Source organism: Helianthus annuus, chromosome 1, assembly GCF_002127325.2.
Source record: "Helianthus annuus cultivar XRQ/B chromosome 1, HanXRQr2.0-SUNRISE, whole genome shotgun sequence".
Classification (NCBI taxonomy): domain Eukaryota; kingdom Viridiplantae; phylum Streptophyta; class Magnoliopsida; order Asterales; family Asteraceae; genus Helianthus; species Helianthus annuus.
This window is the reverse complement of record NC_035433.2, coordinates 101,939,942-102,012,030: the sequence shown is the minus strand read 5'-3', so window position 1 is coordinate 102,012,030 and position 72,089 is coordinate 101,939,942. Positions and strand designations below refer to the sequence as shown.

At 36.3% G+C, this 72,089-nt stretch overlaps 4 long non-coding RNA genes and 1 other non-coding gene across 5 annotated transcripts; 2 read left to right on the top strand and 3 right to left on the bottom strand.

Moving 5' to 3' along the window:
• Positions 1 to 4,340: 4,340 nt before the first annotated feature.
• Positions 4,341 to 6,913, top strand: LOC110938190. Its single transcript, XR_002591252.2, has 3 exons — positions 4,341 to 4,478; positions 6,184 to 6,249; positions 6,486 to 6,913. It is a non-coding gene; the product is annotated as an uncharacterized LOC110938190 (long non-coding RNA).
• A 5,772-nt stretch (positions 6,914 to 12,685) lies between these two features.
• On the bottom strand, positions 12,686 to 12,792 carry LOC118482833. The gene has a single exon (XR_004868966.1). It is a non-coding gene; the product is annotated as a small nucleolar RNA R71 (small nucleolar RNA).
• Positions 12,793 to 19,635: 6,843 nt separating this feature from the next.
• On the bottom strand, positions 19,636 to 20,123 carry LOC110938187. The gene is made up of 3 exons (XR_004892552.1): positions 20,041 to 20,123; positions 19,820 to 19,939; positions 19,636 to 19,744 (listed from the first exon to the last, which is right to left on the bottom strand). It is a non-coding gene; the product is annotated as an uncharacterized LOC110938187 (long non-coding RNA).
• An 18,503-nt stretch (positions 20,124 to 38,626) lies between these two features.
• Positions 38,627 to 44,615, top strand: LOC110872805. The gene is made up of 6 exons (XR_004892551.1): positions 38,627 to 41,603; positions 41,693 to 42,989; positions 43,117 to 43,193; positions 43,357 to 43,444; positions 44,125 to 44,200; positions 44,279 to 44,615. It is a non-coding gene; the product is annotated as an uncharacterized LOC110872805 (long non-coding RNA).
• Positions 44,616 to 58,883: 14,268 nt separating this feature from the next.
• LOC110938183 lies at positions 58,884 to 61,064 on the bottom strand. Its single transcript, XR_002591245.2, has 3 exons — positions 60,743 to 61,064; positions 59,787 to 59,845; positions 58,884 to 59,065 (listed from the first exon to the last, which is right to left on the bottom strand). It is a non-coding gene; the product is annotated as an uncharacterized LOC110938183 (long non-coding RNA).
• Between the last annotated feature and the right edge of the window lie 11,025 nt (positions 61,065 to 72,089).

Genomic DNA, 72,089 nt, shown 5'->3' with positions numbered 1-72,089 from the left:
CCATTGTGGTAAAAAAAAATTTCACTAATACTACTTTATGAAAAAAACGCCTATTTTTATTATTTTATTTGAAACATGAATTATGATAAATTGACCGTTCATGAAGTAGAAGTAGACAAGACAAAGAAAGTTGATGTGGACATGACTAACAAAGTTATTTATCCTTGTGAAAGAGTGGAAGTATTCATCAAATTAGTCTTCATTTCATTGAGTTTGTTAGGAGACCAATATCACATGCGTGCACTTACGTCCACAGGCGTTCACATGCCTAAAGTGCTGCCATGGAGGAGGCCGCACTTGCGGTGATTCCGGTAAGCACACGTCCACAAAGGCGTTCAAATGCGGGTAATTGTGGGACGAGGATACTCAAAATATTGTTTTTTCCTTTGCTTTTTTTTTATTTTAAATTGATTTGAGATACCCGGGGTGGTCGCTTATACCACCCCCATCACTCGTTCTCATCAACCATACACCACCGCCACTCCTTCTCATCACTAGTTGATTTGATAACGTGTCAACCATATCACGCGTGATTGTTTGAGTTGTTTGAGGGAAATTGTTGGGTTGTGAGGGAAATTGTTGGGTGTAGTGAGTGATGAGCATTTTTACTAAAATCCATCATTAGTGATGGAATAAAGCTCGATCACGTGTCAGAACTTGATTAGATGTTGTAAGTGAGTGATGACTACCCCTACCCTCTAATGAGTTGCACATTATACATTAATGACTTAGTACAATATATATTATTGAGTTGTATGATATATTATTTTTTATATTTCTGTTTAGAAGTTTCGTATCGTAAAAGTTGGTTAAAAAAACTAAGATATAATGTTTTTTTATCTAAAAACATTTATTTACTATTGCTACTTTCAGAAAGAAATGTTACACATAGCTTTATAGTCTAGTCGTATTTTAGTGGTTGGGTAAAACTTTGTGACCAATAGGTTTTGGGTTCGATACTCATAACGGGGGTTTTTCTCATATTTACTGGGTTTCTTTATGAATTGGTGTATAAACATTATGCCTAGCAGAGATGGATATGATCAGATGGTTCCGCTGGTGGCACGATGATACTTCAGTGGTTTGTCAGTGATCCAAATTTGCCGTTAAAAACAAAAAAAAAAAAAAAGAAATGTTATTTAAAACGTGATGAATGGAAATTTATTGAGATTAATTGCCCGGATAGTCCTTGTAGTTTTCTATTTTTTCATCTTTAGTCCCCATCTTTTCCAAAATAACATGTTTGTTTCCTGTGGTTTGCTCACTTGTTACTCGGATAGTCCCTACACTAGATAGAGGTTAAATTGTTCAGTTAAGTGTGCGTAAAATTACAAATTTGCCCTTACTATTAAAAATAAAAATTTAAACAATAATAAAGAAATATGTTAACACTGGTGGCGCAGGTTTGTGTCCATCGTTTATAGGACCACTAAGTGGAATGTGTAAGTGATTTTCAAGAAGTCATGAGCTTTAGTAATTCTAAGACCATAAAATCTAAATTCTTAATAGTCTAATACCAATGAGATCTACTGCATTATTACTATCATGTTTAAGGATTAAATATTCAATGTTTGTCTTAAAGAAAAGTCTTCGGTAGGAATTGCACCATATAGGAAAATTATATGTTAAGGATTAAATCTTCAATGTTTATCGAAAATAATAATAGTCTTCGATATGAATTGTAATATATTGGGAAATTATTAATACTGGTGGTGCAGGTCCAGATGCAAAGTTGCAGGTTTGCCCAAATTCAATCGTTGGCGAGTGGGGGTGGTCGTCGGCGGGTGGGGGAACCAGCGACGATCATGATTAATTGGTTATAGTAGACCTGGCAAACGGGTCGGGTCGGGTCGGGTTGGGTCATGGGTCAAAACGGGTTCGGGTCAGAACGGGTTCGGGTCAGAACGGGTCAATTAAAAAAAGGGTTGTTTTGGTTCGGGTTGGAACGGGTTCGGGTCGGAACGGGTTCGGGTCGGAACGGGTTCGGGTCAGAACGGGTTTCGGGTCGGGTCGGGTCAGTTTTGTTAAAAAAATGCTTTTTAAAAAAAAAAAAAAAAAAAAGAGATATTGTATATCAAGGTTTTGAACTAGGGATGAGCAAAATGGACCCGGTACCGGTACCGAACCGGTACCGGTACCGAATTTACCGAACCGGGTATCTTTCGGTACCGATTCGGTACCGACTTTTAACATTTTCGGTACCGTACCGGTACCGGTACCGAACCGGGTATATTCGGTACCGGTACCGGTACCCACTTTTAAGGATTTTCGGTACCGGTTCTTTCGGTACCGGTACCGGTTCGGTACCGGACGGTACCGAGCTCATCCCTATTTTGAACAGTAACTTTTGCACGATAATGTTTAGGGCAATGAGTTTTAAACAGTAAGTTTTACACAGTGAGATTTGAACAGTAATTTTTAACACCAACCATCTCTGGCTTGACTTTTTTTTTGGCTTTTCATGTTAACTTCAGGGTATGGGTATGGGCACGTGTTCTGTAGACATGTTTCACTCCTTACACTCATATGCGAGAAGCTCGCGAAGCAATTATACGAACAAGTTCGTGACAAACAAGCTAATATTTCATCGTAGAAAACCGATTCATTGCGAAACGGTTCGGTTCGAAACGCTAATGGTCGAAACGGTACCGGTCGAAACGGTTCGCGTCGAAACGGTTCGATGCGAAACGGTACTGGTTGAAACGGTACGGGTCCAAACGGTTCGATTCGAAACGGTACTGGTCGAAACGGTTCGATTCGAAACCGTACTGGTCGAAACGATACGGGTCGAAACGGTACGGGTCGAAACGGTACTGGTCGAAACGGTACGGGTCGAAACGGTTCGTGTCGAAATGGTACGGGTCGAAACGGTACGGGTCAAAACGGTACGCGTCGAAACGGTTCGCGTCGAAACGGTACTGGTCGAAACGGTACGGGTCGAAACGGTACGTGTCGAAACGGTTCGCGTCGAAACGGTTCGCGTCGAAACGGTTCGCGTCGAAACGGTACGAAACTCGTCCCGACCCGAAACTCGTCTCGTGCGGAAACTCGTGCCGGCCCAAAACCTGTTGCGATCCGAAACCCGTCCGTGCAGAAACCCGTGTCGGCCCGAAACCCGACCCGAACCGACCCGTTTCTTTAAGACACTAACCTACATCGACCCATTTCTTTAATGTTGTCGACCCGCTTTGACCCGAAAATAACAAGATGGAATTTCAAGTGACCCATTATGACCCAATTAGTTAAAATATCTTACCCAAATCAACCCATATAATTTTAAAAGCAACCCAAATTGACCCATTTGGAAGGCTTTGGATCAAGATTGCCCCCTCTAGTTATAGTAACAAATATGTTAAGTTTTCTGTTGAGGAATTTATGAATCAAAACAGCGTTGAAGAAGATGGCAACTAGGCCCCACAAAGATTATTTAGGGTGGGTGATTGGGTGAGAGGATTGAGTAGGGCCATTTGAACTTTATTGGTTAATTTTATATTTTTATTACTAAGGGTAATATAGTCATTTTACAGCAACTTAACTGAGTAAACTAACACACATCCAGTCCGGGGACTATCTGAGAAACAAACGATCAAACCACAGGGAACAACCATGCTATTTTGAAAAGATAGGGATTAAAAGTGAAAAAATGGATAACCACAAGAACCATCCGGGCAATTAACTCTTATTAATATTAAATGGATAAATTACTTTTTGAGTCCCTGTGTTTTATGTGTTTTAACCACTTGAGTCCAAAAGCAAAAAGTTTAACGACCTGAGTCCCCAAAAGCATCTTCTTTAACTATTTGAGTCCAAATTTATAACACTGTTAGAATTTTTTGGTTAAGTATTTTAAATGACTAAAATACCCTTATATTTAAAAAATAAAAAACTCTCTCTCTTTCTCTTTCTTCACCTTTCATCTCTCTCTGTTCTTTCTTTCTCTCTTCCACATCTCATCTTCTCCAAACCCACAATTACAGTTCCCTACAATTAACAGTGTTAGAAATTTGGACTCAAATAGTTAAATAAAATGCTTATTGTGACTCAGGTCGTTAACCTCCTTGCTTGACATACATGATGCTACATGATAATCTATGATTGGACTTAGTTTTAGGATGTTATTATTACTATATAAACTATACGTATCTATATAAAACATGGTTGAGTTTGTGATGATAATCAAGTCATGATTGTTCATCATGAACCTAGGCTAATATATCTAAGATTCTAAGTTATTTGTTATGATTCTAATGGGTAATTTGGGACCCATGAAACCACTTAACATAGTGTCATAAACGAGCTCTTAGAACTAGATATTATTTTCATATACATACTTTTGATACTTTAAATTCCAAGTCTGAAACTTCCATTCTAATTCCATAAACTTACGCACTTTCGTTCCCCATGTAGGGTGACTTGGTGATTTCAACCTCAAACATACAACTCGTCACGAGATTATCAAGTTTGAAGCCTGCAAAAACGTGAGTACACTTGACCCATTTTCGTTTTACACATTTTTTGGGTGCAACATGTTAGTCTATTAAATCACAAACAACATTCAACTCTGTGTTCAACAAACGACAGCATCATTTTGCTTCTACTCCACCGAAATAAATCAAATGTTCTCTCCGCCTGCTTGTAATGGCACTCTCAAGGTCTCGATTTCATTTCCATATAGTGACAAACTTTTGAGTCGAGTTATTTTTTAGTTTTCTATTAAAATATTAAATTTTTCATGTGGTGTATTGAAGAGAACTCTTAAGTATAGTTTCTTTTATGACAATTCATTATAGATTTTATAGCTAAAATTAAGTCTTTAATTATGTTGGACTTTTCACCACTCATGGTTCTTGCATACTTAGTAGGCAGGGCCGGCTCAAGGGGGAGTGAAATAAAGCAAGAGCTTTAGGCCTCCATTTTCCTAGGGCCTCAAGTTCTAAGAAAATATATTATATTTTGGTAATTTTGGCTTTGAAATTGTTAACATTGAGGTTTACGATCTATAATTATGCGTATACAAAGATGATATATGAATAATAGATTCATAGCAATTTTTTCGTTTACAAAAAGGGCCCCAATTTTACTATTCGCTTTGGGCCTAGAAAAAATTAAAAATTTTTGAGCCGGCCCTGTTAGTAGGTTATGTGTCTCTTTTGATGTGGTTAGAAAAAAAAACATATAAGTAAAAAGATACAAGAAAGATAGATGTATGCATTAAGAGTCCTTGGAGAAGAAGCACTTGAAGACTTGTACGTTGGGAACTGTAACACCCCAAAAATATTAAATCAATATATATATATATATATATACACACACACATATGTTGGTTATAACCTTATGAGAAATAACTAGGAACATTTAACCTAGTTAATAATAAGTTGCTAAATAATAAAATAATGAATTATGGCCCTTTTATAACAAAATAAACATGAGGGACTAAAATGGTCAAGTGGGAAAACTAGTTTTAATAAAAACAAAAAAAATTAAAAACACAACACACATATGTGTGTGTGTGTGTGCACGCGCGACCAGACAATGGGGAGAACAAGAAATCCTCCAAAAACCCTTATTCATCAATTTCTTCAAATTGGAGGGTGGATTGGGTCCAAAACATATGTATGAACTCGAAATCTTGATCATCTAAACTTGATATTCAAAAAGTATGTTGAAATTTCATCTTTGCTTAAGATTTCAAGTTGTGACGAAACTCATATAGAGATACATTAGTGATTGAAATGTATCAAGTAGGATGTTTTGATGATTGTAGATGTGTTCTTAAGTATCTTGATTGTTAATTTCATGAAGTTAAAGATACATGTGAATCATAGGTGTTTACTCAAGTAATTAACCAAGTGGGTTTGGATTTTAGTATGAAAAGCCCCATGTTCTTGTGTAAATGATAAAAGTAATGACTTGAGTTTGTTGAAATTGCATGTTAATATGAAATATGATGAGTAATTGAACTTGTTATGTTGAGATTCTTAGTTAGCCAACGTTTAATTGAACTAAAATGGCTAGCTAAAATATATGCACACAAGGTGCTTGACAAAATGCCTAAACGAATTGCCAATTTTAAATAATGAACGAAAATTGTTGATGAAAACATAAAAAAGTGTGATTGACAAATTTACATGCCTTAGTTATGGGCCGAAAGGTTTCTAATGACATTTGGCTTGTACACTTAAGGCAACACAAGTGAAGCATCGAGAAGTCAAACCGGAGCAAACACACAGTTGAAGGAAAAGCTATAAGGTACGTGGCTTTATGCTACGTAGAACTTTCATTAATATTTTGTGTTGATATACGTTGAATAATAATGGTATATTCATGAAGTTCGGTTTGTTCTTAAGCGGTGGATTTCGTATGAATAAACCGAATGGATAGATAACGAACCGACGGTAAGTTTGAATGTTTGAAAGTGATGGATTTCACTAAAACATTTAAACGGGTCAAAATAATGAATTTATGAAAGGTTTGTTTGTTTGAAGGTGATGGACTTCACTTAAACATTCAAACGGCTCAAACTAAAGAAACGATAAAGGTTTGGTTGTATAAAAGCGATTGATTTTGCTAAGGGAAAGCCAAACAGGTCAATTAAGGGTAGGTGCAAACTGGGTAACATGAGCACTTATTCCGTAAATATTAAGCCTGGGTGACGGGTAATGATTCGATTAACACGCAAGCTGGTAATGGAATGTCGAATGTAACGAACCCAGGAAACGGTAGAATGGATGTGTGTAATCCCAAGTAATATTTATGTAAGTGGTCTAAGTCTATGCACTTAGATCACTAAAGAGTCAAATGTTTATGTAACGCCCCGTTTTTCGTAACTTTCCGTTTTTAGAAAGTTCATCTTGTATTTCTATTTTTGGAAACTCGTTCCCTTTGTAATCATATCTCGTTCAAATCATTGTAATTGTGAGGCTTCGATCGTAATAAAGTTTGTTATTTAATGGGAATTGTACATTATTTACTCTTGTGTACTTATACGTCTTATACATGATTCATATTCGTGAAAACTCATAAACGTGTGATTAACTTGCAAACAACGTGGATACATAACTTTCATCATTCTTTATGTGCGAATACTTCACGTTATTTTCACAATACATAATAATATACTTGTTTTAATACTTAAACGAGATTATTATACATATACTCATTACTTGATCAATTCATTTAAACATACTAGCAACCATGTTATACACACTTATTAATCACATATTTTGTTTAACTAAAACATGTTTATTTTACATATTAGACCTTAAACATGTTAGATTTACATTAATCATCTTAAATACATAACAAACACTACAATTATACAACTTATTATGTCAAAAAAAAGGAAAATAGCTTGCGGCCGCAAGTTGTTGTGAGGTGTTTGGTTTGTGTTTTTAGTTGTTATCTCCCAACTAATCCTATTTAATACTCACCTAACTAAACCCTAATAACGCCAACTATAAATACAACACTTCCCCATTTATTTTTCCACTTTACCAAACACTCTAAACACTCCAAAACACTCCCTAATCTCATCATATTTCCAGCAAAATTGAGCAAAAAGTTTCTGAGTTTCTATGTGAGTTCTAACTCACTTCTTCTTCTATTTCTTTCTTGTTTATTCTTCTAAAACACTTGGATAACCTCTAGGAAGGTTTTCACAAGTTTTCTTGGGCAAACTAAGGTGAAACCTCACCATATTTGAGGTCCAAGTGCATCTTATTTTCTGCTTGTTTTTATCTTCTTATATCTTCATGTTCTTGATAGAAACATGGTGGAATCTTGTACCCACCAAGCTCACAACTTAGTCTATGGTTGTGGATTTGAGTTGAGGTGATTTCCATCAAAGTATTGAGTTCAAACACTCATTTTAATTCTGTTTATACATGGTAATCGAATGATGAAAGCAAGCACAAGTCATCATCTTTCATATGATGAACTTATGACTTGTGAAGTGTGAACAAGTGGAAGCTTTGGCTTTCCAAACTCAGTTCCACTCCTTCATTTGAACCTTGTATGAACACTCTTGTGACTTACTAGAATCAAAGTACCTTAGCCCCGTATAGCCTCTGACACTTAGGATTACCTTTCCATGTCGTGTTGACACACACGGGTTGTAGAGTACTTGGTCACTTAAGCTTATGTTAGATAGGTTTATTTCTTGTAATTCATGATCCTCTGAACCAACCTTGTGATGGTTTGTGTAGTGGTGAATCATATAATGAGGTTTTAACCTCCTTGCTTGACATACATGATGCTACATGCTAATCTATGATTGGACTTAGTTTTAGGATGTTATTATTACTATATAAACTATACGTATCTATATAAAATATGGTTGAGTTTGTGATGATAATCAAGTCATGATTGTTCATCAGAAACCTAGGCTAATATATCTAAGATTCTAAGTTGTTTGTTATGATTCTAATGGGTAATTTGGGACCCATGAAACCACTTAACATAGTGTCATAAACGAGCTCTTAGAACTAGATATGATTTTCATATACATACTTTTGATACTTTAAATTCCAAGTCTGAAACTTCCATTCTAATTCCATAAACTTACACACCTTCGTTCCCCATGTAGGGTGACTTGGTGATTTCAACCTCAAACATACAACTCTTCACGAGATTATCAAGTTTGAAGCCTGCAAAACCGTGAGTACACTTGACCCATTTTCGTTTTACACATTTTTTGGGTGCAACATGTTAGTCTATTAAATCACAAACAACATTCAACTCTGTGTTCAACAAACGACAGCATCATTTTGCTTCTACTCCACCGAAATAAATCAAATGTTCTCTCCGCCTGCTTGTAATGGCACTATCAAGGTCTCGATTTCATTTCCCCCTTTTTTGCCCTAACTCTGTTGCTTAGTTAGTGTTTCTGTTGTTTTTTTTTATTTTGTTGTGATTACAAGTGGATATAGTTTCAATTCTAAGTTCATCGAGTCAATTTGTTGTTTGAAATTAGGGATTTGAAACTTACATTTTGTTGATGGTTAGTTTAGGGTTGATTAATTTTCATTTTTGATGTATAGGGATTTGAAACTCTATGGAATTGTTACAATCAGAAGCATCAAGCCCAAGGTCCTCAACGAAAATTACATCAGATTTGTTAAATCAACATACTTGGTGTCGTCGATGACCCTAATTTTGAAACGGTTTCATGGGTTTTTGTTTGTAAAGGTATATATATTTAGTATTGCACTATTTACCATGATTCTGACTAATTTGGGTTTTGATTTGAAGCCCTTTATTTACGAGTTTGTATTTTGATTTTGGATCTATTTGCTTGTTTTTCTCGAATTTGTCATGACTGAAAGGAAAACCCTAAGCTAGTGATTTCAAAAGTTGAAGTTTGTTGGTTTAATTTGATGGGTTGGTGTTAAGCTTGCAATATTGTAAAATGAACATGCCCCTTAATATGCTAAAAGAAATATAATTGACAAAACTAGAAGAATTAGAGCTAGGTTTGATGGTTTTTGAGGTGGTGGTTTACGGATGTGGTATTGTTATTCCTTACTCGTTATTATGAATCTGTTAAGTTGGCTGATGGTTGTTTTGTGATTTGCTAGGCATTAGATGAAGTTATTGCAGAATTGGATACCCTAGAAGAGGGTTCTTACAAGGACAACACCCTTATACAACTTCTTCATGACAACCTCACCTTTTGATAAAGAAGTTTGTAGGGCACCTGTCTTTGGAGTTGAAGAAAAACAGAAATTGGTAGTTTATATCAGCCAAATTGGTAGTTGCGAGGCCACCATTAGTACCTTGTTCCACCCGCCAAATTGGAGTCCTTAGTCAGTAAGAAAGTTTATAATTTTCTAATTAATTTATACTATATATATGTAGTTACTGCGTTAAGGTGTTTTATTATTTGCTTGTTTGTTGGTCTTCTCATACACTTAGGTTTGTGAAAGTTGTACTCAGTTTTATATTCTTTCCAAACTTGATAATAAAGTTAGCTAAGTGATATGTTGAGACTACAATGGACATGACAAAAAAAATGAATATTGGCAATGGGCCTTGATGTGCGCAAAATGCAACATATAGATTACATCAAATGTGACATAAAACTAACCCTTTTTAGTACTAATGTTGGAAAAAGTGCGTTTTTGTCTTCCTTTTGTATTTCAGGATTAAATGAGCTCAAATGAACAAAAGAAGCAAAAAGGCAGCTAAATCTAACATAAATACAAGAAAAGTAATAAACGTAGCATGCCCGACCTCTCGGCAGCATCCTCCCAAGCAAGAACAAGAGAACAGAAGGCTGAACACGCCTTGTGCTTAATGAGCACAGGGGCGTGCCCAAGTGTCTGCAGAAAAGACAAAGTTGTAGAAGCTTTTATCATCCACCACGGGGGCGTGCCTAGCGGACACGGGGCCGTGGTCAACTCTAAGATTCGAAGAATCTAGGCAAATCTTGATAGTACAGATACGCTTCTGCACGCAGGGTCGTGCCCAGCGGACACGGGGACGTGGTCAACTAATGCAGACAAACTGCAATTAATGAAGAAAGAGAAGATGGGTTGACACGGGGTCGTGCCCAATTGACACGGGGTCGTGTCCGGGCTTCTGTGCAGGCTATAAATAGGGGTGCTTGGCTCATTTGCAAACCATCCCTTGGCAAACCACCTCTCTCACACTTCACCCACCCACCACCACCATCACAACCCACATCCACCACCATCATCCATCATCCATCATAGAGTGTGTGAGTAGTCTCGAGATCCAAGATTGATCGTAAGAGTTCTTGACAATCAAAGGCCATGTTTGCCTAAGTCTCTTACATCACTTGGTGAAGACAAGTGTTTAGTGTAATACTTTTTATTTTTAATCTTTTCGCACTTTTTATTTGGTTATGTATTAATGACTTTAATAACTAGTTTCTTATGTTGAAGGTGAATCTTCCTTATCATTTGTCCGTGGTGTCTTGGCATTATTTTACTTTCTATATAAAATAAAAGATTTTCACCATTCATATCTCCACGGTCTATATGGAGATATGTTGGCTACCTGGTCGGGGGTTAAGGGAATGGTTTAGTAAGAGTCTTGCCTTGTTCAGTGTAGATCCTGCAAGTACCTGGGTCAACTTTAGTAGGACCTCCTTCAATACCCACTGGTATTGGATGGCGGGCGTCCGAACTCCTTGATCCCCTCATATGTAAACTACTATTAAAACATTAACCTGGCTATTTAGGATTGTATCCCTGCTGACTCAAACTACTTAGCCGAGGGTAATGTCACCTTCAAAAGAGGGGCCTACCACATCACGCATTAATAACTTAATTAATTATCTTTCAATAATCCAACCCTTTACGATTGTATCCTTGCTGACTCAAACTACTGGGTTGAGGATAACGTCACCTTCAAAAGAGGGGCCTACTACTATAACTAAGATAATATCTTAAAAGGTGCAAAAGTGCGGAAATAATCAAAGGTTACACTAAATGCGAGTCAGATCCAAGTGATTCATCTTGTCTATCTGTTTTTATTTTTATTTTTATTTTCAGCATTTTTAGTTTTTTTATTTTCTAGTTTAACCTTTTTTCTAAACTTTTGATTTGATTAGACGTTGAGGATAAACCGGTACTAAAAGCTCTTATGTCCTTGTACGACCTCGGTATCTTGCCAACACTATACTACGCTCACGATGGGTGCACTTGCCCATATGTGTGTTTGGTGTTAGTAAAATATCGTGTTTTATAAATTTAAAACTTGACTAACGTGTAAAAAGGGCTAAAAATATACATAAAAACCTATACCACCACACACACATCAAGTTTTTGGCGCCGTTGCCGGGGACACAATGATTTTAAGAAAGTTAGGAATCAACGGTCTAATCATTTTTTCTTATTTCTCAGTTTTTTTTAGGATTTTTATAAATTTTCAGCTTCTGCAGAGCTCAGCACGGGCCGTGCCTGGTCGGACACGGGCCGTGCCCAGCATTATTACTGGTAGTTTTTATTTTTTGAGTTACAGAGAGTTGAGCACGGGGCCGTGTCGGTGCAACACGAGGCCGTGTCGAACTCCCCAGTAACAGGGTTCCGGAAAACAATCACTGTATCTCTGACCACGGGCCGTGTTCATCTGAGCACGAGGCCATGGTGAAACTTCTGACCAACGTTCTTTTTTGTTTTTATTGCAGGACTTGGAACCCAGGCGCCACATCTGAACTTTCCACACAGTGTATGAGCTCCAGTTCTAGTAGAGACATAAAAGAACCTCTAGACGAACCCGAACGCTTTCTAAAAAAACACTTAAAGCTAAAAACCAAGAGAAAGTTTCGGAGGACCCACTTCCAATGGCTGACCAACGTACCCTCATGGATTACCTACGACCCACCGTAGGTAATCTCGGCGCCGCTATCAATGCACCGAATGTCGAAGCCAACAACTTCGAACTTCGGCCGCATTTGATACAAATGCTTCAAAACTCCGCAACTTTCCATGGGCTTGCGGAGGAGGATCCCCATCTACATATTACTAACTTCTTAGAAATATGTGATACCTTTCGGATCAATGGAGCATCAAACGACGCCATCCGCCTTCGAATGTTTCCTTTTTCACTAAAAGTCCGAGCTAAGGCTTGGCTTAATACCCTCCCAGTTGGCTCGGTAAACACCTGGGATGAACTAGCCCAAAAGTTTCTATATAAGTATTTCCCTTCTGCTAAAACGGCTAAATTAATGACTGAAATTAATACATATTCACAAGAGGATGGAGAATCCTTATATGAAACTTGGGAAAGGTTCAAGGAGCTACTAAGAAAGTGTCCTCATCACGTTCTTGCGGTATGGCAACAAGTATCCACTTTCTATAATGGGTTGTTGCCACACACAAGACAAACACTTGACTCTAGCTCCGGGGGACTTTTAGGTAATCGTCGCCCAAATGAAATATATAATCAAATTGAGGAAATTGCTCAAACCAATTTTCAGTGGCACACACCCCGATGCAATAAATCTATTGCCCCGGGCGCCCATAAGGTTGATGAAAGCACTTCTTTACAAGCTCAAATCGAGGCCCTTTCTTCAAAAATCAAAAAGCTAGAGATGGCAAAAACGGCCTCGGTTATAGCTTGTGAGGGGTGTGGTGGGCCACATGAAAATTGGAGTTGTATGAAAGAAATAGATAATCAAACAGAATCGGTAAACTACATTAATATTAGACCTAGGCCGTCGGGTCCTCCAACGGGTACCTGCAACCAAGGATGGCGTAACCACCCTAACCTTGGTTGGAGAGAACCCGGCAATAGTAGTAACCAACAAAATCTAAACCAACAAACAAACTTTCAACAACCAAGAAACAAGTCACAAAATTTCTCTAAACAACAAGGGGGACGAGAAAGGCTTGAAGATACCGTATCTCGCCTCACCTCCGACACCGAAAAGAAAAACTCGGATCGATTTCAATAACTGGAATCGAATTTTAGAAATCAACAAGCTAGTATTCAAAACATTGAAAAACAATTAAATCAACTAGCTCAAAATTTCTCCGAGAGACCACAAGGCGCGTTACCAAGTAATACCGAAACCAACCCAAAGGCGCAAGTACATCTTATCACATTGAGAAACCGTACCGTGGGTCCCGAGGAGGCTCCATTACCTCCAACTGAAAAGAGCCGGTCTAGCCAAACCACAACTCCACCAACGCCCCAACAAGAGACGGCTCCTCCACCAAATCAAGAGCCCACCAAGAATCCTCCGGTTCCGTACCCCCGGTCGGTTAATTCGCCAAAAGACCAATGAGCAATTCCTAAAGTTCGAAAATTTGCTAAAACAATTGCATGTTAATGTTCCATTTATCGAAGTCCTAACCCAAATGCCTAAATATTCAAAATTTATGAGGGACTTTCTTACTCACAAAAGGAAAATTGAATCATTGCAATTAGTTAATTTAAGCGAAGAATGCTCCGCTTTGCTACTCAACAAACTCCCGCAAAAGAAGATTGACCCTAGAAGCCTCACAATTCCTTGTTCGATTGGGGAATCTCCGATTCGCAATGCACTAGCCGACCTCGGGGCTAGCATCAACCTCATGCTCGCATCAATGTTCAACCGACTCGGCCTATGGAAAACAAGCCCTATAAAAATGAGCATACAACTCGCCGATAGGTCCGTCAAATATCCACAAGGTGTCGCTGAAAATCTATTGGTCAAAGTCGGCGAATTTGTCTTCCCGGTCGGCTTTGTCATACTAGATATGGAGGAAGATACCGAAGTACCACTCATCTTAGGGAGGCCATTCCTAGCTACGGCCCATGCAGTGGTAGACATGAATGGTGGAACACTAACATTGATGACTGGGGACAAGGAAATGAAGTTCGGAGTTGGAAAGAGAGTAGAGGACGATGACCCGGTCACTTACATGAAGGTCATAGACTCAAGTTTGGATGATGCTCTCCGACGGTGCAGCATGGGATGCAAAACATCCCACTTGGGTAACATATGACCAGGCTTTGGGTCTAGCCAAGGACCCTTATAAACGTTGCGTACCACGGAGGCATTCCGCGGAACTATCCTTAGTTTAGTTTAGATTAATTTTCATGTTTTCTAGTTTAGTTTTAATTTTCAGGAATAAAACACACTCGGGATGGTGAAGGATACCGAGGGAAACTTGAATCGGCACCCCATGCACAAAAACAGGGCCTCCCGCAAAATTTTCTTCATTACAGCAAGTTCGGCACGGGCCGTGTCCAGCCAACACGACCCGTGCTGAACCATCTGCAGAAGATCGCCCAGTTCAGGTAACTGGACTCGGGGCGTGTTCACTGAACATGCCCCCGTGCCCAGGCTTTTTTTTTACTTATATCTGTTACTGGCAACCTGAACACGGGGCCGTGCCCGGACACCACGGGCCTGTGTCCAGATGCCTAGTAACATTAAAATTTGTTTTTAAACACGCTTTTACACATTCAATCAACCTAAAAACTTATTTTTGGGGCACATTGAGGACAATATGTAATTTAAGTGGGGGGGATGCTAAAACCTTGAATCTTGCAAGTCATAATTACAAGCCTTACACAAAACTCTATTGGAACCGCTAAACACCCTGATATTTTTTCAAAAAAAAAAAATTTTTTTCATTTTTTTTACTTGTCTTGGTTTAATTTGGGAATTTCAAGTTCTAAAAAGGTTATATTTTTACAAATTTACAACTGATAGCGTCGTGATAAAAAGAACCAACATAAGAAAATTATGAAACAACATGACAACTCTATTTAAAATTTGATTATATATACTTGATCACATAAAATTTGATTATATATACTTGATCACATAAAAACTCATTCCCACAAAAAGTGAGTTTTGAGCCTTTATTGAGCATATAAATATAAATCTTTAAACTAAATGCTCATTTTTCGTTTCTTGTGTGAATAGCCGCTTGGTTCTTACGCCTCTAGAACTTGCCATTACGATACATTCCCGGTCCTTACCAACTTAAACCCAAGTAAGTAAATGATGGAGGCATTAGGACTAACCCTTTTTATTTCAACACCATTAATTTTCTTTTTTTTTTTACCACCTACCCAAAATCCCCCTAGTTAACCCCTTTGACCCTAAACCTTTTCATTTCTTAACCCAAAACAAACACCCTTTTACCCACAAAACCCTTTTTCATTTTAAACCCTTTATTTTAGTAACAAAGCTCGGTTTTCTTATGACTTTCTTATTAAAAAAAAGAAAAAAAATGATGATAATGAAGCCAAAAGAAATAAACAAACAAGTTTATCAAAAACAACTTTGTTTGAAAAATTGCTTCATTGGAATAAAAAGTCATAAAAATAAAAAGTCTTATGAAAACCGACGCTTTTTACGTCTTTCGCCCTTTTCTACTAACCACTAACCCAACCACCTACCTTTAACCCAAGCCTAACCCTACCCCCCAAAAGTCATCTTGATATTTACAAAGGTGTATAGTTAAAAAGGAGGAGGATTGATTGCTTGGCAAGCTTATGGTAGAAGTAAGTTCCATGCCGCTCTCGAGTGCTTCACAAAAATACATCTTCGGCCGAGTGTTGAGTGATCCCCCGTGAGGTATGTGAACTTGTATATAAAAGGAATTTTAAAAAGGCATGTTATACCCTAATAAGTAATTTATCTTATGCAATGTTTTAAATAAATCATGACGAATAGGATTGTAAATAAAATAAAAATAAAACCTACTAAAGAATCTTCGAAATCCCGACACTCTATGACAAGCCCAAAACCTTCTCTTCTACCCATTCCATTTGGGAGTGTTAGCCACATTGTAAAGAGTTTTGCTTGAGGACAAGCAAAGATTCAAGTGTGGGGGTATTTGATGTGCGCAAAATGCAACATATAAATTACATCAAATGTGGCATAAAACTAACCCTTTTATTAGTACTAATGTTGGAGAAAGTGCGTTTTTGTCTTCCTTTTGTATTTTTAGGATTAAATGAGCTCAAATGAACAAAAGAAGCAAAAAGGCAGTTAAATCTAACATAAATACAAGAAAAGGAATAAACGTGTCATGCCCGACCTCTCGACAGCATCCTCCCAAGCAAGAACAAGAGAACAGAAGGCTGAACACGCCCCGTGCTCAATGAGCACGGGGGCGTGCCCAAGTGTCTGCAGAAAAGACAAAGTTGTAGAAGCTTCGATTACCCACCACGGGGGCGTGCCCAGCGGACATGGGGCCCTGGTCAACTCTAGGATTCGCAGAATCTAGCCAAAGCTTGATAGTACAGATACGCTTCTGCACACGAGGTCATGCCCAGCGGACACGGAGGCATGGTCAACTAATGCAGACAAGCTGCAGTTAATGAAGAAAGAGAAGATGGGTGGACACGGGAGCATGCCCAATGGACACGGGGCCATGTCTGGGCTTCTGTGGAGGCTATCAATAGGGGTGCTTGGCTCATTCGCAAACCATCCCTTGGCAAACCACCTCTCTCACACTTCACCCACCCACCACCACCATCACAACCCACATCCACCACTATCATCCATCATCCATCATAGAGTGTGTGAGTAGTCTCGGGATCCAAGATTGATCGTAAGAGTTCTTGACAATCGAAGGCCATGTTTGCCTAAGTCTCTTACATCACTTGGTGAAGACAAGTGTTTAGTGTAATACTTTTTATTTTTAATCTTTTCGCACTTTTTATTTGGTTATGTATTAATGACTTTAATAACTAGTTTCTTATGTTGAATGTGAATCTTCCTTATCATTTGTCCGTGGTGTCTTGGCATTATTTTACTGTCTATATAAAATAAAAGATTTTCACCATTCATATCTCCACGGTCTATATGAAGATATGTTGGCTACCTGGTCGGGGGTTAAGGGAATGGTTTGGTAAGAGTCTTGCCTTGTTCAGTGTATAGATCCTGCAAGGACCTGGGTCAACTTTAGTAGGACCTCCTTCAATACCCACTGGTATTGGATGGCGGGGGTCCGAACTCCTTGATCCCCTCATATGTAAACTACTTTTAAAACATTAACCCGACTATTTAGGATTCTATCCCTGCTGACTCAAACTACTTAGCCGAGGGTAACGTCACCTTCAAAAGAGGGGCCTACCACATTACGCATTAATAACTTAATTAATTATCTTTCAATAATCCAACCCTTTAGGATTGTATCCTTGCTGACTCAAACTACTGGGTTGAGGGTAACGTCACCTTCAAAAGAGGGGCCTACTACTATAACTGAGATAATCTCTTAAAAAGTGCAAAAGTGCGGAAATAATCAAAGGTTACACTAAATGCGAGTCGGATCCAAGTGATTCATCTTGTCTATCTGTTTTTATTTTTATTTTTATTTTCAACATTTTTAGTTTTTATATTTTCTAGTTTAACCCTTTTCCTAAACTTTTGATTTGATTAGACGTTGAGGATAAACCGGTACTAAAAGATCTTGTGTCCTTAGACGACCTTGGTATCTTGCCAACACTATACTACGCTCACAATGTGTGCACTTGCCCGTATGTGTGTTTGGTGTTAGTAAAATATCGTGTTTTATAAATTTAAAACTTGACTAACGTGTAAAAAGGGCTAAAAATATACATAAAAACATATACCACCACACGCATATCAGCCTCATTGCCTCACGGTCTCTTTGATCACATATTTAAGCTATAAAGGAAAAGTTTTAAGGAGGCTGCAACCGTTTGATCCTGGTGATCTCTTCTTATATGTGATCACAAATTTGGGGTGAATAAGAAATGGGGTCGTTCCATTACAGAGGCATTGAAGGAGGTGCCACCAGATGTCAAGGATTGGTACTATAATTAATCAAATTAAAGGCAAGTTGTGACTGATTTTGTTCAGATTCAAAGCGAGTCGAGAAACAGTTGCCTATTAGTTTCCAATGGGTGCTTAAGAGGTAAGTTTTCTATCTAATTTACTTAAGTGATATCGATTTTAGACTAGATTGAAACATGCAAATTTGGGTGTGTGTTACTTTTATAGCTATGATTGAGGCCAATCTTGGACAAGTTTGAACAGGTGGTGTTAAACTCAAGGCACATAGACAAGAAGCCTAGGATGGCTTGTCATAGCCGGTGGCTCGAGCGCAGTTTTGTGGTAAGCTTTCTTTATGCTATTTGTTTTGACTAGGTGTACACCCGTGTGAATACACGGGTTTGTTCTAATAACGATCGGAATCAAATACTAAAAAACATATTATAATATATTATTTAAATTCTTTGTGTTTAGTTACATATCTTTATAAAACAATGTTAAACATATGATCCATCATAAATTTTGCTTAGTTCGGTCTCGTTTCTCGCCCTATAGTCCTTAATTAGCTTGACATGATCTTCATTCCCACGGCTCTCTTTCTTCTGGTCAATAGAAGATATGATCCTCCATGATGCCCTCCTGGATCGATATGTCCTGATTTCTCGATAGAAGTAAACGACGGGCTGCTATTACTTGCTTTAAATTTCGGCAGTAGACCAGAAGCGGAATTGCGGTGACGGGATAAATGGCTGTGTTTCTGTACGCAAGACTTCGAGCCATTTTAGTCTTCCACTATACCCATACCAAATTGGGCAATGTCTGCTGAACAGGATTTCAATCGACCCTAAAGCCCATCTGAGCACTTGGTTTAAACAATCCGACAGGTTTATAGGTACAGAACCTTTAAAGGCTGGTCTAGGTGACATACAGTATATTGATCGCCAACCACATGCATGCATCTTGAATCCTGTAAGAATATCTTCCATCACAGAACCGTAAATCCACCCAATCTGTCAATATTCAACTAATTAGATACTGTTCAAAAATCCAAATCATCTTAAAAGGTTTAAAAAGTTGAAACCAATACGAAAACAAACCTCACTGCCCCAGTCGTTTCGTCATCATACCCAAAACTGATAACCTGAATACCTTTTTTTAAAAACACTCTCTAGTGCTGCAGATTGTGTGACATTAGTAATGATTTTGAATTGAGCACACTGCATATGTAAACATTGAATGTAAGCCTAGAGTTGGGAAATGACCTAAAGAAGTCATTTGAAGAGCGGTCTGCACAAACTACAATTTTTCCGATTGCAAGTGCTTCAGCTGTTGCTGTACATAACTCATCACTCACACTTGGATTTATATGAATCTGGGTATGATGACGTTTATTTTCTTGTAGGCAACGGACTTGCATCTTTCCAAATTTCGTCCACAAGATTTACACGATATAAGTAAACTAACTCGTGATTGCTTTTAGCTACGCTTTCCTTTAATTCATTCACAGCATCAGAAGAAAAAAGAAACTGCTCCCTTCACAAATACAAGAAAAGGTCACACGCATATAAAATACACCATAAAATTAAAAACTATTCAAATACTACTCACGGGATCGATGTCGATTCTGCTACCAGGAGCTAAAACATCATTTAGCCACTCGGCAGTGCTAGGGACACCCGAGCTACCAGATCGCATTAGGGTCCAGCTCGAGCTCAACTGCTTCTCAGCCTGGTACACAACATCAAAATAAAAAAAAACATATTTTAATTCATATGTTTATTATAATGATGGATTTGCATCTTAAGAAACTGAGATAATTAGATAAACACCTGGAGGTAATATCTCCCATCTGTCCAAAGAGCTGCCTTATGACTTGTAACAACTGCAGTGCCAGCACTACCGGTAAAACCTGTTTATTATAATGATGGATTTGCATCGTTGAATACCTGCAGACATACACCCCTTAACTTTATTATATTTTATATAAAACTGCAGAAAGCAGTATACATGCACTTGAACTCAATAGTCTGTGTATAAACTATACCCTGCAAACTTTTATCCAAATCGCGTAATAACGCATACTTCCTCTATAAAATGTTTGGCAGTGGCTCCAAACCTACATAAAAAATAATAATACACAAATAAAAAAACCCAATTTAACAACTCTGGTATGAAACCCCAGTATTTAAATTCTATAAAAAAAAAAATTTAAAAAAACCTCAATTAACAACTCCGGTATGAAGCCCTAATATTTAAACTCTACAATCAGGCATCAAAATCACTCAAAATTCTCCCTTTAACAAGCAAATAGAATCAAACATAACGACTGAATAATATAATATCCACCAATTTAACACTTTGGTAACTATTCAAGAACAATTTATAAACCCTAAAAATTAGGGCTCGAATAAATTTAAACAAAATTAAACAAAAGAAAAAGAAAAAAATTCTCATCAATCAAACTTACAAACAACACAAAATATAAACTCTCAAAACCCACCAACATCATACCATATCACCACCCAAAACTTAAAATCTGTAGAAAAATTGAAACAATGTAACAAAACTATAACTTAAACTGGAAATTGAGACGAGTTTTGCTTACCTTTTGAGTCCTTAGAGACTCAAGCACAGTCTTGTATCCAAGAGTATACTTTCCACTCTTCATCTTTATGAAAAGAGCCAACCTATTGTTGATGCTCTCCTGAGATTTCTTCTGCGATCACATAATACAAATCACCAGAGTCAATAATCAATTCACACACACACACAAGCGAGCATACACAGATGTGTAATTTTATATTACCGTCTTCTTGACTGAAACCATTTTTGATCCTGAGAATCAACGTCCCTCTATGAAGAGAAGAAATTAGCAATGGAGATTAGATTTCAAATGTAATAGAGAAGAAATGGGGGTTAATCGAAGTTGCTGAATCGAAGGTTACCTGCTGGCTGAATGAACATTACCTTCCCTGCGAATGAAAGAAGATCTATCGGTTGTTTTTTAGACCCTAGATCTTCAATCCATGGCATGTTTTTCTTCTTTGATTTAAGTTGAATCGAGAGAAAGGGGCAGATGTAGATAGATTTGATGGAATTTGAGAGAGAGAAAGAGAAGAGGAAGGTTGAATTTGATTTTAGGTTTAAGTATATTTGAAGGTTTGAATTTTGAAATTCCCTCCTAAAAAGCACTCCCCATATAATCTGATTTTTTAGATTTATAGATTTTTATATTTTAATTATATATATATATATATTATCCGAATTATGACATCACCAGGGACTATGTGGCATATCCAATTGGTTGACACGTAGGCATTTCTATGTTATCATCTAAGCTCCCTTAATAGATCGTATAGATGTAACTGCTAGATTTTGATCTTCTACACATGCATGTCTGTGATTTCTGTTTAACATTTTAACCGTTGCAGCTCAAACTGTTGGACATAACTGCTAATGTAAAAAAGTGATGGAATGGTAGAATTCGAGATGCATGCAGAAGTTGAAATTAATGCTTATGTGGCTGGAAATGGCAAAATTCTAGATGCATGCAATGAAGATCCTGCTGACCCTACAGAACCTTCATGTATACAATTATTACAAATTATAATGCTTATAGTTGGAACCTGTTGCAATTGGAAAGCGTTTACATGTTTAATTAAGAACCCATTTTTTTCTATCTTTTTATATTTGGAATAGATTGTTAAATCCATTGGAGAGTTTTACTTTTGTACCCTGTATAATTAGCCATATTTTTCATTTCAGTTTAGTAAAAAGCATTCTTTATGGATCATCTAGTTGTATTTTATGCATAGAAACTGAAATATGAACCATAACCAGAGCTAGAATGCCAGATAACTTGTAAAGATTTGTAATTATATTGTGATATGCATACTTTATTAAATAAAATAGAAGTCATTAGAAACTGAAATATGAACTATATTTTGTAAAGACGAACAAACTTATGTTCCTTTTTGGGCTCCAGAACTTAGAAAATGGATTTTTTTAATTGGGGCTTATGTTTCTTTCATTCGCTAACTAGTGAACTTCCCCCGCGTGTTGCAGCGGGAAGTCAATTGGTATCGGTTCAATTCAGAAAATTATTGGTACCATAATCAACACTTTGTATAGCGACCGAAATATAAACCCCAAACAATAAAGTCATGATATGCTCAAAAATATATCGACACATATTTTACATCGATAAAAAACTATAAAAATAAATACCGATAAATGTTTCAAAAGTTTAAATTTACATGGATAAAAAACTATAAAAATAAACACCGATTAAGGTTTCAAAAGTATAAATGCCGGGTACTGATGTTCGGTTGAAATTGACGTGGTACCAATGTTGTTCAGACCTATCAGTTTTGTTCTTCATCGACACTGGCTACAGTTTATGATATAAAAGGTATTTTGTACTGCAATCAAAGGTGTTTAGACAATATCAGTCCAGTTTGTCACAGTCATAAAGAAAAGAAATCAATTATATTTCACTCATTCAAATTTGAACAAAGCTTTTATCGAAATGCATATTAAATAATCATGTCACAACTAAATATTTAGAGTTTTATAAAGCAGTATACTATATTATTAAAATAACGAAAGAAGGTAAACGACGTTAGTTTATAAAATATCGTATCTTAAACTTTATAAAAGAAAAACAAAGTAGGTTTAAAATTAGAATCAAAAAATAAACAAATACTTAAAAACATTATATCAAATAAACATATTCACGAAGTTAGTTTTTTTTAAATGTTAATTAATAAATGCAACTTAATAGAAAAAGTCAAAATAAATAATCAATACATATTATTAAAAAAAATGCTCCAAAAATAGAATCAAGAAATAAGTATATGTTCAAAACAATAATAAAAAATAAAAAATTGTTATGAACAAGCCTAATAGCAAGAAGATGAGAAAAAATATTAGGAGAGAAAGAGATGTTTATTATAGATGGTGTGTTCATACAATAAATACAATGGAATATATATAGGGTAAAGAAACTTGGAGAATAAGCCTATTCTATTTTAGGCGTTGATAACCACAATATCGATATATTTATAATACTCCCCCTTGGTTATCAACTTTATACGCTTGGAGATGCTGCCTCGTTAAAACCTTGTTAGGAAAAACCCATTGGGACAAAACCTCAGCTAAGGGAAAAAAAGTGCAGTGCGTATTGTCTCCCCCTGATACGTCTGGATCGGGTACGTTGCCTCATTAAAAACCTTACTAAGAAAACCCAATGGGACAAAACTTAGTTAAGGGAAAAAGAGTGCAACTTGAATAAATCTCCCCCTCATTATAATACGCTTTAAGTGACGTGTGCCCATCTTCCTTGAAAGTTGATCAAAGCTTTTGTAGCCAATGATTTGTCGCTTGATCCCTTAATGTGCAATCGTTTATGTTGAGCAATGTTGTATAATCTTCTAACGAGACTTTAGGTCCCTCCTTTAAAAAATATCATATGTCCACGATTGTGTTTTGTTACCTTCCTGCATCTACAAGACTATCCAAACTTGTTTCGATGGGTTAGTAAAATATAATCAAATATCATTTATACCTGAAATATTTATTTGAACTCGTTCCAATGTCTCTTTGTTTGACAAAGGCTATATCATGACAATACTCAAGTGAAAAATATTATAACCATGCATAGCTAGCAAAACATATTAATGCACATATGCATTTAATGATGGTACTTCTAGAATGATAATCTCTACTTTGGTAGGAGATGATAATAGGCATTTCTTATAACAAGTGACTTAAAAACCTTTAACATACTTTAAGGTTCAACTATGTCTATACTAAAATATCCCAACATCGTCTTCTAGATGTACTTGAGGGATTAATAAAATATAATTACATATATACTCGAACTGCAGTTCGAGTAATAATTAGACCGTGCCAAGGTCATTCAAAAATTCTCCCTCTAAAAGCTCGACAATTTCTCTCGATGATGCCTAGACTTCATCACTGTAAACTGCGATTATAGTGAACTTTTAAAAGTAGAATGTTGATAAGACATGGCTAATTTAATCAAACTTATATCCCTCTTTAGGAGAATATCTCGAGTTGTACCACACTCGACCCGACTATTTTTGTCCCTACATATTTTGTCAGCTTCATATAGTATGTTCTTGAGGTTTCGACATCAAGGCTTTTGGCATTTTCAATCCACGAGGGAATTCGTTCCGTCTTATCCCAATATGCATGTGCTTTCACTCTTTAGGAGTTTTGCTACATAACTTTGCCCATTTAACACATAGATATCTATATCATATGCAAAAATGTCATGAACACTTGCTTTTATCTCCAAAATCCATATTGTACCATGCGTGTACACTATTTATTAAGATGTCAAAATCATCGGGTACAATTTTTCTATGTATGTTTCTTGGTGCACAAGTATTACATTGTTAAGATGTTTCAATTAACCTTTTAAGCACTCATTTGCTTTAGAAACTCATCATGAGTTCCAACATGTAAAATAATCACAACCTATTCAAGCCCGAATATGTATAAATGGTCACATTATTCTCGAGAACTTACTTTACATGACTTACATAATTTACTCCTTCGGGACATTAATGTAAACTTTCGGTATCAAGTGATACATAACATTCATAAGATGCATATCAGTTCTCTCTTTATATTACCAGACTAATAAAATATTGGAAAGTCATTACATCCACCACTAGAGAATGTGTCTCATTATAATCAATCATGGGTTTTTGCGAAAATCCTTGTACACTATATTTGCCTTATCTCATTTAATTTGATTTTCACATGATTCGCATAAAAGCCCCATTAATATCCAACATACTTTACAAATTCAGTTGTATGGACTGTTGGTCCGAAAACTTTCCATTTCATTAAAGAATTTAAATCTGCCATACTTTGCATCTTTCCATTTTGGCCAATCATTTATGTATTTTCAATCATAGGCAGATCTTAAATCTTGATCCTCGTCATTTCATCATTTTAAGCGCTATATTATATACAAAAGTATAACGACGTCGATTTTTATTCCAATTCCATACATTTCTTAGACATGATACAACTTATCGAGATTTCAGGTACCTGAGGTTCTTCTTGAACCATCATGTCTACTGTCTCTTCAGGAGATCTTATTACTATAACCTTGACTTGACCATCTTAATTACTTGCTCCAATTTTCGATGAATTTTATTATTGGAATCAACTAGTCTATCACGCTTTAGGCGTACAATAGACTCATTACAAAAATATGTGGTTTCCCTCTTAGGACACAAATATAACTGGAGCATAAGCAGTTGATTATGTGACTTACTTAGTCACTCTATTTAGGTCAGTGAACTTGTCTGGTAATTTGTTCTTTAATATTGGTAAATGAATTATACTTTAAACTTCTAGTTCATAGTTTATAGTCTGATGATCAAGATGACATGATAATTTATTTCACTTTTCACTTTCCAACTGCTTGTTATCTCCCCCTAATGTTGGGAACATTCATTCACTAAAGTGAAAACCAATGAGCCATAAACAAATTTCTCACTAATGGCTTTAAGTATTCAATCATAGACGATTATTTATACACAACATATTCTCAAACTTTTTTTAGACGTCTCATCTTTGTGCGGTGTGGTGGATGAGTTTCAATATATGTCGCACAACCAAAATCTTTGATGAGACATCTTTGGTTCTTGACTAAAAACCAACTGTATGGGGAGAACAATAAGTTATTGGCTTGATGTGAATTGATGGTACTATATATAAAATTACATGTACCTAAATGAACTTTTGCTCCTCTCATGATCATTGGCTTTGTAACCAATAATAGACGTTTAGTGATCATCTCAACAATAACACTTATTCCAATGATCGTTAATAACTTGGGAATCAAATTCATTATTATCAAATAAATATACTAATCTAGATTAATATGCTTGCTATCACATTAACTAAGCCACAATCACACAAGCTTCAGGTTGTGGATTTGATAACCATTTAGACGATGCATCGATTTAAAACACTAAATGGTATCATGTTGGGATATGCGTATCCTTTAATCGCTTCCAGAATATTTAGGTATACACGCCCTCGTTTATTTTGCAAATATATAATTTCCCTTGAGAGCAAACATTACATGTTAATTATTATCTTGAAGAATCTTCCAGTTCCTTCCAGTTCTTCAATATGTTTCACATCATCAATGACTCGGGATGGTCTGACCGGTCATGCCATTGAATTAAATAATCATGATCTATAAACTTCTTGGTTTATGATGATCTATGTTTTATATGCACTTTTAATTTATGACAAAAAAAATGCAAGAGAATAATTTATTATCACATTTATCCTTTTCACATACTATTCTCACATATCACTCCCTTATTTTACCACTTCTCTTGGTCAATCTCATTATGAAGACCATGATGGTCGCTCTCATTATTACCATGACTCGGTGATCAATCTTATTATGACAACCATTACAATTATGATGGTCATTCTCATTACTACCATGACCATCATAACTTTTTCTTAACTTATGTTCGTGATCATTTCCTTTATAGACGATCAATAGATGGTCGCCTTCACTTTAGGGTACGTAGTAGAACCAAACAAATTTCATGATTTCCTCAGACAGATATACGAAGGTAACTTCACTTCATACCTTACATACAATTAATAATATCACTACTTTTTGAGCAATTTGAGGTATGATAAATGGAAACTGTTTTATCTGTATTATTATTTATAAATAATCTTCTCTTCTCGTAAGCTCAATTGAGAAGCAATAACATGTCCGAGTCATGCGTGATTTATCGGTTTAAAATTGTAAGAACTTTTACAAACTAATAATGAGATTTAGGAGTGCCGCATCGGGTTTCATATCAAGGCATGTTTATACACTTTCACGAAAGTGATAATAAACCATAAATTTTGGTCTATCATTTGCTTTATCCAATAATCTCTACAAACAAATAACCTATAGCATATAAGATACATATATTTTCAACAAAGTTAAATAATGTAATTCTCCTTAACAAAGGTAAATTACATATTTTTCAATATTAGAACATACCATTATAAAACATTATATTTATCGTAATGTCTTTAAACAAAATTGTAACAGTGATAAAAATTTTAATAAAACTATTATACATATCATATTGATATTGATATGATTGCTAATTTTTTCAAAACAACGAACTAAAGAAATTTCTGATGCTCTAGATAAAAGATGCTAACTAATAAAATTGAACCTAACTAGACGTGATCCAAATAAAAACATTATTAAAGAGGCAGAGAACCCAATAAAAATAATTAAATTAAAATATCATCACCCTTTCTTCAATCACATATCTAAAACCAAAAAAAAAAATCATATTTCTCATACATATCTAAAACCAAAAATCATACTTCTCATAATGAAAACCAATATTCTGATAAATATTTACTTAAAACCATATTGATCATTTACATTCATATAACAAAACATACCAATTGAACACATAACGGAGAAATCCTCTATGTACTCATACAACACGACACCATGCCTATTCATTAGTTTAAAAGAAAACCCAAAATTTTATACTTAAATTCCTCTTGCTACCATAAACAAAAAGAACAATTCTCAAAAAATCTAGTTATGTTGTATAGGTTTCTCTATAATCAAAACCCTAAAGATACATGGTTAAGAGCTCCCTTTACCCTTTTATTCAGCAAGCAATAGAGGCGAATGTCATATTTAATTCTTTATTTTTACAATTATTTTATTCTTTTTATTAAGGATTATAGATAACAATGATTTTAAGAAACGAAATATGATAATAAAAAAAATACTTCCACATAAGTAAGAAATAATTATTACGATTAAAAAACAATCCGTCGAAATATCTAACAATTTGCATATAACATAGTTGATAAGTAATATTTAAAATTAATATTTATAATACACGAGAAATCGTAAGAATTATTATTTTTTCAAATAATTAGATACTCAAATTTAGAATTTGTATGATCATATTGGTTAATAATTTTGACAAAACAAAGACATATAATTAAGTAGCCAAATACAATTACGATAAGTATCATGAAATTTCCCTATTACAATTTACTTTGAAAATCAAAATATAATAAAAATAAAATAGCATGTAACATTGACGATTGCATGAAAATTTTTCTTAATTCACAAACTTTGAAAATCTAAAAGTAATAAAGATAAAATAGCATGTAACACTGACAATTGTATGAAACTTTTTCTTAATTCACAAAAGCGTAATTATATATATTTATATTCTCTAAAGGAAAAAGTAAATTAAACTATTTTGAAAACTTCATGAGGTATCGATACCAATTTTTTAAGATTAATTTTTTGTGATGTTAATTGTAATGAGATAAATAAGAAGAAAACATACCACTGATCAAATTTTGTGTAGGTTGTGGGTAGTAACCGATGATGCGATCCAACTTCAAAAGCACATCGTGCTGATAACGTGTTATGAACAAGTCTAATAGCAAGAAGATGAGAAAAAATATTGGGAGAGAAAGAGATGTTTATTATTGATGGTGTGTTCATACAATAAATACAATGGAATATATATAGGGTAAAGAAACTTGGAGAATAAGCCTATTCTATTTTAGGCGTTGATAACCACAATATCAATATATTTATAATAAAAATATATTTATAAAAATTAAATTATTGTTCATCAAAACTTTCTTTTAATATAATATTGTTATAAATATATTATATTATGTGGTTATCAACTCCATAAATAAATTGACTTGTTCTCCAAGATTTCATCTCTTATATATATTGATTGTAATTCTTTGTTAAAGACATACCTATCAATGAAATATTAGTTATTTTCTCCCTATAATTCTTCTCATATTCTTGTGTTAATAGGCTAGTTTTATAACACGTTATCAGCACGAAAGTGCTCCATCCACAAAACCCTAGTTTCTAAAGCCATCATCTATGTTGCTTTTCTTTAGAAATCACACACTCCAGCCATCGCTATTAGCCGCGAAGATCGAGTGAGGCACCGTTGCCAAGAATTCGAAAACAGAGGACTTGAACGCCTCCATCTTGTCAATCAGGTAATATTAATACCCCAAAACACTTGTTTATATTTGATATGTTACTAGAACCACACATGATAGCCAAGTAATCGGTTTTCAATATTGTTTAAATATGGGGTTAATAATATTTCTAGGAATTAAAGAAGATAAATAATCATGTTTCAAACTAAAGTTTCTATACAAGATTCTAAAGGACCATATATGGTTTTTGTGGTTTCTATAATTTATGAACCGACTTTCAAAGCCGCACATCATAAACCCTGGATTAGGGGTTCTTGAGAGCTTCTAGTTAAACATACTTGACAAATTAATTGAGCAAATGTGGTCTTCTAAATTGCATTAGTTGACCATAAATTATAGTGTTTTTCTTTTTATAAAGCACTTTAATTGAGCAAATGTAACTGGCTACAAAGTGAACCCTACTTTTACACCCATATACAACGCAAAGTTTTTTTTTATATATAGTTATACTTGGTTTTATTAGTCATATTAATTGTATATGTTTTAGGAGTTAAGAAATTAAATATGCAGGAGTAATTCTATTTATTAATATTATCATCTCTTGAAGATCTTGTTCAAATATAATGTGAAGCTATGATTCTTGTTTCACACATTAATGGTCGACTAAACTTCTTTAAAAAGTTAGCAAATAAAAGTTATGTTAGTCATGGATTATGAACAATACTTGTTATAGTTTTTTTTAGTTTTCATTACCTTGATACCATAAAATCATTGATTAATTAAAGGTTCTATTAAAAGATTATATTATTGAACTTTATTAAGCTTTGCTAAGGTGTTATAATAATAAATATGGTGTCCATTGGAAGTATTTTGAGAATACTTGTTTTGGTTCTAAGAAAGTTGAACTGATTGGTTAGTCTTTATATCATAGGAACTTAATGGAGATACTGATTTTTATATTAAACTATAATGATAAATAGCTATATGCAATATACTTTTATGTTATAAAAAATAGGTTATTTAAAAGTAGTAAATGATCACGTGTAATTGCCTAATGCATGAATAATATACATTTGCTTAATTGATGGAAATAACATCTTATGTCATAAAATTTACTATAATTTGTTTGAAACGATTACATGTTACATTGCATTTTGGTTATTGATTTTATGAGATACTATGTATTAGGCAGGCTATAGGGTATACTTTCACGCCCCTTAACTACACGTAGGTGCCACATTACGCCCTCTCTCTCCTAGTTAACTTCTTAACATGTGCAACTTTTAATGTCTCTTAACACCCTTTAAGAGCGGTTTAATAGGTGTTAACGGATGCCAACTAGGATTAACACATATGGGTGTTAGAATATACCAGGTGGCCTTATATATGATATTCATTAGGTTTGATCACAACCTGAAACTATTTTAGTGGATTTACCTTGCCTAATTTTAATTAATGACATATCTTGTATTATTTATGTTTTCATTTATTTATACAAATAATATTGAATATAACAACTAAACAAATGTCGTGGTTTGCTTAGATACCACATGTAGTGTTATACTCACTAAATTTCATTATCAGTTTATAAAAAGGTCATAAAATTTTAGACCGATATATCTTACATGGCTCAGTCATATACATAATTCCCAATTTATATTATATGAAAATAATATTTATTTATAAGGAAAATTGGATAAAAGATTTCCATATATCAAACGTGAGATATGCTCCTGGAGTAGCAATGTTACTACGAGAATATAAAATATTGAAATTATTTTATATACGTGTGACCGGGTAAATAATGAAATAGATAATGAAAAGTTATGAAGTTTGTTCTGGTTATTCCATTCACTAAAATGGATGTGATTAAATGACGGTCATTGAAAATGTCGTGAACATGGACATAACTGAGAAATTTGTAGTGATGGTCATGTTATTAATGAGATCAATCATCAGAAGTGCTATGATAGCCAAATTGATAATGAAATTGACCATCAGTTATGATAGGCAAGCTAATAATGAGACTAACTATCAGAATTGTAATAATGGTCATAATAAGATAGACCACTAGAAGTGGAAATACAAGGGAGTGATAATATGCGAATATTTGTGGAAATAATGATGGTGATATAACATAATTGTTTCAAATGATATCTCTCGTGTCTTACTTTTGTATTACATACGTGCAAGTAATACATATACGATCATAAACCATAAGTTTATGGATCAAGATTATTTACTTTATTGGCATGACCGGTTAGACCACACCGAGTCAATGATGATGTGAAACATAATGAAGAACTTGAAGATTCTTCTAGCTGATAGCATATTATGTTTGCTCTTAAGGGAAATTGTGTATTTGTCAATTAAGGGTGTGTAACCCTAAATGTTCTAGAAGTGATTAAGGGATATGCATATCCCAACATGATACCATTTAGTGTTTTAAATCGATGCATCGTCTAAATGGTTATCAAATTCGAAACTTGATGTTTGTGTAATTTATGGCTTAGCTAATAAGATATCAAGCACAATATTCCAGATTGCATTTATTTATTAGTAGTGACGATAAGTTTATTTCCCTATCTATTAATGATCGGCATAATAAGTGTTGAACTTCTTGTAGATTATGTTCATACACAAATTGCTTTTGTTAAACGATCATTGAACGTCTACGATTGATAGCAAAGCCACTAATTATGTGAGCAAGTTCCTGTTTATATATGCGTACATGTAATTATACATGCAATAACATTAATACACATCAAGCCAACATGTTGTAATAGTTTCTCCCCATTATAGTTGGTTTTTGGTCAGAAACCAAAAATATCCCTTCTAAGATTTTGGTTGTGCGGTATATATTGAAATTGATCCACCACTACGCATAAAGATGGGACCTTAAAAGGTTGTTGGGAATATATGATAAACTAATTGATATCCATATCAATGGATTAACATTCCTAACATCAGGGGAAGATAAAAGCAGTTGGAAAATAAATGAGTTGGTATGAATTATCATTAATCCTCAAAAAACTAAAAGTGTGAACCAGAAGTTCAAAGAATAACTCATATACAAAGATTAGCGAATCTATTACCAGACGCATTCACTGACCTTAAAAAGGTGATTATGTCACATATACCAACTGCTAATACTCCAATTAAGATGAGTGTCCCAGAAGGACAATCACATGTTTGTAATGAGTCTATTGCACGTCTAAAGCATGGTAGACTAGTTGATTCCAATAATAAAATTCCTCGAAAATTGGAGCAAATAATTAAGATGGTTAAATCGAGGTTATAGTAATAAGATCTCCTGAAGAGACAGTAGACATGATGGTTCAAGAAGAACCTCAGGTACCTGAAAATAAAGAGATCTCGATAAGTTGTATCATGTCTAAGATATGTATGGAATCGAAATAAAATCGACGTCGTTATACTTTTGTATATAATGTAGCGCTTGAAATGATGAAGTGATGAGGATCAAGATTTAAGATATGCCTATGAATGAAAACATATAAATGATTGGCCAAAATGGAAAGACACAAATAAGGCAGAGTTGAATTCTCTAATAACATGGAAAGTTTCTGGACCAACAATCCGTACAACTGAAGTTGTAAAATATGTTGGATACAAATGGGTCTTTTATGCGAATCATGTGAAAATTAAATAAAGTGATATAAGGCATAATTGGTGGCACAAGTATTTTCGCAAAGACCTATGACTGATTATTAGGAGACGTATTCTCCAGTGGTGGATGTATTGACTTTCCAATATTTAATTAGTCTGATAATATAAAGAGAGAATTGATATGTGTTTTATGAAAGTTATGAATCACTGGATACTAAAAGTTTACATGAAAGTCCCTCAAGGATTTAATTTCTTAAAATCATGTAAAATAAGTTCTCGAGAACGATATGATCGTTGTATACATATTCATATTTGAATACGTTGAATATAATTGGAACTCCTGATGAGTATCCTAAAGCATTTATGTGCTTATAAGGTTAAGTGGAAACATCTTATGGATGTAATTCTTGTGCACCAATAAACATACATAGAATACATGTACTCGGTGATTATGGCATTTCAATTATAGTGTACAAGCATGGTACAATATGGACCTTATAAATGAAGCAAGTGTTCAAAATATTCTTGCATATAATATAGAAATCAATAAGGTGGTTAATGTAACATAACCCCTAAAAAGTATATGAAAATATGTTGTTCAAAGTGAAAGAAGTATGTGAATGATGGTAAATGCATGAGGCATTGGTTTCAAAACCTTTCGAATGTATCTTTATAAATTTTGAAAAGGGATTATGGAATAAGGGAGTTGGGTTGAGTGTCATACAACTCATGATATGTTATGTTAAAGAGCAATATAAGTTTGATATTATTATCCATCTTTATCAAAAGTCCTCTCATAAAAGTTCACTATAATAGCAATTTACAGTGATGATGTCTAAGCCGCTCAACCTTAAAGTACGTTAAAGATTGTCCAGTCACTTGTTATAAGAATGACTATTATCATCTCGTACCAAAGTAGAGATTCTCAGTCTATAAGCACCATAGTTATGCATATGTGCATTAATATGTCTTGCTATATATGGATGATTATAATATCTTCCATTCGAACTTATTGTCATGATATAGCATGTGTTAAGCGAGAAGACACTGGAATGAGTTAAAACAAATATTCCAGATATGAACGATATTTGTTTATATTTTACTAACCCATCAAAACAAGTTTGGTTAGTCATATAGATGCAGGGAATGTGACACAACACAATCGTAGATCATATAATTTGATAAGAAGCACCTAAAGTCTCATTTGAAGATCATACCACATTGCTCAACATAAAGGATTGTATTTCAAGGGATCAAGCAGCATTTCATTGGCTATGAAAGCTTTGAGCAACTTTCAAGGAAGATCGACACATGTCACTTAAAGGCTACATATTCAAATGAGGGGGAGTATCATACAAGTTGCACTCTTTTTCCCTCACTAAGTTTTGTCCCATTTTGGGTTTTCTTAGTAAGGTTTTTAACGAGGCAACATACATAATCCAGAAATATCAGGAGAAGAAAATACGCACTGCACTCTTTTTCCCTTAGCTGAGGTTTTGTCCCACTGGGTTTTCCTAGCAAGGTTTTTAACGAGGCAGCATCTCAAAGCGTATAAAGTTGATAACCAAGGAGGAGTGTTATAAATATATTATATTATGTGGTTATCAATTCCATAAATAAATTGACTTGTTCTCCAAGATTTCATCTCTTATATATATTGATTGTAATTCTTTGTTAAAGACATACCTATCAATGAAATATTAGTTATTTTCTCCCTATAATTCTTCTCATATTCTTGTGTTAATAGGCTAGTTTTATAACAAATATAATATAATGTTTGGAGTTTTGAAATCTTTAAAGATTTTAAATGTTTCTATTAACATGCATATATGTGAGCTTACAACACTGATGTAATTAGTTAGTTCCAGGATCAATTAGCCGAACTAATAAAAATTATCCATGCTGTTGTATAAAAACTACGTAGAGTTAACATATTTCTCAACTAAGAGGTATTAGAGATTTGGTTAAATAAACATCATTTGATGAAGTATTTGGGATTTGGCATTGTGAACGACAACTTTGTTTTGGAATTGGTGTCGAATTTTCCGAACAAAAATATTTTTGGTATCGATATTTAGTGTTTTCGGTACCGGTATGGTACGGAATCCGTATCGCGGTATTTACTACCTATACCAAACCATACCGTACAAGGTATCAGTACCCCTTTTTTTGGGATTTTTGATACCGGTTGATACCGAGCTCATCACTGCTTTGGATAATGGATTGTTAACTTATATGTAGATTACTTGTAGTGGAGGAGGCAAGTACTGTGCAATTGGCGCCTATTCTAAAAGCATTTCAGACGAGGGTGTTAATTACTTAACTTGAGACATCTTAGGCAAATTTAATTTGGTTGATTATGTGTCACTTGGGTTTTGTCTTCTGGTATAAAAAACGATTCCAAGTTATTTTGACCAACTTTCGTTTTAAAATCTCATTTATTTTCTTTAGGGCTGTAAACGAGCCGAGTTGAATCGAGCTCGACTCAGCTCGAGCTCGGCTCGAACTCAATTCGAGTTGTCTCGGCTCGAGCTCGAATTTCAAATCGAGCTGAGATTTAAGGCTCAAGCTCGACTCGATTAAAATTTGAGCTAGCTCGGCTCGGCTCGATCTAGCTCGAACTAATAAAGAACCGCAAAATTTATGTTATGGACTAATACCATTGCAAGGTATGGGACTTGTCCCACATCAGTTGTATGGGCAACTGATGTGGGGTTTATATACCAAATGGGCTCTCTCACCCACCAGACTAGTCTTTTGGGTTGTGTTCTCCTGTTTGGTATGTAACATTGGTATCAGAGCCAGAACTCGGAGTGGTGGCCCACGGAGTGGTGGCCTGGAGAGAGCCAGCCGTGACCAACGTGGCCGTGACCAACGAGGCTCGGAGTGGTGGCCCATGGAGTGGTGGCCTGGAAAGAGCCAGCCGTGACCAACATGGCCGTGACCAACGAGGACGTTGGCCCTTAAGGAGGGTCGATTGTTATGGACTAATACCATTGCAAGGTATGGGACTTGTCCCACATCGGTTGTATGGGCAACTGATGTGGGGTTTATATACCAAATGGGCTCTCTCACCCACCAGACTAGTCTTTTGGGTTGTGTTCTCCTGTTTGGTATGTAACAATTTAGTACTTAAAAAGCCCTAAAAATGATTCTCTTCATAGACTAAGGATCATAATTGCAATTTAATTAAATAAATGGCTAAATACGCAAGTATAAATAGTTAGCTCACTTTGTACAGTGTCTTTACCTTCTTTTATAGGGGGATACTCCCTTAGTTTTTGTCTTCTGAGTGATGTGGGACAAAAAATGAAGGATGTAAACCTTATCGAGCCGGCTCACGAGCTCACGAGCCGAGCCAAGCCAAACTCGAGCTCGGCTCGTTTACAAACCGAGTCGAGCCGAGCTGGCTCGTTTACAACCGAGCCAATTTCGAGCCGAGCTTTTTTCGAACTTTTTCAAGCGAGTATCGAGCGAGCTGCGAACCGCGAGTTTTTTGAACACCCCTAATTTCCTTTTAGAATTTCATTTAGGTTGTTCGATTAGATGTTTTATTATAGACTTTTTTTTAATCATTTTTACAGAAAGTTGTTTGTATTTTCGTACGCTAATCTAACATGCGTCTTATACAATATATCATAAGTGGATCGATAAACTAACAAAAAAGAGTACAGAGTTGTAAATTGTCGCCGCCGCCACATAGCACAGGTTTCCTACTAGTATATATAAAACTAAAATTAATTTAAACTCTAAAATAAATTTATCTCCGCTAGCTATCACAATAAAAGATAATTCATTCTCACCAAACAAGTTTACTCAACACACCACAACAATGCTTCCAAAACCAGTACATTATATGCATCAAAACTTGTAGATTATTCTATATTTAAAGACTTACCATTGGAAAAAAAAAAGAAGCTCAATAAGATCACCACCTACTCATTATTACTTTTGTGCATTATTTCACACTTTGTAAGACCATGTCATAAAGCCTTTGGTGCGTTATGCGACAAGTGACGAAACGTGTAAGAGAGAAGTTTTATGAGGTTTTATATCACAAGATGGTGTAGTCATAAAGCCTCATACCAATCAATACTTTATTATTAATTTTCTATTTTTTTTATTTAATCTCCAATTTATTTAAAAAAAAAACTTTTATAAAAAAAAACTTTTATAAAAGTTTATTTAACTTTTAACTCTGCAAGTTACCCGACCAAAGTCGTCTTCGTGGACTCACCGGCAACCGTTTCAACCGGTCACCACCGAATTACATTTTAACAGAACCTTCCTCAAAAACCTATATTCCCAAATTTCATCACAATTTCAATCAAATAATAATATTCAAATCACCTCCAGATCTCAGATCTGTTCGATCTTCAATCTCAAAAATGGGGGACAAGTATAACATGAAGAATCCATGGGTTAAAGAAATGCAATCCAACCCTTGTTAAAAGTGATGCTTTTACTTCAGTTTTAATATCAAAAATAATGCTTGTTAAATGTCATTAATAGTTTGTTTTTTTAATAAATGAGGTGCTGGGCTTGTCAAATGGAAGTGTTGCGGATTGGGCTTAAGCATTGGATCCAGTTTAAAGAGTTTGTAACTGGGCTGCTGTAATTATGTTGCCGTGTTCGTGGGCCACTAGTATTGGGCTGGACATTCCTAGAAGACATCAGATGTGAATGGATCAGTTTTTTGGCTACTATATATCATGTTTTCAGATTAGAAAACACATTCTCTCATTCCAGTGACACACATTCTAGATCCTTCGTTAGTCTGTCTCACATTCTCTCACCTAGGGTTTTTACCTTTTGATCAGATTCAGAGCATGTGTTAAAGATCTTGTTTAGCTTGTATAGATCTGTTCGTGAGCAGTGGCGGACCCAGGATTTTTTTCCTGGGGGTGCAGAATTTTTTTAAAGATTTTAGACCCTTAGCTATATAAAAAAATCGGTTCATAGCGGGTCGGATCGGGTCGGGTCAAGTAAAACAAGTAAAATCAAACAAACAAAGTTTCATAGCGGGTCGAATCAGATCGGGTTGGGTCCATTTCAATTCTCAAACAATCAAACCCTAGTTCCTAACTTCCTATCACATTAACAAACAAAAACATCAAAGTTCAAACCATTGCTACTTTTATATCTCTTAATCATTCAATAAAAGAACAAAAAAACTTATCTATAACATACCTTGGTTTTTAATTAGAATAATCCGGCGAAAAAAAAAAGTGGTTCAAACCCTTTCCTCCTAAATTAACCAGTTTGCAGCCGAAATTTTGCAGTCGCCGGTCGGAATTATATTGTCGCTGGGCGCTGAAGTGAGGCAGGGGGAGGGCGGGAGTCGCTGGCAAGTGGCAGCGATTTGGTTTTTTTTATTATGTGGACTGGTTTGTTTTGTTTAACAAAACTAGTAGTTGGGTTAGGCTTGAATGGGTATTAAGTTATTGGGCTTAATGGATTGAATTTAAGTTTTATTAAAGGGGTTAGTAGGCAAACATGTTTACATAATTTGATCGGGTTTCAATCCGTGTTCACAATTTTTTTTACATAAATTCCTAACATTTTTTTCTAAGGGGTGCGGACGAAAATTTCCAAAGGGTGCGTTCGGAATTTTTCAAGGGGTGCAGACGAAAATTTCCAAGGGGTGCGCTCTGGATTTTTCGCGAAAAATACCACTAAATTTTTTTTCAAGGGGTGCGGCCGCCCACCACCCCATAACTTGGGTCCGCCCCTAATCGTGAGTGTTAACAGTTCGTTGTGTTGATGAACTGTTAGTGAGTCGAGTGTTGTTCGTGTGTCAAGTTACTTCCAGTTCTTGTAAAGTGATTGTAGTAAAGTATTTTGAAGTTTGATACCAGTTATTTTGACAACCCTTCTGATGATTTCATGAGCCTCCCTCTTGAGGTAATTCGGTTTGTTTTGTATGTTGCCTTGTAGATTTGTTATTTCCACGCACTCTCTCTCACTCTAGAATTCATTGGTTTCTCTCTCTAGTTTCACCCCGTTATCCTCTTCGCGAGGACACAAGTCCACCAGCCCCATAGCGCCGACCGTAGTGGTGTGCGGCGACGCTATGCTCCTCCCACTACGGGTGGCCTAACCCCCTGTTTTTCTTGTTTGTTTTCTGCTCATTTTCCATTTCCATTATACCCTTTTGAGCACAAGAACTCAGACACATTCTTCATTTCCATCTCTTGATCTCCTTCTTTCTCTCTCTCAGATCTGAAATCACAGACCCAAATCCACCACCATCACCATCATCCGGTTACTGAAATCCACCAACAACCTGCGATATTTTCCATCTCCATAGCAAATCACCCTCGACCACAACGATTTATGTTTCAGATCTGGAATTCAACCCCTGTTTCTCACCCTACTCTCTCACACATAACTGTGTGTCTGACAAAAAAAAAACAAATGTGAAGGTGATGAAGGAAGATCGAACCTGAGTTTCTGGTCCGTGTCTGAATCCATGAAATTGTTCTTTTAATTCTTAAGATTTTAAGGTAGAAATTAGAGAATTGATTCTGTGCAGTTAGATTATTAGTTTATGTGCTTGTTTTGGATTATTAATTTTGGAACATAAGATAAAACAGAGAATAATGGTGGTTTGTATTATGAAATAATGTTTAAAGTTTAATTAGTTTGGTTTAATAGAAATGTTGAAACTAATTATCTTAGTGGTTTTAGTGTTTCTAAGAGGGTGTTTGGGATTACGTTTTGAAATAATTATTTGATTATTGCGTTTGTAAAACATAAATAATCTAAAAAAGTGTTTGGATGAAAAAGTGATTATCTGCCTCCAAAACGCAGTTTTGGAGAAGCATGTACCTACACGCAAAATCTATTTTGAAAACGCATAATCTATTTTGAAAACGCAACACCAAACACCCCCTAATTGTGGTGGATCATGAATTTGGGACTGCTTTAAACTACTAGAGAAGGTATGTAGTAGTGGCGGTTGGGATAGTGGTGGCTAATGGTGGTGATGGAGAATTGATGTGAGAGAGAGGTGGATATATATATATATATATATATATATATATAGAGAGAGAGAGAGAGAGAAAGGGAGAGGTGTTTTATTTATTAAATTGTTTTTAAATAAATGGGTAAAAAGACTAGAATGCCCTTTTGTTAACTAACTTAACTGAAAAAATTAACTTGGTAAGGGCTAAGAGTATAAGGAGTGGTTAATCACTTGAGAGTGGTAAACTTAAAAATCAACCAATGAGAGTGTGTCATGTCATTTAGTGAAAAGTGTTTAAACTATGCTGAAAAGTGTTGGCAATGGTTAGACACTTGCTGAATTGGTAAACTTTTATTTTTATTTTTTATTTTTTGTAAACTAGTATAATACACGTGTACACAACACTCGTAATTTTTCTAACGGTTCTTGCTCGCATCGGCCGACTCAATACACCTCATTTCGCCTTCAAAACACCAAAAGCCCGTTCGACGTCTTTTCTTGCCGCCTCATGTTGCCTCTTGAATTTCTTTTCGTCTACTTCGTGAGGGTATGGGATCGACTTCACAAACACGGACCACGGAGGGTAGATTCCATCCACGAGCAAATAATCACGTATGTATAAATGGTTGTTAACGTAAAATGGACATTTTGGCACGGTTCCATTTCGTTCCGTTAAAAATAACAGAGATTGTTGTAGCACATTGATATCGTTTTGTGAACCCGCTGGACCGCAAAAAGCATGCCAAAACCATAAATCTTGAGATGCAACCGCTTCGAGCATAACAGTCGGGTATTGGTGCTCTCCTCGCTTATATTGGCCTCGATAATCTGTGGGACAAAATCGCCAAACGAAATGGGTGCAATCAAGGCTACTGAACATACCTGGAAGGTGATGTTTTTCCTCATGAGCTTCGTATAAAAGTGCCATGTCGTGGCTTGTCGGTCTACGTAAGAACTCGGGAGCGTATATTTTGCAAACCGTGTCGCAAAAATATTCTAGGCACTTGCGGGAAGTTCTTTCGGCCATATGCAAGTACTCGTCGTTCTCGTCTGGAGTGTTACCAGTTGCGAGCTGTTTAATAGCCGATGTAACCCTTTGCAACGGCGTAAAGCCCTTCCTACCTCGCGCATCGAGGGCCTCTTGAAACCACGAGTCGTTCGCTTCCACGTTGCTCACAATTTTTAGAAACAAACGTTTTGACATACGGAACCTATGCCGAAAAATATCGTCGTTGTGTTTTGGGTCTTCGTCAAAATAATCCGCCATGAGTGTCTCATGCCCCACCTCACGTTGACGTTCAATATATCTCTTTCGGTTACATGTGCTCGTGTCTTGAAGTTCGGCGTCTTCGATGAGATTTTGGAAAAAAAGAATGCTACTATCGGATGAATCGTCGCTACTATTGGGTGGGGACCATAACGAGAGTTAATTCGCCATTTTGTTTTGTAATGATTGGGTTAATGTTTGGTATTTTTTGGTTTGGTTGGGGTATAAATTTGAAAGTATTTGGGTATGATTTATGTTAGGTATTTATAGTTTAATTTTAAAAATAAAATATATATATTTTTTTATTTTAAACGGCTATATAGCCGTTGCACATGCTCCCAACGGTCAAAATTGGCCCTTTGTCGATCGGTAACCAAACACCGAATGATAACCTTCACCGCGCGGCACAGATGGTTGGAGGTGGTGTTCCCGAGCGGCAAACAACTTTTGCCGAACCACTTTGTCGCCCACACCGTATCTCCTAAAGGACATAACAGGTATGTTTGACATGGAGCTTTTAGAAGCTTCTAGCTTTAAGCTTTTAAGAAAAAGCTCCTACTTAATAAAAAGACTTGTTTGATTGAAGTGGAAGCTACTATGTATCAGTCATGTTCATCACAATGGGTGTTAAGGTGATGAAAAATCACCCCGTCGAAGTGGAAGCTACTGAAGTGAAGAAGACGCTTTATTCTATATCATCTACATCGCTCAACCTCTGTCAACCCGGATAATGTAACCATACAAGAAGTACTCAGTTTAACCACACGCTGGACCCCACAGCGTTACGTGAGGATTAAACCCATTGAAGCCATCTTTAAGTTAACATTGAAGGTGGGAGAATCATTGTTTAACATCAGCTCAGTGATAAAAAGTAACGTGTTTCCTACTACATCATTTGAATCTGATCAGCAGATTGATTTTGTGTCAATTGAAGTACGTCTATCCACGGAGCAGCTCAGAAGTCTAGCTAGTAAAATGAAGTCTGGTAATCTTTGGTTCTCACTCATAGTGAACTATAGGTTCAAATAGCATTTGGTAGGTTTCCCTCTGTACCCCATAATTTATCAGAATGCGGTCTTATCGTGTGACTTGGGAGTTGGTCGTGGACCAACATATACAATTTCTTTCACGACCAACTCCCAAGTCATATGATAAGACCGCATTATGATAAATAATGGGGTACAGAGGGAAACCTACCAAATTCTCTTTGAACCTGTAGTTCACTGTGAGTGAGAACCAAAGACTATCAGACTTCATGTCACTAGCTAGACTTCTGAGCTGCTCCGTGAATAGACGTAGTTCAATTGACGCAAAATCAATTTGCTGATCAGATTTAAATGATGTAGTGGGAAACACATTCCTTTTTATCACGGAGCTGATGTTAAACAATGATTCTCCCACCTTCAAGTTTAACTTGAAGATGGGTTTAATCCTCACGTAACGTTGTGAGGTCCAACGAGTAGTTAAACTGAGTGCTTCTTGTATGGTTACATTATCCGGGTTGACAATTTCTGGGAGGCTGGGCGATGTAGATGATATAGAATAAAGCGGCTTCATCACTTCAGCTGCTTCTAATTAACACCCATCGTGATGAACATGATAGTTACACATACGAGATCAACCCGTACATCAGCATTTGCATTCTCCGGCGGTGGTGGTGCACCATTGAGATCAACCCTTACATTTGCATTCACCGGCGGTGGTGGTGCACCATCGAGATCAACCCATACATCTATAGGGAACATTACACTGCCTATGTGACGGGAATTGAAGTCGGTGCAGAGTTTTTGAATCTTTCAAATGGAGCAGTAGAGAAGAGAAAGGCAGTAATAGATAGTGGTACATCATTGGTATATCTCCCAAAAGTGATCTACAAGCCACTGGTGAATTCTTAATCATTTTTACTGATTTATTGTTGATTAAAATAACTGGCTAGTCTTAGCTTTCATTTGGAAGGAAGTTTTATCTTTTTATTTTATGTGCTTGTTATTTTTGTTTCTTTTCTTTTAGATCCTAGCAGTGCAGTCCGGTATGTGATCACATGTTCTTCATGACAATTTTACATGCATTGGAAGTAGGGGTATAAGGTAACTGTTTTTAAGGAACTTTCTTTCTTCATAACCTGCATTTTAGAGGACTAGTATCCATCCTTAAAAGGAAAAAAAAAACAAACTTGATTTTGAGGCATTTGGTAACCTTTTTCTTCATCTTCTTCTTATGTTAAAGCAATGATAACGATTATGATCGCAGTGTTGATGATGAGTTTCCTGCAGTCACATTCCATTTTGAAAATTCAGTTTCATTGAAGGTTGATCCTCATGATTATATGTTTATATATGTAAGTATCCTCTGTCTTGCAAACCCTTTAGAGCTTTTTTTCCTTCAACGACTCTTAAGAATTAATGGTCTCGACTCTCGACTCTCGAACATAGGGGAATTCAGATGCTCCGCTAGCAGTGTCGAGCTTTGCTCGTTTCCCCTGTACATTTAGGATTTTAACTGCTTTAATGATGCATTTGCTGCTTTACAGTTCTACATATGTTTCTAGGATTATTAAATTATCTTTAGGTCAATTTGCTCCTAGGTGTGACTAGCAGTTGACCATTATTAGTTGTATAAGATGGGTTGTAAGGGTTTTATATAAGATTAATTACTGGTCAAATGGTTATCAAATAAATCACCAGAAAGAGCTGGCCAATATAATTTGTATTTACTCTTAATTTCAAGTGATCCATATGAAATAAGTTAAACATATTGACACATAACCTTATATTTTATTAAACTAGTACCTTTATTATATTATATGCGGTAGACCATTAGCGCCTTAGCGGTAAGGATTGTCTTGATCTTGCATAGTTTCTCGGTTCTGATGCTAACATAGTTTTATATATCACCTCAAAACTTGGTATTTACTGAACAAAAAATCAAAATATTAGACATACCCATTTTCAAATCTGTTACATTTATATGAATTATGCTTTTTAATAAAATGAATGTAAATGCATCAAAATCTTGCAGGGTGATTTAATGTGTTTGGGGTGGCAAGAGAATTACATGGGCTCCACAAGTGAAAGGGACATAATTGTATTGGGAGGTAGTTAACCACATAATTATCACATTAATGAGATTAAATCCATAACTCATTCCTTGTTATTTGTTTTTAATTTTGCAGAATTGATACTCTTGGATAAGCTCTTCTTGTATGATCTTGAAAAGTAGACAATTGGATGGACCGAATACAACTGTGAGTCCTATGTTTTTAACGTGTTAATTCGAGCTGGTCAAAGGGGGTTTGGGTCAACTGGTAACTTTCGGTATGGGTTTAGGTTGACCCAACACCCCTTTTCTCCAAAATATTCAAAATGTTGTATAAGTAGGTAGTGTGTCGGATATGATCACGATAAACTATAATAATCATAATCTTTGAATGAATTGATTTTTAAGGTTTTATAATAAGCAAATGTAACTCATTTGACTAGTTTACTTTTAAGCTAACTTTTTTGGATTTACCTGTTTGACCCATTAGAGATAAATCATAATCTAAATTGTAAGTAAAAGGGCCAGATTGCCATTTGTCACCTCTACTGGATTTCAACTTTGGTTTTCTTTACTATTTGAGGCTCTTCAAGCATTGCACTTAAGGATGAAGTGAGCGGATTGGTACATTTAGTTTGATTATCCATTGGTTTATGATATTCTTGTTATTAGTTTCTCTACTGATAATTCATGCTAAATAGTAAGAGTAGCGGATGGGCAACATGGATAGTTATCGTCTATTAGTCGTTAGTGTAAGCGGGTCATGGTGTCTTAAGTAAGCAGTGGTAGTTTATTTACTGTCATTTCCTTGTTAATGTAAAAGCTTATAAGTGGCGGTGAATGTTTTAGTCTAAAGATCATTGACTGAATGAGTTAGTCTTCTAATTATCTAATCTCCTCATCCTAAATTTACTATATTACTATATTATTATAATATTAATAATAACATTTGCAAGTCGGGTAAATTAGTAACTTCACTTTTTGTTTCTTTTTTTTCTTTTCAATTTAGGTGAACACCAACTTGAATTTTTATTTTTTTATTATTTTTTCTAATTTCAACTTCAATCCTTTTGCTATAAAAAATAAATTACAAGCCTTTAACACAACACTTCTATTTTTAACATATAACTTTCGTTTGTTTGGTTTTTGATAACTACATATGCGGCTGCGTTTAATATTTTCTCGACATCCCAATATAAATTTTATTAAAAACTTCATATGCGGTGACGAAACCAAGCCAATACCGACTAGATAACCGATATTGGTGTTCGTTTTTATGATTTCTATAGATGTAAAATATAATTTATTTTTTGGATTACATCATACACCTTTTGTCCACAAGACATTGTAAATAAACTTTTTTTTTCAACTGTCAAAATTGAGTCTTACAAACATTCTCAATGCAATACATTGGATTCACCCACTAGTTACATTTGTAATTGCAAGATTTATTAACAATAACTAAATTTATTGGGCCACTTGATGCGTCACTATTAGACCATATATATACATATTGATTATAAAGCCATACATTACTTTTTTTCGTTCCATTCTTATTTGTATCACGCATTACATTATTTTTATGATTATGATAAATTTATAACAATAGTTAGTTTTATTACTCAAGACTATTCGATCATTTTAAAATAACAGAGTTTTTACTTAAACGTTTATGCTACTCTATAAAAGTGTGTATGAATATGTTTATCATTTATTATACCATGTACGGACTCAAGGTTGTTTTTTTTTTTGCAACTTTCATTTTCACTTTTTATACTATATATAATTTAAGCCTTTAACTCATTCTAATGTTCACTTATTTAGTTTTACTCTAGATCAAGTGACGTTGTCGCCCCAGTGCTGTGACAATAATAACGGATACCGATCGAACAATGTTGTACCGTCACTTGTTTTTATGGTTTTCGATTAATGTAGAACACGACTTTACTTTTTGGTTCACACCAAATTAATTTTGTGTATTAAAGTCATTATAGCCGTGTTTTTAGCTTTAAGAGTCTCTTCATTGTCAAAATTAACATGTATCAAACCAAACTACTGTATTAACTTCAAAGGAACACCAACAAGAATCAAACGAAAGATTTACAACTCTCCACTCACAAAGCAGATCATCAACACGGTGATTTGCTACTCTCAACTCACAGATATATCAAGATCTTAACACAAAGTGAAACCCTAAGAGAGAGAGAGGAAATATCTTAGATGATACAGATGATACGAATGACAGAAAAAAAGTAAATTACAAAAACCGTCCTTTATGTATGTCACTTATTGCAAACTGTGTCCTTTGTCTTCAATAATTACGGAAAACGTACTCGATATTTGCAAACACTTGCAAGTTATGTCCTTTAGCCCTAACTCGGTTAATTTTTGTGGTTAAATCTGACCAAATGGACCCCACATGAGGGTATTTTTGCGGTTAAATCTGACCAAATGGACCCCATATGAGAGTAAAATGACCAAAATACCCTCATGTGGGGGCCCATTTGGTCAGATTTAACCATAAAAAATTAACTGAGTTAGGGTTAAAGGACATAATTTGCAAGGGTTTGCAAACGTCAAATACGTTTTCTATAATTATTGAAGATAAAGGACACAGTTTGTGATAAGTGATGTAGATAAAGGACAATTTTTGTAATTTACACCAAAAAAATATCTTGATGTACTGAACGAATAATTATCTCAGACAAATGAGATACACTGTATCTTTTATATGCAGCTACACCACCTCAGCATCAAAAGCCCATTCTGCAACCTCTAAACAGCAGCCCAGCATCAGCAAGCCCAATAAGCCCAGTCCTCTCACAAAAGATTTCAACTCAGCAAAGCCCAGCAAGCTTCCCGGTATCCAGGCCCAACACATCCAGCTAATATAAAGCACAAACAATACATTTTTTAGAAACTTATTTATAATACCTAACACACACACACACACATACACACACACACATATATATATATATATATATATAGGGGAAGGTTTAAACGAGAACGCTAAATATTGTGACAACCGTGAGAACAAATGAAAAAACCGCAAGAACTTGGTACAAAACTATTCAAATTCAATTTTTTTTCTACACTTAGCATTATTATTCGGATACAATGTTAGAAATTTAATCTACACGTTAATTTATGTGAATTCGTAAATAAAAAAAATTTACACATGCGTAAGTTACACATTTACACATGTGTAAATCTATTATATTTACACATGTGTAAAAAATCTAAAAAGAGTGATTTTGAAAGTAGAAATGAGTTATTTGATGTTGTAAATTCTTTTTTTGATGTTGTATCTTAATTACAATGATGTTTGTATTAAAAAAAATGGTTTTGATTGGTTTTTGCTTTCGTTCTCACGGTTCTCGCAATATTTAGCGTTCTCAAGATAACCATCCCCTATATATATATATATATATATATATATATATATATATATATATATAACGTTTAATCATTCGAATGTATATATATATATATAGGGAGGGGCTCATACGAGAACTCCATTTATTGTGAGAACCGCGAGAACCAATGTGAACACAACCTAAAATAGCTAAAAAAACCTAAAAAAAACCTAACCCCCACCCCTCCCCCCCAAAACCTAACCCCCCCCCCCAAAAAAAAAAAACCTAAACCCTCCCCCCCCCCAAGCTAAATGCTAAAAACTAAAACCTCAAAAAAACCTAACCCCCCCACCCCCAAGCTAAAATGCTAAAAACTAAACCCTAAAAAACCTAAAAAAATAAAAAAAATAAAAAAAAAATTTTTAATATTTTTTATGCTCAAATCGCTACTTTTAGTGGCCAAAAAATTTTTTTTTTTTAAAGTTTTTTTTTTTGAAAAAAAGTTTTTTTTTTGAAAAAAAAAATTTTAATTTTTTTTTTGCTTCGAAAAGTAGCGATTTTTATATAAAAATATTAAAATAAAATTGTGTGATTTTTAGCTATTTTTAGGCATTTTTGGTTGTGTTCACATTGGTTCTCGCGGTTCTCGTAATAAGAGGTGGTTCTCGCATGATCTTCTCCCTATATATATATATATATATATATATATATAATACATGCAACTGAACCTTTTATTATTTCAACACCCCCCTCAGTTGCAACACCAAAAACATCAAACACGTTAAGCAACTTACACAACTGAACATATTGATTTACTAGCAAACCATTGGGGAAAATGTCTGCTGTCTGATTTTGATTCAAGACCAACAGTTTCATACTTCCTTTTTGAATTTGATCTCTCACGAAAAATAGACCAAGCCCAAGATACTAGGTTTAGTCGTAAAAACTGGATTAGTTGCGACAGATATTAAAGTTGTATTGTCACATTATAGAAAAACAAGAGTACTTGAAGTTATTGGCAATTCACTTAAAAAGTTAATTAACACGTTACTTTATATGTCGCAACACACATTGCACGGTACTTAACCTCTGCTATAGACCATGATATCTTGTATTGCCTTTCATTTTGTTACACCCTGACTTTTGCGGAAGCGTGGCTATTTGGTCTGACTTCTTAATACCATAGCAACAATCATAACAATGCTAAATGATAAAAATACGAGATGTTCATCCATTAATTAAAGTGAGAAAATACCACAACACCATTGTTTGAAAGCATCAACACTTAAAATAAGTTACAAACCATAACTTGTTTAAAACGTGTTCTTAAGACACAGCAAAAGACTTTAAATACAACGAGGTTTAGAGACATGTAACCCGTCTAGGAATAGGTTACACCTCTTAAACCCCACAACCCTGGATGACATCTTTATTCAACGCAGCAAGACACATGCATACCCCGCCAGATCCGCTAGTTCCCTGAAATACATGTAGTTTGAAAAATCAATAAAAAGTTGAGCAAGTTCATGTGTATGTGAGTATGTATAAACCTTTAAAGTATGTCTGTATGTATGAAACTCCCTGGTATGTAGCAATTAAGGAAAAAGAGATCACCAATGGGTTGCAAAGCCAATGATATGTGTGAAAAGGTGCAGGAAGACTCAAACCTAGCAAATTTGTTACCGGGCCTCGGCTGTAAGACACAGTCACCACTATGGGCCGCCCTGGCCTCATGGGTGTGGGCTCGCTACACCCAAATAGATCTATTACTCATGTCCCTCGGTCCTAACAACGAGGATTGATGGCCTTAAGTGTTGTACCCACCCTTCACATGATCTAGTAGTAAACCATCCTTCAGCTAATCATACCATGTAATAAACGTTTGTAGTAATTGTAACATGTATTTCACCCCCGAAGTATAAAACTGAAAACAGTTAAAAGAAAAGGGGGACATGAACTCACTGTAGTGCGTCTCGTACCGGCAACTCAAGCTCTGTCTGCTACACGACAACCTACAACGTACTAATGTCTATTAGACGAACGGGTCGTGCCTTGGTTTAGAGTTTAATGTTTTTGAGTTGCGTTTCTTATGTCACCGAATATTATTCCAAGTTATAATTATTTGTTAAAATAATAATTATTTTAACCTTGAATTATATTTAGTTTTGGAATAATTGCCTAATCAATATTTTGCATTAATACTTCTCGAGTATTTTAATTTCCGTATTTCCGTCCCAAGGATGGGGTATTTATACATGTATATTGTAGTTCCGAAATATTATATTTTTAAGTCTCACTTAAAATTTATATAATTTGTTTGTCCAAAAATAATAAATTCCAAAATATATATATTTTCCCAAAAATAATATATATATTTTGCTTCTTTAGTTTCCGAAATAATATTTTACCAAAAATATGTGTAAGAGTATTTTCTGGAATATTTCACAAGTTACGTTTTTGCGTTCGGTTTCACAATATCAAGCGTGTAACTTAAATATTTATTCCATGTGATTTTTGGTATTATTTTGGAGTTGTAAATGTCATGGCAAATGTAAGTTATATTATTTTATCCTAAAATAATATAACTATTCCACAAAATAACCAAATATTCACACAAGTGTTTTAGTATAAAATATATATATATATTCTAAATATATATTTATCCATTTTAATAGTAAAAATCAACCTCCGATACTTCGTATTTTTGTAACAAAACCTATGGCGAAGTATATTTTGAAAAACAAAGTTAAAACATATTTGCAAACACTTGTTAGAAAAATAATTTCTAAATGTTGGAATTTTTAGAAAATTTCGCCGTAGTTTCCTTTTGTAAATGGAGGTGTCCATGCTAATAATCATATCATTTTCTTTTCGAAAACCATTCAAACAATCAACAACGATTCACTAAACAATATTACACTTACCAAGTGCTAAACTATTCTATTTATAACTCAACATGAACTTGATGTTTTATAAAAAAAAATGCGTAGTAACTCGGTGAAGTGTTTAGTGGGTTTAGTTACCCTCCAAAGTGTGTTGACTTTTGTTAAAATCTCATTCTCGGGATTTTTAGATGTTCACAACTTGTGAACATATTTTACAAGAATATTTATTTACAACATTTTCATGTGTCACTAGCATCCATATACTTATTTTATTTCCAAAAATAGTGTAAGAATCATGATCTTTCAAAAACCGTCTTTTAAACTTGGTTTGTGTAAAACCCTATCAGGATCTTCCAATGATATCAAACTTAACTTGTGAAGGTGCGGAAAACAATCACAAGGTGATTCAAGAACAAATAACAATAAATAAACAGTGATGTAAATAAAACACAAACCAGAGATCTTGCATTCAAAGTTCAACAATGACGGATACAAGAATCTCCACCAAATACTGTTCCCTTGAGTCGCAACCTTCAACTAAACGAACAACCTCAACCATATGGTTGAGGTTTGTTTAAATACAAGACATCTAGGCCAAACCCTAGGCCTATTGCGACATACATCTAACTAACCCAAACCATACAATTCGGCCCATACTAGTAATCAACAAAAGACACTAACAACCCTTAAACTATGTAAACCTACATGTATAAACCTTCAGGTTCCAACAATCTCCCCTAGGTTTATGCATGCAGGTTCTTGATGCTTCAATCATCACGATCACCACCCAAACGATCCTTCAGTCCACCAAATCCTTTCTTACTAATATGAAGAACTGAAGCAACAGCTGCGGTCCATCCTTTAGCAATTTCCTCGTATTTTTCAGTAGCTCTAATCTGATTCTGAGCTAACACCTGCAGATCTTCATGATCAACATTCAACAAATCAAATTGATCCACCAAGCGAAAATTCACATTGTCATCACACACAATCACCGCCTGCCCTAATCGTTCATCATATGCCCAGAAATGCAACGTCTTCAAGGCACCTTTTGGAATCTTCCTCACCAACGGAATTACCTTCTCTTTGTCAGTAGCAGGCCAGCGAACCGCTTTCATTCGCTTGTTAGTATATGGATCTCGAACACCTTTGAGTGGCTTCACAAGGGATTCAGCAGTATGCATAGAAGGAAACCCACGAGCAACCTCCCTCTTTAACCTCTCGCAAAATAAATGACCACGCCCACCAGGCTTGTCATCCACATACGGTGCATTAACCAAGTTTGTTAAATCAATCTTTGTAAATGTCTGAAATTGAGCTGGTCTTTTATACCATTCAATAGGACCAACCTTTCGCTTGATCCACCATCTTTTACGATCATGATCAAATCCCCAGCTAACAACTCCAGATCTGTTTCCAACTCTGTCATAGAGAGTTTCACCAACATCCATCAAGTGATGTGTTGCCTGAGCATCATCATCATCAGGATTGAGATTTTTGTTCTTCAGTATCACAAACTCCCTTTTCTTCTTGATTCTCTCAGCCTTTTCCTTTTCTGCAACAGGAGCAACAACCCTTTCAAAATACTTCTCCATAGCAGAACTACGCTCAGCATCATCTTTATCAAAGGCTTCTTTTCTTTTCTGTATATCTATTGGATCAGAGAACTCATTCCCAAACTTCTTTTCCAACTTTCCTCGCAAATCATAAACCATGTTGAACAGCAAACTGACATCTCCTTGAAGCTGTTCAATTTGTATATTCTTTAGCACTAAAGTATCTTCAAGTTGAATGATCTTGGCTTCTTTATGAATCAAATCTTGCTCAACCACAATTAGCCTTTTCTTCATCTCTCTCATGCTAACAAACTCATCATCATCACTTGAGTCATCATCAAACGACATTCTCACTGGTTCTTCAGGCCTCTTACCACTGGAACTGCTAGGCATATCACAACCAACATGAGATGGACCAGCAGATTCAGAGACACCAAGTGACATAACATCAACAGACTCAGTAACAACACTTGTAACTTGAACATCAACAGGGGTGGTATCCATATCAATTCTTTGAGTATCAGCATTAGACTCAAAAATGTCTGCAGTGGCGGTGGTGATATCAGCAATATCCTTCTCAATATCAAAATCATAAAGACCTTCATCATCTTTATCAGTAATCATGGGTTGATCTTTGCCCTTTTCAATATACATTCTGAGCCGCGGATCCCTCCTTTTCCGCTTCAAGGGTAGGGAATCAGGATCCTTTTGGTTTTCACTCGACTCTTCATTTGAAACCGAAAGATCAGAAGGAGGATTTCCCATCTTTTCAGTCACAGACTTCAATAACAGAGCCAAACTATCAGCAGAAATCACAGGTGGAGCAGTTGGAACGACATCAGCAACTTCAGCGTCAGGTGGAAGCTCTCCATCGTCATTAGAATCCCACATAATTTCAACACCTTCATCTTCAGAGTTAATTGTCACAAACTCAGTCTCAGGCTCATCTTCAACACCTCTCTGAACATCATGCTCTTCAGCAACAATAGCATTAGCAGGCCCAACATTTTCTTGAACAGGTTGAGCTACAGCAGGACCAGCAGCAACATCTTCAGTCTCTGAAAATTGATCAAACTTCTCCAAAGGAATTAATCCTTCAAATTTCTTTTCAGTACCCTTCTTTGGAGTAAGAGCACCAAAACAAGCAGGACCCATCAGCTTTAACTCCAAGGTATTTCCAGATTTCACCAACTCTGAATAGCGTGCATTGAAAATCATTTGCAAAAACCTTGGATACATGAGAAATTTGTCCTTCCTGACTCCTAGCACATTCCTTTTCATAGCTTCCAAAACGTATTTCGAATAGTTGAACGGTTCATTAGTTATCACACAGATCAGAGCAGCAGTCTGTGTACTGTTCAGCTGATCAGTACCCCCTCTGTTCTCAGATATGCACAATAGAAACATGTGCAACAGAAGCCTCCAATAAGGATGCACGAATTTCTTTACCAAAGGCGGATATCTTCCTTCATAACTCAGTCTAGGCAATATAGCTTCAACTGTACCAGCTGGAACCTCTATCGAATCTGATTCTTGATCATTGAACTGCAGCACTTCTCGAATCATCTGCTCTGACACAGTAACCGTCTTCTTCTGAACTTCAGAAACAATAACTCCTTTTCCTTCAACTACCTCGATTTTCGCGTTCTTCCAGAACTCTTGAATAAGACTTTCAAAAATGACTGGATTGTCTCGTAATGCGTGAACGATGCGGCAACTGTTGAGACCTTTCATCAATGATGCATACAATCTACGGTGCTTCTCTGGAGGAGGTGCTAAAAATCCAGCCTGATTGTGTGTTGCAATGAACCTTAAATCCATAGTCTGCACAAAACAGAAGTGTATTACAAACACTTACACTTATATTTTCCCAAGAATTTAAATTTTAGAATCAACATGTTTGATTTCAATAACTCAGAATATATTTTTAATCTTGACTCGAGATCAGTTACTGTTGACTCGAAAACATGAGTCGAGACCATAAGTTCTCGAGTCGCAATCATGAATCACAACTGAGATCTCGAGTCGAGACCTTGAGTCGAGACCTAGAGGTCTCGAGTCACAATCATGAGGTTGCGACTCGCAATCAGTTGGTCTCGAGTCCTTATGTGTTATCTGAGTCGAGACCACAAAAACACTTTATGTTCTGAACTTTTTGGATCAAAACCCATAACATCATCAGATTTATTTGAAGACCAAAATTTATTCAAATTAGGGTTCTTAATCATCTTCAGATCTTCATCAACTCTTCATAAAACCTGCAAATCTTCAAGAAACTCATCAATATACCTTGAATAAACAATGAATCGAGACTGAAAACACCAACAATGATGACTCGAAACCGGAAATTTTAATCGGAATCACGATGAACAAGATCTTTTGCCGGAATTTTGAGAGAATTTCTTGAAGGTCTCGAGTGAGAAATGAGGTCTCGACTCGAGACCTTGAACTTATACCAACACCCAATCAAATGGGCATGGGCCGGGCACTGTTTGGGCTTAGGCCGGACACTGTTTAGCTTAGAAAAATTGGATTTTGTTTGACAGATTTGTATAATCATTTTAATCAAATCCATTAAGCAAGCAGTTAATAATTATAACCCATTAGACTTCTCGAGCATGATTTTCAAAAACCTAAAAAACAAAAATAAATGATAATAAAAAATATTATTTACAAAAATAAATTAGGAAAATTACGAAGATTACTCAGGGATCAAATCACGAGGTTTCGGGCTTGACTTCACTTATCAACACTGATCTACTACCGAATGATCTAGACGATTGCCAGTATATTTGTCCACCTAAACTCATTTTCCCAGACCTGTTCCATATAACTGCCTGTAACGTATTTTATCATGTTTTAGTTTCTTATTAATGAACACCCAAACAAATACTAATCAAATCCCGGAAATATAAGCAGCACATTCTATCATGTCTGTAGCATCCCTACCACATATTTCACAAGTCCAATCCAGATCTCTGAAATCTTAACTGGGAATAGGTTGAGAAGAGAACAGAATAGATCTTTTGCAGAGATGGTATAATATACAGATCAAATGAGCTTTTCTCAATTTGATATAGGTTTATTTGGGTTTCTTTTGGGCACTTGAGGGCCTCTTTCGGGTGTTTAGATCTACAGCACGACAACGTACAGCTAGGTCAGCATGTATCTGGATGCAGCAGAAGCTGTCGTTGCCTAGCGCCTCCAGGTCAGCATGTATCTGGATGCAGCAGAGGAGGTACACGACTTTTTAGAGAAGATTTCAGAGTCAGATCAAAATTGTGTGTATCGGGACAACATTCAAACATTCAAATAGATATGAACTAATTCCAAGTGATTTTCTTTCCTGGGGTCATGTACTATTTTAGTTCTAAACAGAAACAGCCAATGTTTTCAGTCTAAAGAATAGAGCCTACCAACACATCAATACTAGAGCCAAACTATTTCGATACTGGTCTTACATGAGTCAGCCCTTGACCATAATGTGAAAATTTATTTCATCTCCTAGTCATGCAACGCCTCCAACGCCTCTTTTTGTATTTTTCAATTTTTAATGTTTTTGAGTTTTTGTATTTTTCTCCCCCTAAATTTGTGCATAAATAAAAACTACCTAAGAATAGAAAACTTTATGAACAAATTTACCTACATAACGCAAACATGCTCAGTCAGTAAAACGGATCATTTTCAGGAAATCCACAAGCACTCTGAATTTTGAGCTGCTGACAGGTTTGGTGAACAAATTGGCAGCATTTGCATCTGTATCGATTTGTTCAAGAGTAATAAGACCTCTGTCGAAGCAGTCTCGAATGAAATGTACTTTTATGTCAATGTGCTTGGTTTTGGAGTGAAAAACAGGATTTCTAACAATTTGAATTGCAGCATCATTATCGCAGTAAATAGTAGTATTAAGATATGTCAAACCATAGTCCTGCAATTGATGTTGCATCCACACCACTTGAGAGCAAGAAGCAGAAGCAGCAACGTACTCGGCTTCAGCTGTAGATATCGCCACTGTTTGTTGTTTCTTGCATTGCCAAGAAATGAGCCTGTCGCCCAAAAATTGACATCCCACAGAAGTAGATTTCCTGTCACTGTCAGTACCTCCAAAGTTGCTGTCAGAGAATGCAAACAAGTCAAAATTGGAATCCCTCGGATACCACAGACCAAAACGAGGTCGGCCTTTAAGGTACCGAAAGATTCTTTTAACAGCAGTAAGATGAGAAGTTTTAGGATTAGCCTGATAACGTGCGCAGTTGCAGACGGCAAACATGATATCCGGACAGCTAGCTGTTAGATACATCAACGACCCGATCATAGACCTATACTGACGTTGATCTACAGAATCTCCTTCTTCATCTTCAGTCAATAGCGGTCTCTCTGCCATTGGTGTTTCAGCAGGCTTTGCGTCCGTAAACTTGAATTTTGCTAGCACGTCATCCACATACTTCCCTTGATGGATAAGAATCCCTTGAGAACTCTGCTTGACTTGTAGACCCAGAAACAGTGTCATTTCTCTAAGAGCACTCATTTCAAATTTCTTCTTCATGACTCTTTCAAACTCCTTGCAAAGATCCTCACTTGTAGACCCGAAAATAATATCATCGACATAGATCTAAACTAAGATTTGATCCTTGCCCACTTTCTTGATAAACAGAGTCTGGTCTATCGTGCCGCGTGTGTATCCATGAGCCAAAAGATGTTCAGTTAACGTGGCATACCAAGCCCGTGGAGCTTGGTGTAATCCATACAACGCCTTGTCTAGCTTGTAGGCATACTCTGGATGGTCTGGATGTACAAATCCTGGTGGCTGCTCAACGAAGATTTCTTCCTTCACATCTCCATAGAGAAACGCAGTCTTGACGTCCATCTGATATACAGTGAACCCCATGTACGACGCATAAGCTAGGAAGATCCGGATGGCTTCAAGTCGAGCAACTGGAGCATACACTTCATCATAATCCAGACCTTCAATTTGTCGAAATCCCTGAACCACCAGCCTTGCTTTATTTCGAACAATAACCCCAGCAGAATCTTGCTTGTTTCGAAACACCCATCTAGTTCCAAGTTTACGCTTTCCCTTTGGCAACTTGACAAGTTTCCATACTCCAAGCTTCTCAAACTGGTTCAGCTCTTCGTGCATAGCATCTACCCAGCCTAGTTCCTGCAAAGCTATATCAATAGTTTTAGGTTCGATTTGAGAGAGGATAACAAGAATATAAGCAAGTATTGATGGTTCCTGATTGGCTCCTGGTTAGAATTCCCGCATTTACAGGACCAATCACATTCTCTATGGGGTGATTTCGTTGAACCCTTGTAGGTATTGCCAGGTCAGGTACGGTCTCGTCTTCAGTGGTGGTGTTGCTAGTCTCCCCCTCATTAGGTGCTGCAGTACTATGAACAAATGGAGTGGTGACAATGCAATCTTCAGGTATGGGTTCAGGAAATATTGCAGATTCAGAACCATTAGATGCAGAACCACTAGTTGAAGCACCTTCAGGGGATTGATGGGATGTTTGCTGACACGTAGGATGCTGCGTAAACATCATTCCCAGTGGATCAATGGTATGATGCCTTACGCTTCCTTCTATCGGCTCTTCGTCTTCAGTGTCTTCAAAAGACAAAGGTTGTTTGGGAGTAGATACACCTGCATCTGAAGAATCACTTGACAAAATGTTAAATGATTTAAACAGTTCAGAATAATCGAATAACCAATCTGGACCGACTCTTGCATCCGTAGCGTTCTCTTCAAGCCACTCAATGTTGCACGACTCGACGACCTTTTTAGTTACCTTGTTGTATACCCTATAGGCAGAGCCTTTAGCATATCCAACAAAGAAACATTCATCTCCTTTGACCTCAAACTTTCCATTAGAGTCCATGAGTAATAATACGCATGGACAACCAAAGATACGAAAGTGTGAAACCGAAGGTTTACGTCCTTCCAGAATCTCGTAAGGAGTTTTCATATGACGTTTATTTACTAAAGCATGATTCTGGATGTAACAAGCCGTGCTAACAGCTTTGGCCCAAAAGAAACTAGGAAGCTTCGAGTCAGCCAGCATAGTTCGTGCAGCCTCAATGAGAGTACAATTCCTTCTTTCAGCTACTCCATTTTGCTGAGGGGTTCGTGGTGCACTGTATTGACGATCTATTCCCTTTGCTGTGCAGAATGCGTCCAAAATAGCGTTCTTGAATTCTGTCCCATTATCAGATCTGATAACCCTCACTTTAGCACTCGCTTGATTTTCAGCCAGAGTGATGAATTGTTTTAACAGCACTGCAGTTTCATTTTTGTGACTGAGAAAGTATACCCAGGTGTAGCGAGAATAATCATCGACGATTACAAGACAGTAAGCTTTCTTGCCAATACTCAACACATTCACTGGACCAAAAAGATCCATGTGAAGTAGTTCAAGCACGGCCTTCGTCGAGGGTACTGGTTTGGCCTTGTGAGGTTTTCGATGAAGCTTTCCTTTTGCACAAGCAACACACTTTTCAACTGATGCGTGTCGGTGTGTATATGTTTTAGATATATATTTAAGCCCCTTTTTACACTTTTAGCCAAGTTTTAAATTTATAAAACACGATATTTACTAACACTAAACACACATATGGGCAAGTGCACCCATCGTGGACGTAGTATAGTGTTGGTAAGATACCGAGGTCGTCCAAGGACACAAGAGCTTTTAGTACCGGTTTATCCTCAACGTCTAATCAAATCAAAAAGTGAGAAAAATATTTTAAACTAAGAAAAATAAAAACTAACTAAATGCTGAAAAATAAAATAAAATAAAAACAGATAGACAAGATGAATCACTTGGATCCGACACGTGTATTAGTATAACCTTTGATTATTTTCGCACTTTTGCACTTATTTAAGAGATTATCTTAGTTATTGTAACACCCCAACCCGTGGCAGGTCGGAGCATCACTATTACGAATATCATAACCAAAACACATCCACTTAATAAAAGATAGGATTCAAGGTGACATACATGTCTCAAAATACCTTAAGTCTTAAGTTCATTTAAAAGTACATGATTTAACAAAATAAAGAGTCTTAAAATACTCTTGAACATCCATTAGTCTCTCATTACTGATTCCCCATATTATCCCTGATTACCTGTAAACAAGACATGAAAAACACAGAAAAGAAACTACGGCTGAGCCAAAGAATTGCTCAGTAACGGAAAGAACAATAGTACAAGTAAGGATGGACGAACAGAAAGAAACACAAAACGATATTGAAATAACAAATCAATACGGGTACAATAATTAAACTGAAGGAGATGTTGAACCAAATTAGAAATATGCGTCTAAGGTATAATTGGCACAGTAGCGGACGGATCATATCATATCACAAACGTATCAAATGCATATGTTAATTAGGTGACCTTGAACGTCACAACAATAAGTCATGTAATAGCGAAGCACCCAGAGCCAAAAACAGACTGGTACACAGCTAGCTAGTCCATGTACCTATGAGATGGTGAGTGTGGCGTTCACCCATTATTCCATCTCCACACAACAAACTCAAACTCGGAACTAAGATATTAATAGGAACATGCGACCATGAGTACAAGTCTGAGGTATGGCATGTTACATCACACTAATAATCATACAAACAATTCCATACTGATTCAGATAACGCATCACATATCAAACGACTAACAGGAACACACGAAAATCCGTACTGCAAAGTGACGGATATGATAAAAATACTACGACGTCAGAAATAGGAATCCGTACTACAAAGTATCGGATACAGTTTAATACTATGAGGGTAAGACCAAAGAATCCATACCGTAAGTTATACTTTGATGAAAATGAAAAAGGATCCGTACCTTAGCTTAGCAAACAACGTAAAAATCCACAAATCAAGTCGTCCTCAAAATATGCAAACCTAAATCCCGTATCTTGAGATTAGTTTTATTACGTCTTTATTTAAATCAAAAGCATCTTCTTCTTTTCCCCTTTTTTTTTCCCTGGCGACCGCGGACTAGACTTACCCAATAATAAAACACGCTTTTGGTTCAACATTCACAATAATTAATTTAAGCGTCTCGTATTATACTATACGATATAATTAATACACCTCTAGTACATATATACACATATATTTAATACAGACATACTCATATATATATATATATATACATATAATAACACGATTTGTTAACTCAAAACTTGCACCCAAATTACAGATTGGTAAAGTCCTTAGAAACAAAAATAGTTACAAATTATTAATTTTCTTAACCATTCATAACATGATTTACCAGTTTATCTTTATTAAAAACAAGTAATAAAGGAAACAATTCATAAAACTATGTATACGTTTTGCAAATTGAATAAAGATTATTATAATAGTTTCTTAGTTTTAATATCTACAAATCATTCATTTGGTTACAGATTCATAAAATACACAAAACATAAGCGAGACTGGTTATTATAATTATAAACTCATTAGTAGTAATACTATTTGGACATCATTTATTTAGAATATGACAAAGATTAAATTCAATATTTGTCTAACAATTCGTATTTCAATGGATTAGCTTGCCACTTCTCTCTTAATACACATATGACACAAATAACATATAACACCACCTCAATACACACACACAACACCCCAGCAATAGTTAACCCAGATACACAAATCGACATATCTTATAAAGAGACAAAAACGAAAACTCCCCCTAACCCCCGATCGCCGGAAAAAAAAAACATAACAACCCAGCCCAAACCCAAGTCTTAACCCGACAAATCAAACAATTTAAAGAGAGGTAATCTGTTCGTTTACCTCAAAGAGTGGAACGAGGTGGTAACCGCGGCAGTCGCTAGCTTACATAGAGGCGGCAGCGGTGGAGGTGCGAACGGACGGCGACGTCGATATGGCGGCGGTCCTCACAGTGGGTCACGGTGGTGATTCAAAGGGAGTATGTTTGGGATAAACAAAAAGTTTTGATTGTGTATGCATATATATTATGAATTTAGGTTGGTTTTATAGATGAAATTTTTGTGATTGAGTAAAATTGTCAAATCCCAGAATTCAAGGAATGTATGATGAGGAAGATGGGGTGTATTTCCTTCTAACCAGAGATATTCAAAAGCTACTATAGGTTGTAGGTTATGGGCTTTACTATTTTTTTTTATTCTAGCCAACTATAGGAAGTAAGAAATAAAATATTGGTTAATGTTTTAGAACTTATCCATAACTAACTAAAATATATGGCTTTAACTACATATTTGGTCTAGTAATATTTGTCGCAATAGTAAAAATAATATCAACATAAATAGATATTATTAAATGATAGAATGCTTGAAATGTACACGACACATAACTAAAAAAAAAGTTATTCAATTCAACTATCTATTAACTTATCGAATTCTATAATATATGTCTATATAATCGATGAAACTATTATTATCAACAAAATGCTTCGAGCATTACAATTCTTTCCCCCTAAAAAAATTTCGTCCTCGAAATTGCAAGACGCTGATAACCGGTACGGACACAATTTAGACCACACATAAGCGTAAGCGAAACATTACACATTAGCGAAAACACTAAGTTACAAAATGGGCACAATCCCAAGGTCGTACATGATTACAACACATCGAAGTTTAGCATACTAAGACGAAAACAAATATGGATAGTGAGAACGGATCGTGTCTTCTAATTCCCACGTAGCTTCACGTTCAGAATGGTTCTTCCAAAGAACTTTAACAAAAGGAATAGTCTTCCTACGCATAATTCTTTCTTGGCGGTCAATAATAGCTTCGGGCTCCTCCTCAAGGGATAAGTCCTCATGAATAAGATGATAAGGATAATTCACAACGTGTAAAGGATGGTAATTATATCCCCTAAGGAGAGATATATGAAAGACATTATGCACGTGCGATAGTTGAGGTGGCAATGCCAAACGGTAAGAAACTTCACCAATTCTTTCAAGAATCTCGAATGGACCGATGAATCTAGGGCTAAGCTTTCCCTTGATTCCAAAACGACGAACGCCTTTGCAAGGCGAAACTCGTAAGAAAACACGCTCACCAACATTAAATTCCAAAGCTCGACGATGTCGGTCTGCATAGCTTTTCTGACGACTTTGCGCTTCCTTCAACTTTTCCCTAGCGATAGCAACTTTCTCATTGGTAACTTGCACTAGTTCGGGTCCTTCAATGATTTTCTCACCAACTTCCTCCCAACAAATAGGTGCTCTACACTTTCGTCCGTAAAGAAGCTCGAACGGTGCCATACCAATGCTAGCTTGCCAACTATTATTGTAGGCAAACTCGACAAGACAAAGATATTCATCCCAATTTCCTGTCCACTCCAGAGCACATGCTCGAAGCATATCCTCGAGTGTCTGAATAGTGCGCTCTGACTGACCGTCTGTCTGAGGATGAAATGTCGTGCTGAATCTCAATTTGGTGCCCCAAGCGGCTTGAAATCCCTTCCAAAAGCGTGAAGTGAACCGCGGGTCTCGATGAGACACGATAGAGACTGGGGTACCATGAAGTCTAATGATTTCTTGAGTAAAGACTTCAGATAATCTACTGACTGAGAATCCCTGCTGAATCGGAAGAAAGTGAGCTGACTTTGACAACCGGTCGACTACAACCCAGATAGTGTCATTCTTCTTGAACGTCCTCGGTAAACCAGTTACAAAATCCATTGAAATGTCATCCCACTTCCATATCGGAATATCTAATGGTTGAAGCAAACCTCCGGCTCTCTGATGTTCTGCCTTCACTTGTTAACAAGTAAGACATCTGCTAACATATCTGGCTACATCTTCTTTCATAGCGTTCCACCAAAAGTGCTGACAAAGATCTCGATACATCTTTGTAGATCCAGGGTGGATAGAGAATGGTGAACTATGAGCTTCAGCTAACAATGATTCACGTAGGGTGGAATTATTCGGAACACATAACCGTTTTCCACACCAAACTACCCCATTTTCATCAATTCGAAATTCTGACTGCTTACCAACCTCCAAATTCTGTATAATAGCCCAAAGTTCTCCGTCATCTTGTTGAGCACTCTTGATGCGCGAGATTAAGTCGGGCTCAATCTGAAATCTGGCTAGATAACCGTCAGCGTCACCAAGATGGATACCAATACCTAGCTTTTCAAGATCAGTTTGAATATGAGGTTGCAATTGGAGAGATGAAATTGTTCCAGAATTCTTTCGGCTTAGAGCATCAGCTACAACATTGGCCTTTCCCGGGTGATACTGGATGTTGGCATCATAATCTTTTAAAAGCTCTAACCAACGTCGTTGTCTCATGTTTAACTCCTTTTGTGTAAAGATGTACTTCAAGCTCTTGTGATCAGTGAAAATATCACAAGTCTCTCCGTACAAATAATGTCGCCAAATCTTTAAAGCAAAGATAACGGCGGCAAGCTCGAGGTCATGCGTCGGATAATTAACCTCATACGGCTTCAACTGACGTGAGGCATAAGCAATGACCTTATTGTGTTGCATCAAAACACATCCGAGTCCCTTCTTCGAAGCATCACTATAAATCTGATATCCACCTGTTCCTGATGGAAGTGTGAGAATCGGGGCAGACACTAACCTTTTCTTCAACTCCTGAAAACTTTTCTCTCTATCATCATTCCAAGCGTACTTGACCCCTTTCCTTAGGAGTTGGGTTAGAGGTAAGGCGATGGTTGAAAATCCTTCGACAAATCTGCGATAATATCCGGCGAGGCCAAGAAAACTGCGAACCTCGGTGACTGAGGTAGGTGTAGGCCATTTAGTGATTGCTTCCACCTTAGCAGGATCCATTGAAATACCTTCAGCAGAAACCACATGACCAAGGAAAGCTACTTGGTCTAACCAGAACTCGCACTTTGAAAATTTTGCGTAAAGCTTCTTCTGTCGCAAAATTTCAAGTACGGTACGAAGATGGTACTCATGTTCTTCCTTGCTCTTAGAATAGACCAAAATATCGTCGATGAAGACTATGACGAATTTATCCAGAAACTCGTGAAAGACTCGATTCATTAGGTCCATGAAAACAGCTGGAGCATTGGTTAAACCGAATGGCATAACCAAAAACTCATAATGACCATACCGAGTGCGGAAAGCTGATTTAGGAATGTCTGAATCTTTAATCTTCAGCTGGTGATACCCAGACCTTAGATCGATCTTAGAAAAACATTTAGCACCCTGAAGTTGATCAAACAGATCATCAATGCGAGGTAGCGGATATCGATTCCGAATGGTGATTTTGTTCAACTCTCGATAGTCAATACAAAGTCTCATAGAACCATCCTTCTTTTTCACGAACAAGACCGGTGCGCCCCAAGGCGAGACACTAGGTCTAATAAAACCAAGTTCCAACAACTCTTGCAACTGCTCTTTGAGCTCCTTGAGCTCCAGAGGCGCCATGCGGTACGGTGCTTTAGAAATCGGCTCGGCACCAGGAATCAGGTCAATAGTGAACTCCACTTCGCGATCTGGTGGGAGTCCAGGCAGCTTTTCAGGAAATACATCCGAAAACTCACGGACAACTGGATAATCGGAGATGTTGGTCTCATTCGACGACGTAGCTTTTATCGAAGCAAAGAATGCTACACACCCGTGTGAAAGAAACCTTTGGGCCTTAAATGCAGAAATTATTTTCAATGGCTTACGAGGTTGAGTCCCTTGATAAATGAATTCAGGACGCTGAGGATTTCCAAAAACAATGCAGCGAGTCTGACATTCAATCGAGACATTATGCCGAGAGAGCCAGTCCATGCCAAGAATAACATCGAAGTCATTCATCTGAATGGGATACAAATTTGCGGGACGAATAATGGACGCGATTTGGATCGGACAATCTCGATAAACATGAGAGATGATAGTAGAATTTCTTAAGGGAGTAGATATCACTAAAGGGTATTCTAAAGTAGTAGGCATAGTCATCAAGTGCTTAGCAATTAAGAGAGATACCACAGAATGTGTCGCACCAGTATCAAACAAGGCATAAATTTCACGTTCACCAATGCGTAAATAACCGGAAACCGTACCTGGGGCATTTGTTGCGTCATCAACTGTCAACGCGAACACACGTCCTCCCACAGCAGGTCTAGCATTACCCCCGGTATTGGCTTTAGGGGCAAGCTGAGGGCAAGCTTTAATCATGTGTCCTGCATCTCCACATTTGAAACAAAGGCCTTCATCTCGGCGACAAATACCTTTGTGAGGTTTCCCGCAAGTGGCACAAGGAGGATCACGGTTCGGTTGTGGGTTTTGTTGTGCTCTAATGGGGGCCTGATCCTGTTGTGCTTGGTTTTGTGCAGGCTTATGATTTTGATTTCGATTTCCCCCATTTCGTGATTGATTGTTGAAATTCTTATCAGAACGATGTTTACGGTCTCGGGGTGCCAAGGACTGATCGTTTCCAGCACGAAAAGAAGAGTGATCCTGATTATTTTCCCTTAGGCGTTTGCGGCTATCATCAAACGCCTTCTGACGATGCTTCTTATCGTTATCCAAGTTCTTAACTGCGTCAACAATCTCATTAATGTCATTGAAACGAAGATTCAGGATAAACTTCCTATCTCGGTCACATATCGCCCACTTGAAAGTGTTTGTCTGCTGCTCTATCGTGCCAGCGGCGGGGCCTAGAAAACTAACCAAGCGACAGAAACGGTTCTTAAATTCCATGATAGGCTCATCATTTCTCTGCATGATGGACGAATATTCTCTCAGGTATTCACTACGATCAGCATCAGTGAAATACTGCTGATAAAATAATGAGCGAAACTCATCCCATGAGAGTGTAGCTGCGTAATTATCTCCTCCATGAGAACTTTTCAAAATCTTCCACCACCTATGAGCATCGTCCTCCAACTTATAAGTAGCAAGCCTGACTTTGAACACATCATCAACGCCCAACACTTCAAACAATTTCTCGATATGAGCGATCCAGTTTTCCGCCTCAACTGGTGTAGTAGCAGTACTAAATGATTTTGGCTTTTGCTTTTGGAAGTGTGCAAGCCATTGATGGATGCTAACAGGAGGGTTAACATTATTTCCGAGAGGTGGCCTATCATGGTTACCTCCGGGTGGTGGTCCGTTATGGTTACCTCCTGGTGGTGGTCCGTTGTGGTTACCTCCTGGTGGTGGTCCATTATGGTTACCTCCATGATTCATTTGTTGTAACTGTTGTAATAAGTTAGGAACTAAACCCGCAATAGCTGTATTGACGGCGTTAGCAACAAGAGCCTCAAGAGGAGTGTCGTCTGAGGTATTAGTCCCACTACGACGAGTGTTCACACGTCTTTTAGGAGCCATCTGAAAAGAAGACTTTCAGATAAGCATTGAGATTTTACATTAAGCGGAAAAGTGGTAAAGAGGAATCCTAACCCGATGTCTACCCATTACCTCACGTGTTTTGTTATTAAGGTTTAAGTTTTCTACAGGAAAGAGCCTTGGCTCTGATACCATAACTGTAACACCCCAACCCGTGGCAGGTCGGAGCATCACTATTACGAATATCATAACCAAAACACATCCACTTAATAAAAGATAGGATTCAAGGTGACATACATGTCTCAAAATACCTTAAGTCTTAAGTTCATTTAAAAGTACATGATTTAACAAAATAAAGAGTCTTAAAATACTCTTGAACATCCATTAGTCTCTCATTACTGATTCCCCATATTATCCCTGATTACCTGTAAACAAGACATGAAAAACACAGAAAAGAAACTACGGCTGAGCCAAAGAATTGCTCAGTAACGGAAAGAACAATAGTACAAGTAAGGATGGACGAACAGAAAGAAACACAAAACGATATTGAAATAACAAATCAATACGGGTACAATAATTAAACTGAAGGAGATGTTGAACCAAATTAGAAATATGCGTCTAAGGTATAATTGGCACAGTAGCGGACGGATCATATCATATCACAAACGTATCAAATGCATATGTTAATTAGGTGACCTTGAACGTCACAACAATAAGTCATGTAATAGCGAAGCACCCAGAGCCAAAAACAGACTGGTACACAGCTAGCTAGTCCATGTACCTATGAGATGGTGAGTGTGGCGTTCACCCATTATTCCATCTCCACACAACAAACTCAAACTCGGAACTAAGATCGATCTATACGCCTCTAGGGGCCAAGGCGCTACACGAGCACAAACTAGAGACGCCGTGAACTTTTATTACGCACTGCCACGATAAGTGCCATGCCGTTGACGCCCAAACGGCAAGCCAGACGCTCGGGTGACTGAGTACAAAACTAAGGCCATGTAAATAGTTTACAACCAACTGAAAATAATATTAATAGGAACATGCGACCATGAGTACAAGTCTGAGGTATGGCATGTTACATCACACTAATAATCATACAAACAATTCCATACTGATTCAGATAACGCATCACATATCAAACGACTAACAGGAACACACGAAAATCCGTACTGCAAAGTGACGGATATGATAAAAATACTATGACGTCAGAAATAGGAATCCGTACTACAAAGTATCGGATACAGTTTAATACTATGAGGGTAAGACCAAAGAATCCGTACCGTAAGTTATACTTTGATGAAAATGAAAAAGGATCCGTACCTTAGCTTAGCAAACAACGTAAAAATCCACAAATCAAGTCGTCCTCAAAATATGCAAACCTAAATCCCGTATCTTGAGATTAGTTTTATTACGTCTTTATTTAAATCAAAAGCATCTTCTTCTTTTCCCCTTTTTTTTTCCCTGGCGACCGCGGACTAGACTTACCCAATAATAAAACACGCTTTTGGTTCAACATTCACAATAATTAATTTAAGCGTCTCGTATTATACTATACGATATAATTAATACACCTCTAGTACATATATACACATATATTTAATACAGACATACTCATATATATATATATATATACATATAATAACACGATTTGTTAACTCAAAACTTGCACCCAAATTACAGATTGGTAAAGTCCTTAGAAACAAAAATAGTTACAAATTATTAATTTTCTTAACCATTCATAACATGATTTACCAGTTTATCTTTATTAAAAACAAGTAATAAAGGAAACAATTCATAAAACTATGTATACGTTTTGCAAATTGAATAAAGATTATTATAATAGTTTCTTAGTTTTAATATCTACAAATCATTCATTTGGTTACAGATTCATAAAATACACAAAACATAAGCGAGACTGATTATTATAATTATAAACTCATTAGTAGTAATACTATTTGGACATCATTTATTTAGAATATGACAAAGATTAAATTCAATATTTGTCTAACAATTCGTATTTCAATGGATTAGCTTGCCACTTCTCTCTTAATACACATATGACACAAATAACATATAACACCACCTCAATACACACACACAACACCCCAGCAAGAGTTAACCCAGATACACAAATCGACATATCTTATAAAGAGACAAAAACGAAAACTCCCCCTAACCCCCGATCGCCGGAAAAAAAAACATAACAACCCAGCCCAAACCCAAGTCTTAACCCGACAAATCAAACAATTTAAAGAGAGGTAATCTGTTCGTTTACCTCAAAGAGTGGAACGAGGTGGTAACCGCGGCAGTCGCTAGCTTACATAGAGGCGGCAGCGGTGGAGGTGCGAACGGACGGCGACGTCGATATGGCGGCGGTCCTCACAGTGGGTCACGGTGGTGATTCAAAGGGAGTATGTTTGGGATAAACAAAAAGTTTTGATTGTGTATGCATATATATTATGAATTTAGGTTGGTTTTATAGATGAAATTTTTGTGATTGAGTAAAATTGTCAAATCCCAGAATTCAAGGAATGTATGATGAGGAAGATGGGGTGTATTTCCTCCAAACAGAGATATTCAAAAGCTACTATAGGTTGTAGGTTATGGGCTTTACTATTTTTTTTTTTATTCTAGCCAACTATAGGAAGTAAGAAATAAAATATTGGTTAATGTTTTAGAACTTATCCGTAACTAACTAAAATATATGGCTTTAACTACATATTTGGTCTAGTAATATTTGTCGCAATAGTAAAAATAATATCAACATAAATAGATATTATTAAATGATAGAATGCTTGAAATGTACACGACACATAACTAAAAAAAAAGTTATTCAATTCAACTATCTATTAACTTATCGAATTCTAAAATATGTCTATATAATCGATGAAACTATTATTATCAACAAAATGCTTCGAGCATTACAGTTATTGTAGTAGGCCCCTCTTTTGAAGGCGACGTTACCCTCAACCCAGTAGTTTGAGTCAGCAAGGATACAATCCTAAAGGGTCGGATTATTGAAAGATAATGAATTAAGTTATTAATGCAAATTGTGGTAGGCCCCGCTTTTGGCGGTGACGTTACCCTCGGCTAAGTAGTCTGAGTCAGCAGGGATACAGTCCTAAATAGCCGGGTTATAGTATTAATAGTAGTTAACTTATGAGGGGGTCAAAGAGTTTGGATCCCCGCCATCCAATACCTATGGGCATTGAAGGAGATCCTACTAATTTTGACCCAGGTCCCAAGCAGGACCTCTAAACGCTGAACAAGGGCAAGACCCTTACCAAACCGTTCCCTTAACCCCCGACCAGGTAGCCAACATACCTCCATATAGACCGTGGAGATATGAATGGTGAAAATCTTTTATTTTATATAGACAGTAAAATAACGCCAAGACACCACGGACAAACGATAAGGAAAGATCACCTTCAACATAAGTAACTAGTTATTAAAGTCATTAATACAAAACCAAATAAAAAGTGCAAAAGATTAAAAATAAAAAGTATTATACTAAACACTTGTCTTCACCAAGTGATGTAAGAGACTTAGGCAAACATGGCCTTGATTGTCAAGAACTCTTACGATCAATCTTGGATCCCGAGACGACTCACACACTCTACTATGGACAATGGATGATGGTGGTGGATGATGGTGTTATGGTGATGGTGGGTGGTGGATGAGGTGTGAGAGAGGTGGTGTGCCAAGGGATGAAAGAGAATGAAACCAAGCTCCTCTATTTATAGGCTGAACAGAAGGCTGGGCACGGCCCCGTGTCCGCTGGACACGCCCCCGTGGCCGTCTGACATTCTCTCTCTTCATTAATTGTAATTCGCAATTACAATTAATGCGCCTGCTGTACTTTCACCACGCCCCCGTGCCCGCTGGACACGGCCCCGTGGTGGGCAATGGAAGCTTCTACTGGTTTGTCTTTTCTGCTGCTTCCTGGGCACGCCCCCGTGTTCGCTGGACACGGGGCGTGTTCAGACTCTGTTTTCTCTTCTTTGCCTTGGGAGGTGCCGTTGAGGGTCCGGGCAGTCTACTTTTGTTCCTTTTCTTGTATTTGTGCTAGAATTAGTTGTCTTTTTGCTTCTTTTGTGATTTTGAGCTCATTTCATCCTGAAAATACAAAAGGAAGACAAAAACACTCTTTTTCCAACATTAGTACTTAAAAAGGGTTAGTTTTATGCCTTAATTGATGTAATTTATATGTTGCATTTTACACACATCAAATACCCCCACACTTGAACTTTTGCTTGTCCTCAAGCAAAACTCTTTAAATGTGGCTTACACTCTCAAATGGAATAGGTAGAAGAGAAGTTTTTAGCTTGTCCTAGAGTGTCGGGAATCCAAGGTCTTTGTAAGTTTTATTTTTATTTATTTACAATCCTATTCGTTATGATTTATTTTGAACGTTTCATAAGATAAATTACTTATTTGGGCATAGCATGCCTTATTAAAATTCCATTTATATACAAGTTCACATACCTCGCGGGAGATCACTCAACACTCGGCCGAAGGTGTATATTTTAGTGAATCACTCGAGAGCGGCATGGAACTTACGCCTTCCATAGGCTTGCCAAGCAATCAATCCTCCTCCTTTTTAACTTTTTACCTTTGTAAATATCAAGAGGACTTTTGGGTGAAGGGTTAGGCTTGGGTTAAAGGTGGGTGATTGGGTTAGTGGTTAGTAAAAGGGCGAAAATCGTAAAAAGCGTCGGTTTTCGTAAAGTACCTTGTCTTTAGCGACTTTTTTTTTATTTTGAAGTATTTCTCCAAACAAGCTTTTATATAGCTTTTGTTTGTTTTTGACTTCATCATTTTTTTTTAAGGAAAGGCGAGTTTACGAAAAACCGAGCTTGTTACTAAAATAAAGGGTGAAAAATAAAAAGGTTTTTGGTGGGTAAAAAGGGTTTTTGGGGTAATGAAATGAAAAGGTTTAGGCTCAAAGGGGCTATCTAGGGGGATTTTGGGTAGGTGATAAAAAAAATGAAAAATAATGGTTTTGAAAGAAAAAATGGTTAGTCCTAATGCCTCCATCATTTACTTACTTGGGTTTAAGTTGGTAAGGACCGGGACTGTATCGTCGTGGCAAGTTCTAGATTTGTAAGAACCAAGCGGCTATTCACACAAGAAACGAAAAATGAGCATTTAATCTAAATATGTATATTTTTATGCTCAATAAAGGCTCAAAACTCACTTTTGTGGAAATGGGTTTTTTATGTGATCAGGTATATATAATCGAATTTTTAACTAGACTTGTTATGCCGTTTCATAATTTTCTTATGTTGGTTCTTTGTTATCACGACGCTATCGGTTGTAAACTTGTAAAAATATAACTTTTTTTAGAACTTGTTATTCCCAACTTAAACTAAGACAAGTAAAAAAAAAATGAAAAATTTTTTGAAAAAATTTGGGGTGTTTAGCGGTTCCAATAGAGTTTTGTGTAAGGCTTGTGTTTAGGATTTGCAAAATTCAAGGTTTTAGCATCCCCCCCACACTTAAATTACACATTATCCTCAATGTGTCCAAAAATAATGTTTTTGGTTGATTAGAATGTGTAAAAGTGGGTTAAAAAGCAAAAATTTATGTTACTGGCATCCTGGACACGGCCCCGTGGTCAAGTGCCAGTAACAAAAATTAGAGAATTGAAACAGAAGCCTGGACACGGGGGCGTGTCCGCTGAACACGGCCCGTGTCCAGTTACCTGAACTGGGAGATTTTCTGCAGGTGGCTCAGCACGGGGCCGTGTTGGTTGGGCACGGCCCGTGTTGAGCCTTCTGTGATGGAGATTTTTGTCGGGTTGCTCTGTTCTTCGTGCATGGTTCCATTTTTCTCGTTCCCTTTTTCATCCATTACCACCATGAGTGTGTTTTATTTGTTAAACAA